Here is a 72,089-nt window from a genome sequence, read left to right on the forward strand (position 1 = left end):
AGGGAAGTCAGAAAAATCAAAAATAAGAAAAACATATTTCCACCCATAATAAAATATAATCCACCAGGAGCATATTCCGGGATTGAACCCTGGACCCTAGAAACAAAATTTGAATAATTCAAGCGTTGTTATAATTATAATTTCCATATCACTATACTATCTACAATGCAACGTTTGTAAATCAAACAACAGAATCATCATTTGTTTTACACTAAAGCCATTCCATTGAGGATGATATCTGAGGCCTGTGTACAGCATTACCACTAAGGATGCGAACCATCAACATAAAATGCTGCCCTATATGTACAACAATGCAAGAAACATTCAGAAGAAGAGCGACTAGCAAACAGACTCATAATGATAATAATGAACATTTGCAATTGTATAGCACCCTTTTACTTTAAAAGCTCTGGGCCCTTTACATGAAAGAAAAGGTTACATATCACATGAACCACTCATGACCACTCTTTGTCTCCCTCCTCCTCTCCCTCCACCACTCTCCTAACCCCCCTTCCCCTCCAACCTTCTTTCATTCCTCACACATGCAAAGTAAGTTGGCAGGCATTGGGTAGTGCTCTAGAAGTAGGCACCCAAAGGTGCTTACACTAGTTACAGATACTGAGGTAGGTTTTGGAAAGATGAATTCTTAGTGGTGAGCTAAAGGTAGAGACTAATTCATACAAATGGATATGATACATGCAGAAGTTTGTTCTACTTCTAGATATGAGGAGCAGCTAGGAGGAAAGAGCGTTCACCATAGGTTTTTCTATTTTCTTGAAGGTAGAAATGCCTTGATAGAAAGTACAAGACAAAGATAAAAGAAGATTATGATTATGAAAAGAAGACTGTAATTATGAGAAAGCTACTCTATGTGGGTTCTGCGGTAGACTAGTACAACTTTTAGATTTTTGCCCACTCAGGAGCTGGGCGATCCCGGCCATCATAGGATGAGCCAAGCCCCAAGAACAAGCAAAAATAAAAGTAGTATTCTTGATTACTGAAGAGAATGGGATTGAACGGTGGGGAGCTTTTTCCTACTAACCCTAATCGAACTAGCTATTGTGAAGTTTAACAGTTTGCACCCTTGACTTGAATGTGTCATGGGTACCAGCTGCCACAGCTGTTTCTGGCAACTCATTTCAGTTCCTGGTGGTATTTGGAACGAATGAGAATTTCCTGTACTGGGTTCTGCGCTGAATCATAATCTAGCACTATTTATAGCTTCTTCTCTGCCAAACTGGGGCGAGTACAATCTCCGACATGTCAATCATGGCCTGGTTGTTCAATTTAATTAGTTCAAAGCTTCTAAAAGAAGAAACTGAAACTGAGGCACTCCACGTTGGTGGTGTTACACGTTCATCAACGAATTTTGCCAGCAATTATGTGGCTGTTGCTAAACAACATATTCATAAAAGCCAAAGGTCTGTGTTATAAGTACAAATGTATACTCACGAGAACGAAAGCTACTTTCTGCTGAAACAAAAGACAAACGATCAACACACACGTGCGTGGACTATGCAATGAAATGCAATAGCAAATCAGAGTTATCCAACTTTGATGATCAAGGTAGATAATGCTAATGAAAGCCCTGCCTCTCCCCCCCACCCCGCCACCCCGTTGGGAAAAAGAAAAAGAAAAAAAGAGAAAAAATCAGGGCACCCCAACGTTAACAATAGAACAATCCGTTTAAAAGGTTTTTTTTAAAAGTGTATGTATGCATGTACACACACACACACACACACACACACAGAGGAGTCTCTCTCTGTCGTCTCTCTCAATCATGCACGTTCGCTTTTTTCTGCCTTGGTCTCTTGTCTGTCTGTGAAAATATCTCTCCCTCCCTCTGTGTGTGTGTATATGTGTGTGTGTGTGTGCCAGTGCCGTGTATGTGTGTGTGTGTGTGTGTGTGTGTGTCATGTGCCAGGTTTTCTTCCTCGTGTATGGTGTAGAGGTTAACTTCAAGATGGGTAGGAATATGCTTGTCAAGGAATGAACTGGAACAGCATGCACACCCCCGAAAACGGAGTATGACTGCCTATAATGCGAGGTGAATAAACAATACGGTCATACATGTCAGTAAAACATTACATGTCTGTGTGAATGCATATGTGTGCCGCGGCGCGGCGTCAATGATGATAATCTGACTGACTGACTGAAACCATTTATTGTCAGATTAACTGTTTGTTGTACTGACATTTTCGCAACCATTTGAATAAAATATTAACTAAGCAACACAAGGAAATTCTGATTTGAGGGAAGGTATGATTTAAAAAAAAAAAAAAAAAAATTAACAAATCAAGTTACCAAATTTCATTAATATCATTATCTCCAAAATTATCCCACCAGAGCTTCTTTTTTGAGTTTTCTAAGAACTGTCTCTGTCTGAAATTCCAGATATATGTTGAAAGAATAGTACAGGCTTCAGAAACAGAAATAGGGATATTGTGATTGATTGAAACTGAATTGTTCAATGCCGCTTCCTTGGCACAAAAATCGGCCATTTCGTTGTCACGAAGATTAGAATGTCCAGGAACCCACAAGAGTGAAATGTCGGAGCCTCGCATAATTAACTGGTGGGTTAAATACAAAATTTCGTACATAATATCTGCTCGTTCAGATGAAGATTGATTATTTAAAGCCATCAATGCTGATTTTGAATCAGATAGTATAAGGATTTTTGCAGGCACAAGAGGCATATCACTAAAAAAAAAAAAAAAAAAGGCGAAAGCCATCAGAATTGCAAACAATTCAGCAGTAAAAATTGAACAACCTTTAGTTAAGTGGAATCTCTTTTTAATGTTAAGCTCGAAGATTACAAAAGCGCGCTCCATGATGATGTTCGTCATTTAAAGATGGGCATTGCTTCAAGAATCAGATCGGATGGAAGATCACCACGCAGTTGCTGATGAGGCCAATCCGGGCCCAGAATTATGTTTGATACAGTGTAATATTGCACTTTTTTTTGTATTGTTTGATACACCTTTATTGCAATATACAATAAAGTTTGATTATTTGGCACTATTACTATGTTGTTTTTGATTTTGCACCTGGGTGTGAAGTGCCCATTGTTGTCAATTTTTCGATCTGTATGCCTGCTATACTTTTACATACAACATAACATTATGTGTATGTTCATATTCATTTTTTAATATTGTGGCAAAATGAAAAAATGACAACGGAATGGTCAGCATCAGTGGCATGTCCTATATTCAACTGCATGAATGTAATGATATATACATAAGAAGAAGAAACATAACTTTCCTGTCACGCAATATCCAGCACAAATGCAGCTAAACGCACTTAACATGATGAAGCCAATGTAAAAAAGACATAAAAACATAGCTAATATGACTGTAATTTTGCCTTCTTTTTTTTTTTTTTTGTGTTCAGGTTTGGTTGTTTTTTTAAATCCTGTGACAAAAAAATTAATGGACTGGTCAGAGGAATGTCCTGGGATGTGCCAACTTTTCTTTCCTCAGGGTTTTTTTTTCTGTTTTTTGTTCTTGTTTTTTCAAGTTTTACACGATCAATGGTGAAGTTTTTCAGGCCTGATATGACCCTGTGTGGTCGGCTGGACAACAAGCAACAAATAATGGTGACTGGTCCCAGAGAGGGACTGTGGTTAGCTATCCCTGCAGGCTTTGTTCTCCACAGTGAGGGGGTGTGGTAGGAATGGTTCTGTCCTGTCATTCTGACTCAAACATGTACTCATTCTTTGTCTCTCTCTCTCTCTGTTGGTCTGTTCTCTTTCTCTTCTTACAGCCTTTCTGAACAGACAGTAAACCTAGTAACACACACACATAATACACAACACACAAAGGCATATGTGCCCCCCCCCCCCACACACACCACATATCAACACACACACACACACACACACACACACACACACACACAGACACCAATAGAAGATCAAAGTTTATTATCACACACATAAAACAATATCAAAAAATCTACATCATGATCTCAAATATCATGAAAACCAGGTCTTTACTGGGAGTGCTCTTCAAAGGAAGGGCAGTCTGATTAAACAGCAAAAATCATTACTATGGAATGTCCACACAAAAATAATGCTTGGGTTCTCAAAATTGTCAGAATACTTGTAATGGAAACAAAGAAAAAAAACCATAAATGGGTGATGTGTGAAAATTGACAATGCTGAAAAATGAAAGTCAAAACCAGCATAAGAATTTGACTTTTGTAAACTGAGTAATAGTCACTGAACATTCAACTTTTTCTTAAGAAACCAAGACTGGCTGTGTATGCATGCATGTACCGTACGTGTGATAGAAAGAGAGATGACAAAATAATACCCATCTGCTTAGAGTTCTGACTGATAGTTCAATACAGTTCAACACACAACTGCAAAAGTATCAGTGTGTGAATGTTTTTGGGGATTGGGTAAGATTTCAACACACAGTTGCACAGGTGTGTTAATGTCTTTGGCCAAACAGTCACCAAAAATGAACCGAAGCTGCCAAGCATAATCATCAAGACTGAACAGAAGCTGAGAAAATTGACATTTGCGCTTGCATAGTTGATGAAATGAAAGACTGGATCAGAAAACATAAAAGCTTTTATTGTCCAGTTAAATACATGCGTGTGTGACAGAAGCCAGACAATAATGCAGGAAACAAATGATAAACACATAAAGGCAGCTGTCTATCAGCTCTACTGAGATAGGCAGCCTGTTGTGCAAATGACCCTGTGTTTATAAAGCTCTTAGAGTTTGGTCTCTTACCGAGGGTGGGCGTTATATGCGTATAAGTAATACCAATCACAGGATCATGGAAGGTGGGTCATTTGTTGGCATGAGGTGGGGGTGACAACAGACACTAAAAACTGAAGTGACAGCCATCCCATCACAGAAATCTGGGTTGATGTTGGGAAGGAGTCATTATGGAAATAAGTTGTTACTGCAGGTTCTACTGTGTATTGATGTTCATCTTCAAGAAATTAATTCATTCTGTGGCCTTGCTGATCTGCAAACAAACAGAGACAGATCATCATCTAGTGCTTTCAGAGCCCTTAAACTTTAGAACAAATATGAAGACAAACAAGAAGTGTGTCAATGAAAAACGTGTGCCTGCCAGACCCAGTGCATACCATTCTCAACTGAACGATGACAGAAACAGCTTTTTTTTTTTTATCGATACAGTCCATGTGTTGCAAGACTTTCACACTGACAGTATTCCAGGAACAAGCAACATGGATCAGTACCAAAACACTTGCTTAATCACCTTTTATTTTTACCTGTTAAACCCTCTCTCATGGTGTCGGTCGAATCCTCAAAATTCACTGGTAACAGCATGTCACCAACAAAGAAGTGAGCAGACACACAGGCATCATTAACATTATGGATGAGGTGAAACAGACACTGGATGTGGCTGGGTCATGTTCTGAAGATGAATAAAACCAGACATCCTCATGCTGCCCTCAGACAGGAAATGAAAGTGGCAGGCCACATGGAGAACTATCGAAGATGAAATGTAAACAGCAGGCAAGACCTGGAATGAAATCAACTGGATTGCTCAAGACTGAAATGACTGGATAAGATTTCTTGGTGCCTTATGCTCCAGCCCTAGTGAAGAGGTTTAAATAAGAAAGAAAGAATCCACTTCTTACAGTGCTTTGCCTATAATCTAGACAACAGCTGAAAATAAGGACATGGTGTATCTCAAGAAAGGAGTGCACTTTCATCCTTCAAGCCAGATTCCTGCTGTAACTTTGTGAAGACATGAAAGTCAAACGACAGCCATATCCTTTATTTACAAAAAAAGAAAAAAAAAATCATCTGAATGATGTGTGAGATAGGCGCTTGGTCAAAGGACTGGACATCTGTGGTTCAAATCCAACCAACACCTGAGCAGCTAAGGGTGGAGATTTTTCCAGTCTTCCAGGTCAACAGGCACATACCAAACAACTTAACTTCCTCATGTTCATACTCATGCAGAAAAGCAAGCAAGCAAGCACAATTAAGTCTAACTATGTGTTGGTGTTCACAGTTATGGAAACATGAATGCGCCTGGTATCAACCCACTGTTTAAACAGAGAATGACTACCTAAACAGCAGGGTAAAAGTAGTCATACCCATACATACCTGCTCACAGAAATGACTAAGCATATGAGCTGTTGCCTGCAAGTAAAGGTAATGATGAGACAGTGAAAAGAGAAAGACCTAGAATAAGTGACAAGGCTTGCCAGCAGATTTGATGTAAATATATATCAGAGAATATCTAAAATGTGTCAATGCTTTTTCAAAAAACAGAAAGGGGAATGGACAGGGAAGAAAGAAAAAGCCAACACCAGTGAAGGAAGAAAAAAAAAGGCAGAAATAAAGAGAGCAATAGAAAAGAGGAAATTTCTAGCACATAATTTCCTGAGGGTGGGGATGCTATTTATACTAAAAAAAAAAAAAAAAGCATCCCCACGGTGTAAATGACCAAGTATAGGCATCATATAAGTATCAATATCAATCAATATCAAAATATGAGTCCCAGCAGCACACTCCAAACATTCAAGAAAAAAAATCAGTTATATTACCTTATAAAGGAATCATCTTTCCATTGTGCATACAAAAAAACCCTCTCCATATATTGCTTACATACAACATGAAAACTGGTCAAAATAAATAATATCAACACAGTCCATGGTAAAACATCCAAAGGCTGACCTGTGTGGATAGTGGATTAAAACTAACTCATGGAGTTCAGCAAATCCTCAAGTAGAAGAATAAGAGAGAAAGAATGGGAAAGGAGGGAAAAAATCTCCCCAAACAGTATGGAAAAAAAACAGATTTAAATCCTTTCTACTTAACACTTTCTTCAGCTAAAAAGGTTTTTCTTCGATGAATCGTTGAATCATGTCATAAGCTCTGGCAGGCTGGTCATAAGGTAGGATGTGGCCTGCGTCTCGCACAATGACCTGGACAAAACACAGCACGTCAAACATGTTAGAAATGTATGTATGTATGTATGTACGTATGTATGTATCTATATGATAAAACTCTAAAAAAAAGTTTTCCTTGTTGTACCTGAGCTCGAACCTACCATGTGTGTGTGACTATGTCCTGCTACCTACATCGGTACTTCTGTATGTGTTAAAAGATTAACACTGCTCCTGCTGTGTGAATCATCGTGTGAGTTATCCATTTGTTTGTTTTTCTCTTGTGTGTGCTTTAAAAAAAAGGATTAAAAAAATGATAACAATGTACATGTCTATGATATTATCCAATTTGACTTTTTCCACATCATATGGACATTCGTTACATGCTGGGACCATTTTCTAAATTTGAAAAAAAGGGTATCCGGGTAGTGAACCCAAGAACAGACATAAGCTGATCACCTGCATGGTCTCCTGCTGTACTTCTCACCATCTGCTAACTCTGTGTCTAAGTATTTCCAGTCACCAGTAACAAAAGGGGACTGTTAAAGAAAGTGTCTTGATTCGGAAGAAAATGCAAGGAGTTAATCCTGGTTTTGTCTTGTCATAAGTGACTGGGTCCACAGTATCGGCCACTTGCCTGTGTGACAGATTTTTTTTAAGCGGGTAGCAGTTATATCAATAACTGCCTCTTTGCCATGTTAGTTATTATATCAATAACTGCCTCTCTGCCATGTTCTAGGAGTTCTGCAGGGATGCTGTCGATAGCCTGCAGCCTTGCCATGTTTCAGCGACTTTACTGCTTCTATAACCTCCTCACCGAGAACTGGAAAGTCATCCTCATCTGATGAATCTTGCACTGTTAGAACATGTCCATCTTCTTTGCTCTCTTTGTTAACAGCCGAGTTCAGAGAAGTACTAAGTCCACCTTTTTATGTCTTTTTTTTCCTGTGCCAGACAATGGAAATAAATGTAAACCATCACCATTACATCACTAAAGTAAAATACACTGTCGATCGCTCCCTGTGCACTGGTGGTACTGAGGCTGGGACAGATGAACCCGGGTGTGGCTGTGTATGAGGGACTTAAATCCAGCAGCATGGGAGTAATGGCACCAGAATGGTGCACAGGGATGCCAACCCCTGTCAAGTATTTGTAGGAACAATCAGGAAATTTGGTAGGTACATTTTGAATTTGGTTGAAACACTCAGACTGTGCCACATCAGCAAACGTACATTTTATCAACAACCCTAATCCACCAGCCACAGACGCAGTTTGACCAAGACGCAACTTGATTCAGCCAAATTCTCTCTTGTTCAGGCAAACAATTTGGCTGATTGGTCCACTCAATGCTGTTTCAATGTAAACACACATGCGACTAGCTGAGCATCATCATGTGAGACCAAGATTAGTAGTGACTGCCCTGGCCTCATGATTGACAGGTCTAGAATGCATGAGTAATGTTACAACAGGAAAGCATGTGACCATGCTATGTAGTCGAAAATGAAACCACTGGAACAATTTTTACGTTGACTAAACATCAGAACAAACTGCAATAGAGCGTAACAAAATCAGTGAAACTGTAACAGTTTGCATCTCTGGGTGCAGATTATGGGGAAAAAAAACAACAAAAACCAACCCCCAAAAAATATATTTAAAAAACACCAACATGAGAGATGTTTAGAAGCCCACAGCAGCAGAGGCATCTTAACAGTGGAATCTACCACAACAGGCAGTACTTACCTGGTAGAAGTTGTCCACCTGTCTGACCCATCCAGCCACTTCTGTATCAGAAGAGTTCACTTTCCAGATGTGGCGCTCTGCCAGCTTGTATGCAGGCAGTCCTTTCCACTGCACTGTCTGAAGCCAGGCCTCAGTCAGTGGCACCGCAATAATGATGTCCAGCTGTCCGTTGTAGATCATCACCTGTAATAACCACACCAACCTCATATCACCCGTAACCACAGCAACATCACATTTCACTGGGGTCTTCTTCAGCGTTCATGGGCTGCAACTCCCACATTCACTTGTATACAGTATGAGTGGGGTTTTATGTGTATGACTATCTTTATCCCACCATGTAGACAGCATACTCTGTTTTTTATGGGTGTGTATGCTGGTTATGTTCTTGATTCCATTTCCCACCAAATGCCGACATGGATAAAGACCTTTAACGTGTATTTGTTTGATATTTTGCACGCATACACACATGAATGGGGTTCAAGCACTAGCAGGTCTGCACATATGTTGACCTGGGAGATAGAAAAATCTTCACTCTTAACACATCAAGCTCCCCAAAACTTGGAATCAAACTCTGGAAACTCTGGTGAGAATCTAGCATTTAACCATTTGGCCACAATGGGACTTTTAACCTAGCATTTGCTTTCCTCACAGCTGGGAAACAAACAAATATAGAAAAACTGGTAGAAGAGAAGAAAAAAAACAAAAAACAGCTGTACCTTGTAGTTGTCCATAATGACGGCAATCCATGGCTTGACAGAAGCCATCACGTCATTTAGCAGGTGCTTTTCCACGCGGGAACCTTCATTGTAAGTCAGATTGCCGACATGGATGGCACGGCGGACAGTAGGATCGGCCAAGTACTGACCGTAGTAGTTGTTGTCCTCTGGCGCCTGGGAGAAAGATAAATGAATGAATCAATGAATGATTACATAGCGCTTATTCTCGCTCGGGGTCATTTGCACAGCAGGCTGCCTGCCTGGGTAAAGCCGAGCTATGGCTGCCACTGGGCACTCATAATTTGTTTCCTGTGTCATTCAGTCAGGTTTAAGTCATGCACACATACACACTCAGACATGTAACATTTTATGTGTATGACTGTTTTGTTTATTTACCCTGCCATGTAGGCAGCCATACTCCGTTTTGGGGTTGTGCATGCTGGGTATGTTTTTGTTTCCATATCCCACCAAACATCGACATGGTTTACATGATCTTTAAAGTCTATATTTATCTTTTGCATGCATATACACATGAAGAGGGATTCAGGCACAAACAAATCTACACATATGTTGACCTGGGAGATCGTAAAAATCTCCACCCTTTACCTACCAGGCACTGTTACCGAGATTTGAACCCCGGACTCTCAGACTGAAAGTCCAACACTTTAACCACTTGGCTTTTGCACCTGTCATAATAACAACATGCATATCAACATGGTACAGATACAGAAATCAAATCATTCGTGATATTCGACTGACCAGAATGAAACTCAAACACAACACAAAACAATAATTAGCATGCATTCCCCCTCCCCCTCTTCCATTTCCCCTACTTGCCACCCCAACCAACCCCCACTCACCCCACTTCACTGCCTTCCTCCTGCCCACCACCCCCACCCTCCCAAATACAAAAACATGGCAGTTTGTAAACTGCCATATACATAAAACCACTCTGAAATTTAATTCTGCTGAGCTACTAAAACATGCTGGAAAGCTATCATTAAAATCTCCACTTGTGAGAAAACCTGGAATAAAACATAACATATTCACAGTTAATATGATTATGACATTTACACTTCTGTGCTGCATGTTCACATGACATATATAAACCAGAACAAATGTTTTCACATTTTATTGAAGGTGTTTCTCAACAACCACACACAGATCAGTGAAATTTTTGTGTCTAACAGAACAGCTGAACTGTGAGGCTGATCATTCAAAATCGTTTACCTGTGTTCGTAAGAAATTGTAGTAATCAGACAGCCCGGATTTCTGTTTGAAGTAAGGCACCTGCTTTGTCAGATCTCCATTCAGCAATTTATCAAAAATCTGCAACATCATCCAACAAAAAAAATACAGTAAAATGCAACACAGTCCAAATATAAAACAAACAAGAATTATCAAAATAACAAACTTAAAGGCTGACAAAGCACTCAAGAAAAATCCATGGGATATCAATTAAAATGCAGGCTCGTGGTTGGACAGTTTTTTGCCTGACCCCTCCTGCTCTCACTTCACTGACAGGCTGCATGAGTCGGGGGAATCTATCTGTCGCTGCAAGACATGGGAAAGGAGTCTGGTCTGTTGATACTGTTTACACTGAGCAGCAGTGTCCAAGTACCACTGTTTACTCTCAACCACACACACTACGCCTTGTACCAGTTAAAACAACGGTCATAACCAGAGCTCCCATACCCACACACCCCCACCCCCATCTTTTCAAGGCGAATATATGTTTTTACTTTCTTTCTTTTTCCTTTTTTTTCTCTTTTTTTTTTTTTTTATTTAACTGTCCAATAATAAAACAGTGGATTACTTGAAATGAAAAGCTGAATCCCGCAAGTTATTTCTGGGTTTTTTTGTGTGTGGGTTTTTTGTTGTTGTTTGTTGTTGTTTTTTAGAGAGAGTCCTATAGTACACACATTTTTTTTACTGATAAATTGTGAGCGGATTTCTCCATTTCAAATGATGAATGCTGCATATTGTTATTCAATAACTTAAATACATGTTCTTCGTCTGTCTGTCCCCAGATAACACACACACACACACACACACACACGCACACACACACACTCGCTCACTCCCTCTCATTCTTTCTCACACAGACAAACTGAAATTCCAGATATGTGCGGCCAGATGCCCGGTGAACTGGCCAGCAGGGTTTTCGTTGTCAATGTGTTTATTTCAGACTGACGATGGTTGCTTAACTTAGAACCTACAGGAAGCATATAAGGACTGGATTGTCCACCTCCATCCTTTTGACTGACTGCAAATTTCAAATTTGGAAGTAAGCCAATGCAGAATTATTTTTTATTCGCTGAGAAATTTTGCAGTAGATTTTTTATTCAGATGTTTGGGCAACATAAAAAATGTACCCATGCAAACTTATAGCTGTGTTTGTGGCCTGTTGGTATGTTTATTTCTGTGACGAAAAATTGATGTGGAGCTGTCATTTTCCCATCAGAACCTGTAAAGGAAAAGCTGAAGACACACCTCTTTTTACATAGGATTCTTTGCAGGTCTTTAAGAGATCAATCATATTTTTTTCAACCTGAATGCAAAAAAAAAACCAGCTACAAGAGGAGATACATAAGAATTGAGGAAAAGTGTGTTTCTCTCAAATGATTGTTGATGTTTGCTTCTCACAGATCATTTAGAAAATGGATAAACTCTCCAGATTTGCATATACGTGTAATGCAGATTAGGTTTAACAGATTCTAAACATAAACAGAGTGCCTGGAAAAATCTGTTTCTATGCTCTTTTATGAAAGGCGAGTAGATCCGTTGATTTACATGGTCATTCATAGACACCATACTCAATAAGATGAAGTCTTTGCATAAACTGTTCTCTAGATAAAATTTGGTGGCCTTATTTCAGTGACACATTTTCACAAACTATCAATACGATCTACATGCTGACAATGATATTCATAAAAGTAAGTCATTGGTGATAAAACTTTTATCAACCTAACAAGTGACCCCCAAATAAGAAAGACAATTAAAAAAAAAATTACCAGAAAAGCTTCCATGTACTGCTTTTGCTTTATGAACTCAGTGGCTTTCAAGGCCTGGTTCCCAAAGTAGGCAGCCTGAGATTCGTCCAGCAGACCCAAATTGAACATAAAGTCTGCATACCTTGGGAACATCTGTTCAACAACACAAAAGGCTCATGATTACCCAAACTGAACATAAAGTCTGCATACCTTGGGAACATCTGTTCAACAACACAAAAGACTCATGATTACAAAAATTGAACATAAAGTCTGCATACCTTGGGAACATCTGTTCAACAACACAAAAGGCTCATGAGCACCCATGATTACCCAAATGGAACATATAGTCTGCACACCTTGGGAACATCCAACAACACAAAAGGCTCATCATTACCCAAATGGAACATATAGTCTGCATACCTTGGGAACATCAACAACACAAAACGCTCATGATTACCCAAATGGAATATATAGTCTGCACATGTTGGGAACATCTGTTCAACACAAAAGGCTCATGATTACCCAAATCGAACATAAAGTCTGCAAACCTTGGGAACATATGTAAACAAAACAAAAGGCTCCCGTTTACCCGAACTGAAAACAAAGCCCACATTCCTTGGACGTATGTCAAACAATATAAAGTCTGCATGACTCATGATTTCCAAAATTAAGATAGACCTACAAAACACAGTTCATGGCATATTATCTTAACAATTTAGCTCCTTAGGGCAAATAAGATAAGGTCATGCTGAGGACGTCAGCCATTCTGCTTAACTTATCATCCCCAGAATACTAGGAAAATAAATTCCTCCAAAAGGAAAAGGGCTGGCAGGTGTGCCTCACATGCCTAAAGTACTCACAGTGACAGGGTCGCACAGTCCGTCCCCGATGGCCATGCCTTTGAAGTTGATCCGGACTTTGGGCTGACCCTGGTTCTCCATGTGGATCTTGTAGGAGATAGCTGGCACATACTTCCCAGCATAGGACTGAAGACGCAAGAATGCAAGTCATTTGATATCATAAGTTTCACTTTCATCTGTGTGTGTGTGTGTATGTGCACGTGTGCGTGGGCGTGTGCATGTGTGCGTGTGCCTGACATATGCTTCTTTTAATTTTAAAGAGGTACCACAGTAGAAAGCTGAGATGCTTACAAAGATCTGTTTCCACATAATCATGTGCAATTTCTTGGGGGAAAAACCCCCCACTAAATTAAGTTAAAGCTTTAGATTCAGACAAGAAACACTCCACAAATCAAAAACTGAAAACTGTCCACATTTTGTATCGGTATAGAAAACAGACAACCATGGCATGCCACAGATATTTCAATCAGCATGATGCATGAACATAAAAGACTTTACTCTTCCCAATCCCACAAACACAAGAGTTCCCCCTTCTCTCTGCTCCCAACCCCACTCCTCTGTTCCCTACAAGTGCGCGCACGCACACACGCACTCTCTCTCACACACACACACACACACTCTCTCTCTCTCTCTCTCACACACACACACACACACACACATATACATGAGAGAAAGGAGAGACAGACTGTCTTGAAACACACAGTCTTCAGAGGAATAAAGTTTTGCCCCTGTCATACTGGGACCAAATATAATTTCAATTTGTTGTGTTAGCTGTCACAGAATATAGTTCAACATGAAATACTACACAATAATGGAAGGCTCAGAGACAAAGCTAAACACCTCTAATAAAAGAACACCCATCCAGTGAAGTTAATTTTCTTGTGAATGAAAAAAAAAAGATTCATATACATCATTCTGGCATACCTCTCCAGTCACGTAGAATGGATTTGTTTGAAATTCTGTGTAGATCTGGAAAAACTGCTCCAGAAGACTGAAAGAAGAAAGCACAAGGTCAGGAGAGGTTCATGTATAATCAGTGGACCTTTCGCATGATTTCATTACAATAAGATAAATGCTGGTACACAATAAACATCTCTCCCCTGCCTTCTTATCTGGGTGTGCAACGAGCATTCCTGCTTGCCTACCTGCCTGCATGTGTGCATGTGTGCATTGTTTTGATTTGCAAATATGCATGAACTGTTTTACATCACCATGTTGACAGCCATACTCCATTTTAAGAGGCATGCGTGCTGGGTATGTCCTGTTTCCATAGCCCAGCAAACAGTAAAATGGATTACGGGATCTTTAAGATGCGCATTAGACCTCCTGCATGCATGTACACATGAAGGAGGTTCAGGCACTTAGGTCTGCACATCTGTTGACCTGCTAGATCAGGAAAAATTCTACCTCTTAACTAAAACGTGCCGAGACTGGGATTCAAACCCTGGACCCTCAAGTTGAGTCTAAGTTTTAACAAGTCAACTGTTGTGCCCATCCTGTTAGTACAGTGATTCTTGAATGTCCTAAGAAGCACCTCTGCTCATGAATAACAACGAAATTCCTGTGAAAACTAATGAGCACGAAAACAGGCTCTGTTACTATCACAATGCTTGATTCTTGAACTGTGCCAAGAAGCACATCTGCTTGTGAATAATAATGGAATCCCTGTGAATACTAATCAGCAGGTTCACTTGCTATTACGAGTACTTATAGTACCTGACTCCTTGAACTGTGCCAAAAACATCCATAAGTGAAAAGCTTAACATAATGATGTTTAACAGAAAGCTTCATCCATTTCATCCTAAGTACCCCTCAAAATAAACTACACACACACACACACACACACACACACACACACACACAAACCTATTCTAAACAGGTACTTATATCACACCAACCATCCTATTGACTCATCTGCTTCTTGAACTCTGTCTGGTTGAGTGTGTGTGCAGGTGTGGGTGTGTTTGTGTGTTTGGTGTTTCTGATGCATGTATGTTTATGTATGTGCCACTTATAGTTGTAAATGCCATGAGCTCCCTGCCTGAGATGTGTGAGCATCAATCATCATCATTATCATTATTATCATCACCAACATAATCATTATCATTTTTATACCTGTATAAGTTCCTGGCCACATCCTCTTCATTTCTGGCGTACCCATCATCATCACTGAAACTAAACCCTGTGCCCACCTGGATAAATGCAGAAATCCACCAATGTTAATTGTATTTTGCGATGTATCATTCAGGTATTGTGATGTTTGATATGTATGTTGAGTGTTGTGTTTGTGTGTGTGTGTGTGTGTGTGTGTGTGTGTGTGTGTGTGTGTGTGTGTGTAAATGAATTCCTGATAGTGTTTGTTTAGATGTCTGTGCAGGATTATGTATATAAGTTGTCACTTGAGAGTCTAAATGCAAATTCTACATCAGTACATGTCAATTTTATTTTTCACAATGCAGTGCATTGAGGATGTTTTGCATGGAAAGACACGATACTGATTAAATTATAATTAAGTAATCATCAGTTTTGTATGTTCTCTTTGATATGTTTGCACTTAATATGACAAGTTGTTTATGTGGTTAAAAATACACATGTAGGTTTTACACACACACACACACACACACACACACACACGCTTTCTCTTTCTCACTCTCTCTCTCTCTCTCACACACACACAAACACACACACACACACACACAATGTGCGCATTCACGCCCACACCATGCACACTTGTTTTAAGTAACCAATAAATCTAAAGGGCAATGAATAACAATGTTCCAACTCACTGGATTGTCAACATACAACAAGGAGTACTTTTCATTCCAGGTGATGTTCCTTGGCAGTACTGTTCAAAAGAAATTAAGAGCAATTAACTGCTTTCATTCTGCATACACATGTCTGAATACACCCATCAACACACATGGAAGTTGTTCAAATATAAAGCATATATTCCTTAATTGTGTGATCAAGCACAAAAACAAACACAGTTCTCTTATCTCGGTAACAGTCATTAAATTTACTTATCACACACAGACACACACAGACACACACACACACACGCACACACACATGAACACACACACACACGCACACACGCAAGAACACACACACACCACATACACCCACACCCACACTGAAACCCACATACACACACATGCTGTCTTCACAGCCCACATTTAAAGTCCTTGTTGATGTAGAAAGGCCCTTGCTCCACAAACAGTCCAAAGAGAGAGGACCCCCCGGGCCCTCCTTGCAGCCACATCAGCACTGGAGCTGTGGCAGCATTTTTCTGCAACATGTATTGGACAGTTTCTGTTTCAGTTTCTCAAGGAGACATCACTGCTTTCAAACAAATCCATATACACTACACCACATCCGCTAGGCAGATGTCTGACAGCAGCATCACCCAAAATGCTGGTCAAGCCTTAAGTATGCACATGCAAATATTTGTGTACCTATCACAGTGGATTCCTGTGTGTCACTGCTGCTGTTGTTACTCTCATTCTTCACTCTTTTTTTTCTCTTTTTAGTAATTCTATAAACTGAAAATTTTTTTCCAAAATTATCATTTTAATACCTGATCAAAGCAAGATAGGCAGCATGGAAAGTTAAACCACATTATCTAATCAGTGACTGAAATGGACAGAATGGCAGAAAGATAGACAGAAAGATAGAGGAGACTGCCTTGACAGGCCATCTACACACAGAAAGAGAGAATGAGGAACAGTAACAGTACACGGAGATACAGAGATACAGATTACTAGCATCAGTACATTATCAAAACATTGAAAAACAAAAAGAAAGGAACCAAAACACAATCAGTATGTGGAGTGATGGTTTAGTGGTAAAACATCCTCCTAGGAAGCAAGAGAATCTGAGCACACAGGTCCGAATCCCACATTCACCAGTATTTTCTCCCTCACCACAAGACCTTGAGCAGCTGTCTTGACACTAGTCATTCGGATGACATGAGATGATGAACAGAGGTCCTGTGTGTGGTATGCACTTAGTGCATGTAAATGAACACATGGCAACAAAAGGGTTGTTCTTGACAAAATTTTGTTGAAAAGTCCACATTGATAGGAAAAGGAAATACACTTGCAGGCAGGACAAAAAAAAAAAAAAAAAAAAAAAAAAAAGATAGCACTGCAATGTAGTCACCACTCTCCCCGGGGAGAGCAGCCCGAGTTTCACACAGAGAAATCTGTTCTGACAAAGAGTAATACAACACAACACAACACAACACAGTAGTAGGGCGACCAACCTGTGCAGGGAAGAACCAGAAGAACATGTTACTGTGGTAGGTGCTATTGACTGTGATGAAACCAGAATAACTTTTTCCGGACCACCCAGGTAACCCAGTCACCTGACTGAGCTGGTGAGCTACAAGACAGAAATAATTTAAAGCATTAAAGACAGAAAACATTTCAAACTGTTTTCTACTATACATACAAAAAAGATATAACAAAATCATGAGAAAATCATTGATTGAAAGACTAGCATGCAAAAAAAGCAGTTTGATAATTCAAGCAAGAAAAAGAGACACAGACATAAAAAGGAAAACAGCATCAGATGTTCAAGCTACTGTTGTGGGAATTTCAGTCTTGGTTCACTCCTCCTACCCAGACTTGGGTGTGCCAGGGATTCAAACAGAAGGAATGTAACCACACACCTAAGTGTCATTACTTCAAGGCTGTACCTGCCCAAATTTCCCGACAAACACTGCAGTGTCTGTATTTTCTGGGCTAGATTAACACTGGATTACATAATAAAAGATGCAAAGAATACAGCAGTCATCTCACATCCCCTCAGACTGAACAGGATCTCCACACTATCATCATCACAATCCTCTTCATAGATCTATCCTCATGGAATAATGACATAGTTCTTGTGTCAGTGACACACTGACATATTCTTGCCCACTCACCAACTTCTGGTTTCCCTTGCTGCAGGTATGGTGTCAGAAACAATGGTTGGCCAGGATCCACCCCATTCTGAAGCATGGGCGGATAGGACTTGGGGAACATTTTCCGAAAAACGCCCCTGCCACTGGCCAATCCCAGCAGAAGGAAGGCAACCAAGACAATGGACTTCATGGCTGCTTTCTGAAACTGCCACATACAGTCTACCCATGTCAAATTGTTTTTCACACACACACACACACACACACACACGTGCACACGCACAAAAAGAAAAGAAAAGAAAAGAAAAAAAAGGAAGAAAATACCATTTACAAAGAGGTATCATAATCATTCATACAGAAGTATCATGATCATTGTTAAGTGCTTAGAGCTTGGTCTCTGACTGAGGATAGAGCAGATGCCTGGCCTAAACATAAATCCAACATGCTGGTCAGACTTTGAGAGACTACCATATCTAAAAGTTTCTACAAAATATTATCATAAAATGAAATAAAATATTTAAACAAAATAAACACGTAAATACAGAAAATGAATCATATGCCATACGTAGAAAGCAAATCATTGAAATAAGAATGGGCCACATTGAACGAACTTGTGCACAACTACACACGCGTGCATACTCACACAAGTATGCAAATGCGCACACACACACACACACACACACACACACACACACACACACACACACACACACACATCGACACATAACCAACCCACAAACATGCATACCCTGGCCCGACCACTACATACGCGCACACACAGCAAATCATGATGAACTTTATGGGAACGAAAAGTAAAAGTTGTCCAATACTAGCACAAGAACTCTGAACACAGCTGTAATTTAAAAGAAGTACAAATTACAGACGTCTACCATCTCTGATACTGTTCACGCATATGTAACCATATCAACCAACAAGAAAAATGGAAACTTTTTTCCCACCTCCCGATTGCAGCAGAAGAAAAGAAATGAAAATGGCGTTTCGTAGTCAGTTATTGTCACATGATTTTCATCATGTGATTTCCGTTAACCATGTGACCACGGACGTTACTATTGTGTCACGAGCCAATCAATGTACGCCCGTGATATAAATAAACGTCTGTGCAAGTGACAGTGCAATTCGTCTCTTCACCGAAAACACAGTAAAATTTTTTTTTTTTTTTTTTTTTTTTTTTTTTTTTAAGCAGAAAAGTCAATACTGCGTTTTCATGCAATGAAAACTGACCTCCAAGATTTTTTTGTTTTGTTTTGTTTTGTTTTTTGTTTTCTGTGAGAGCAACGTCAGTCTTATATTATGTGTAAGCATAAACTGTATACTAAGTGCCAGCATGACTTGAAGTTTTCTCTGTGAGAGATACGACAGATCTTCAGTTATATGCATGAGAATAAATTGTATACAAAGTGTCAGCATGGCTCTGTCACGCAGTTCACGGAGGTGATGAAGGAGATTATTCAGTTCCGTGTTGATGGTGTCCCATTTGATATACTGAAATGATCTGGATTTTCGTAAAGCTTTTGACCTGACAGTGTCCCACATGAAATACTTTTGTGAAGACTGAAAGCTTAGGATACTGTCAGCAATGTCCACAAATGGATAACTTGTGAGACTGATTCATCAGTAATTAGAAACAGTCAGTTCAATATGTCAGCCGGACTCGGAGTTTGAGACAAATACTTTTTTGACTGAAGCTGTAACTGAAGTTTATGGTGGTACTCCACACACAGTATTCTAGAACCGATATATATATATATATATATACACACACACACATCAGTGTAGATACATATATACATAGATATAGATGTATATATGTAGACTGTATAGATCTCTCTTTATATAGTGTGTGTGTGTGTGTGTGTGTGTGTGTGTGTGTGTGTGTGTGTGTGTGTGTGTGTTGGTTTCTGTGAGTTCCTCTTAAACCCTCTTATATATATCGCAGCTCCCGTGTGACTGTTGCTTACTCCCGCAATTTTCTTGGATCTTTCTTAACTTGATCACTGGGGTGTCCCGAGTTGTCATCCGTTCCTTGTACTGGAACTTCTTGCGACCACTGACGTTGTGTGACCGTATAGTTGTAAACTTATGAGCATCTCCGCTGGTCCTTCGATCTTTCAAGCTGATTTTCTTAAGCTCATCCCAGTCTACTGACGTACTCCGTAGGTTGTAATACTAATAATAATCAGTGGTATTTATATAGCGCTGAATCTTGTGCAGAGATAAATCTAAGCGCTCAGTTCACATCAGTCCGCATTCACACACATGCATAACTCTAAAACTGAAGAAACTGAAGACAAGGAAGAGGTACTGGGGAGGGAGGCTATCTTGTGAAGAGGTGGGTTTTAAGGTCAGACTTGAAAGAACTGAGTGCGGAGACCTAACGAAGCGAAAGAGGAAGTTTATTCCAAATACAAGGTCCAGATCGAGACAGAGAAAGAATGGCGTCCAACAGTGGAGTGTTTGAATCTGGGTACTGTATGCGTAAACAGTGGATCCGAAGCCGATCGTAGAGAGCGAGATGGAGTGTAGAGGTGAAGGCAGCCACAAAGATAGGAAGGAGCAGATTTGTGAATACATTTATAACATAAAGTGCTGATCTTATACTTTATTCTATGTGAGACAGGGAGCCAATGGAGATGTTGCAAAATAGGAGTGATGTGCTCAGACCTTTTATTTCTGAGGACGAGTCGGGCAGCACAGTATTGTATGCGCTGAAGGGATTGAACTGATGGATGAAGCAAGCAATGGAACCAGGGAGTTACAGTAGTCAAGGCGAGAGAGAATGAGAGAAACGACAAGTCTAGATGTTGCGTCGGTGGACAGATTTTTCCGAATGGAACTGATGCGTCGCAATTGACAGCAGCAGGATTGACATGTCTGACTGATAAATTTTTGCAGTGGACAGTATGTTGTCAAGGACAACACCGAGGTTCCTGACTGAGCTGGAAAGAGGGATGGATGTACTGCCAAGTTTGATTTTGTCAGCTGTGATGGAAGAGAGTTTTTGCTTAGTTCCTATTATCATTGCTTCGGTTTTGTCTGCGTTCAATTGTAACTTATTTAGAGTCATCCAGTTTTGAATGTCCAGGAAGCATTCAGATGTTTCTTGCAAGAGCGAGGACAATTTTCAGGGGTATCACTCTTCTGAAGTTGAGTGTCATCAGCATAGGAATCAGTGATGACTAACATTGTGGTGGTTGATGATTTCAGCAAGAGGAGCAGAACGTGTACAGTGTCAAGAGAACTGGGCTTAAAACAGATCCTGTGGGACTCCGTGTTTGATTTTAACAGGTTCAGATTGGAAATTATTGACCATGACAGACTGGCATCGATCAGTGAGATAAGATTTGAACCAGTTGAGAACAGTGCCGTTGATACCAAATGTAAAATGAAGACGGGAAAGAAGGATTGAATGGTCTATCGTGTCAAAGGTTGTAACAGCTTATTTGCTGAGGACCTTACTTAAAGCACTTGAAACTTGTCCAAGTTGGAGAGAGTCGTACAGTTTCAATTATATATTCATTCATTTATATATTTTATCTATTTGTTTGTTTGTTTATCAATTAAGTAATCATTCGTCATTGATTTTTTTTTTTTACTAATTAATTGATTAATAATTGATTTATCGATTAATTTATGTCTTTTTTTTTTTTAATTATCTTTTTCTTTCTTTTCTACTTCAGCTATTAATCTAGTTATTTATTCATTTTAGTCTGAGTTTCTCAGCGGGGCAACGTGAAAATTTGCCATCTCTTTGTGGGGGGTTCTGTTCACGGTCAGTTTCAAAGTTTTTGTTTGTTTTTGTGTTTGTTTGTTGTTGTTTTTTAGCTTCACATAGTTTAAGTTTGGCAAATAACAATTAGCCTAAGTGCATAATAGCATGAAGCTATTTCTCATCCACCTCTTTCTAGTTTTACTGTCACGTCCGGCTGTAGTGACCAACTGGACCTCAGTCCTTGGCCATGACATATCAATGTTTCTCATATTGAATCTGCACCAGATGTCCTACCGGATCTTGACCATGGTCCTCAATTGGTTATGCACGACACATTCAATGTACCGATTGATCTTGATGTTCCAGATCGAAAAAGGGGGCATACAGGCCCACTGTACGACATCCTGGATTGGTTCTATCAAGATACAGCAACTGCTTTTACCACAAATGTGAAATGTATGTATGTAGAAGATAATTATGTAGTTATATTCCTCTGTCTCTGTCACGCGTGCTAAAGCGGACGTGCACCCTCCCCAAGATACCTCACTACAGACGCCACAACACAAGCCCACACAGAAACGACATTATGTAATGCATTTAATGATTGTGTGTATATGTCTATATATGTATGTAATTTATAAAAAAAAAATTCAAGAGCATACAAAAAACAAACAAAAACAACCACCCAAAAAAACAACAACAACAAAAACGGCAGCAGAACCACAGCTTTCGTCTTGTCACATTTTTACCACAAGGGCACTGGTAAATGAGATGTCAAACCACCATCACTATAAGCACAGGATGGTCTTTTGTTTTCCACGATAAAAATAAATAAATAAATAAATAAACACATGAACATAGGAGTGTTGCTGACACTGGCGGACGGAAGACAGGCCCCCAGTATGGAAAACGTCAGCGGAGCTCTCAGCGGATCCGTCGCCGGCTCCGAGAGGCGGGTGGTCTGGAACCACCATGTCAACTAAAACATCTACAAAACTGTCGGCACCCAGCGAGGAGCGCACAGGAAGACGCATTGGCAGCCCAAAACCACTGATGAATAATTATTTCGAGAGATATTTTTTTCAAATATTATGGAAAACATACGTAAGTGAATGACATTGTCAATGGTTGCCGGCATCTTTTTCCGCACGCCTCGCCGCCGTAAAACTAGACTAATAATTATCTCCCTTTTTTCCAGTATTTCACATGTCAAAACAAATCATTTACCATACACAACAGTACTGTTTTCTACAAGCATAAATATACTCCCGATGTTAACTCGTGGCCTCTAGTTGAATGAGCTCCTTAAACCTTAACAAAAAATATCCAATAAAATTGTCTCGAGCATGTAAAAAGCAAGATATCTAAAATTACCCCCGTCCATTGAAAACTCCTACTTAGACAGACATGTCAAAAATGTAGCTCCTCCCCAATTCTTAACTTTCAATATTTATTCCTTACATTTCCACAATAACATTTGAGCAACATGTGACAACTTATCGCCCCTTCACAGGCTCATAACTTTCACAATAACAAACCATGACAAAAGAAAAGTCACAACAAACAGGAGACAGAAAATACAAACGTAACAATGAACCACGACGGAGAAAAACAATACATAAACAGGTCTGGAACACAAGCTCCTACCTAGAGCGACGTGACGTTGCCCCACAATTAGAACGGAGGCACAACACCTCAAGACGCGCCAGGCAACTGGGGAAACGCTGACAGGACAAAACAAAAGTCACCCACTGGCCACCGCACAGTGTTCCGTAAACGAACAACGGGTACTAACATCGAAACACAGATGAAGAACAGTTCCACTGGCGGACATAAAGTCGTTTACAGAGGAAACAAAAACGAACATAAGCCGCTAAGCGCTGGTTCTACCACCGTCCTTCTCCAAGGAATGACTCCCTTCGAGTGAAGCCAGGGACAAACCGGCGAGGAGCATTTGAAGCACAAGAACTCCGCTCACTCTGTTCACTCAGCTTCCTATATATATTTTTTTTTTCGTTCAGTTGCACGAAACACTTACAAACCATAGAAAACATGACACAACAACACGATCTCTCTCTACGCTCGAACGCAAGGGGAACACGCACGATAGTAGAAAACATCGTGCACGCGCATAAGAAACACACCCGCCTCTAAAAATAATCCAGCGACCCACCGGCCCTCCATAAACGTAAAAGAAAAGAAAAAACAGCGGAACCATTATGTCGTCCGTGACAGTCTCTCTCTTTTCTTCTTCTTCATTACTGAGGACGTTGATTCGGTGGTTGTGTGGATTTGAGCCATGCATGTAGGCATTCTCCCATGCAGACTTCGTGGACACACACACACACACACACACACACACACACACACACACACACACACACACACACACACACACACACACACAATCTTCGCACTTCGAGTGTCACAGACACGGTGGTACACGGCCGGGTAACTTAAGTGTGATACTGCCGCTGCTCCAAAGCGAACGTTCTTCAAAACCAGTTCAGTCCGTCTTCACTACTGATGCTTGACTGATGCTTGATGGAAAGCTACCTCCTCCGTCGTCAGTCCGATGGCCAGGACCAGCCCGCCCAGCATCGATGACTCCGACATCTCAACGGAAGGAATCGTCAACCTGCTAACTGAATCCTTCCAAAGCCTGCGGACTACTGCATGTAGACGGGGTCCCAACCATAAGAGACCTTAACCCTTTCACCGCCAAGCTCTCATTTATGCACAGGCGTGGCAGAGGACCCATGTCACTGAAAAGTGACCATTCATTGGTCTGTTATCCATGAACCTACTGCTCTTAATTTTTGGTGGTAGGATAGGCCATATTTTAATTACACATACTTAATCGTGACCCAACTTGTGCAGACTCCGGCATTTTCTATACATCGCAAAGGGAAACCCCAGCTATTCTTAGCGACTTTTTTTTTCTGTGTTAATACCACGAGGGAATTTTGTACTTTAAATTGACTGGCGGTGAAAGGGTTAAATCTTTTGCGGACACCATTGTCTCACCACTTACCATCATTATGTCAGTATTAAAATACTGTTCCACCCTTGCAGAGTCACCCATCACACGGCAAACCGATGTCAGCAGATTAAGTGTGTTCACTTAAGAAAGGCGACAAATATAGAGCAGAAAACCACCACCCAGTGTCTTTGACCTCACTGCCTGCACACAGCTCGAACATCGCGGATATATCACTGACCTGTTTGCCACTGCACCTCATCCACAAGCCCCTTGAGAAACACAAGTCACACTCACCTGGCTTAATTACCATATGCACGACCCTTTCAATTTATATAGACACTGATGGCAATTCATGATTTTAGTCGGCAGTAAAGCCTTCAACACAGTACCACATGATAGGCTCCTCCATACAGTAGTAAGCTAAACCACAACAGGATCATAGGACCCATTCACAAATGGATCAAGAACTTCAGTGACCCACTGGTAAAATTAATGAGGGTGGTTCCTCAAGTTGAGGGAGATCAGGAAACAGATGTATGTGCAATCACTGAAGCCGGTGTCCCCCAATGCAATTTCGCGTCCTGCTTTTTCTGTCACCGTGCAGTGCTATACACAATCTACCACAGTCTGTAACTGAAACGTCCGTCACAGTGCAGCTCCACTCTGCGGACGGATGATTGCCCCCTATTCACTCCTTTCAAGACCATGCACATCTTACAGAATTAAGACCTGGACAACAAGAACGGGCGAAAGACTGGGGAACTGTCCTCAGTGACAAGAAATATTGCATCTAATCCAGCAAGAGCAATCACCTTACTCAGCTCTACCGACTGAATAGAATAGTTTTATAAAACACGTCCAACAGAACCCCTACATGAGAGTACAGATCACAGAATTAATGACCCCTGGAATGGACTACACATTCAAAACATCCGTCTGCTGCGCCTGCGGAAAAAGACCGCGGCGTACACTCAAGCTGCTTCTTGAGATCACGGTAAGCTTTGGAACTCAGTGCATGCCCTCCTGGCAGAGAGTCAGCGGATGGCTGTTGTCTCTCGATCTTAATTGTCCGCTCCACATTGAAGTGTTATAAATATTATTATTATTAGTAGTAGTAGTTCTTTTTATGTATTTATCTATTATTCATTTATTTACTTACTTATTTCTTTTTATTTTATTCTATTTATTTATTTATTATTTTATTTATTTATTTATTTAGTTTTATTTTATTTCATTCTTAATGCCTGACTAAGCGCGTTGGGTTACGCTGCTGGTCAGGCATCTGCTTGGCAGATGTGGTGTAGGGTATATGGATTTGTCCGAACGCAGTGACGCCTCCTTGAGCTACTGAAACTCAAAACTGAAGTGTGGTGCAGTACGTGGTATGGGACCTCTGTCTCAAGATCGAAAGACGTTTTGAAAAGACCCGATTGGACCAAGGCTGTGTGACTCAGATGCTACAAAAGCAGAGACAACCATCCCTGGAGGAACAGCGCAAAATCATTCTTCTCGCCTTTGTAAACAAGACATCAGTCCAGCTCAACCACCAGAAAAGTTCCCAACACCTACCATGCAGTACGACGAACAGAAGATGGTCATATCAACAACATACAGTGATAGACTCAGAAAACATATAGTGGAAAGAAGAATAGTTATGAACAGTGAAGGTTTTGCAATCCCATTCAGCAAACTAAAACAGAATAATTTATAACTCATTTTATTGTAAAAAGAACAATAGAATGTAACCCGCTGGAAGAAGTTGTCAGTGCATCAAAAGTTCCTTGCCAGCTGTTGATTTCTACCACAAGCAAAAAAATATGTTACTTTTTGCTTATAAAAGATTTTTGGTTTTGGTTTTAATGAAGGCACGATCTCCCGAGTTCGTTGCGACGCTTTGATCCAGATCCTGCTTTTCCATTTTCCGATCTTTCGAAACACTGACGTCACTTCTAGTTTAAGGTCAGAGGTCACAAAATGGCTGTCAAAACATCGACAGTGGGTGCAATGACATTGTATTTTAGCGTTGTGAGTGTAAATTTTGTCTTCGATTGCATGGAAAATGGATGAATTTCTTTGTTTCTCACGCATCCATGTTATATAAAAAAAACAACAACAATAACGTGCATTGCTGATAATCCATTGTGTCCTCAACCAAATTCTATGTGATCAGCAAAGAACGTTTTCGATCGTGGGCGATCATGATGGATCAAGCTCCAGATGATCATTTTGATTAATCAAATTGTCAATTAAAGCTTTGCTGATTAAGCGGTTGCGTCATCAGTTGATTTCCATGTCATCAGTTTAATTTCTCTCCTTACTTTTCAATAGTGTATAATGTGGGTTGTATACCTGTGCATTGTCCTGATACAACTCGAGCTGATTTGAAACTAAGACAATGGGGCCTAATGTTATCAGGGTGTTTTTACAGTTTTCCACATGCTCGTTCATTTTTTTAAATTATTTAAAAAAAAATTTTATATAACATTTTTTATACTGTGCTTAATTTCAACAGTTCCTTGTAACAATGTCATCAGTTGTCCAAATTTTGGACGAAAAAAAAGAAACAGTTTTTCACAGAGACAGACTGAGGCCAGTGAGGGAGATAAATTATGTACACACTTTAATTATAAAGTTTATATTTGTAATTTTGTCCATTGATATATATGTGCAGCAATCTTTTTAACTGCTATTAATAGTGCTACAAAACTACTTCTAATGTAATAATAATAGCAGGAAGATAAAAATGACATTAAGTGTATTTAAAAAAATAATAAAATAAAATAAAGTACCGAACTCAAAAGCTCTATGGTGTGCATGTCCATGTTATGACAAAATTTTCGATTTTCTCGTGCAGGTCGCTGGTTACTATTGTGACAGTGATAAGTGAGTATCTTTATTTATGTGTACAATGTCTGTTCTTTCTGTTTCATATTTTCATTATTTTGTGCCAGGCAGATTCATTATTCTTGCTCTTGCATATTATCATGAAAATATTTTTGGGAAATGTTCTGTTATGCAATGTTAGATATGTTAGATAGGGTTTTTTTTGTTTTTGTTTTGTTTTGCTTTTTTACATCATTATGAAAATATTTTGGGTAAATGCTCTGTTTGTCACTTTGTGGTATAATCTTGTGTAATTTTGTTAGGGACATAATAACATTTCCCAGTTTCTGACTGTCTCACTCTCTCCACTTTGAAAATATCTCTTTTGTCACACTTTCCATTTTGTTAACCTCTTCAGTGCTGCCTGCTGGGCATCATCTGACTTGTGCTTCCTATTCACCAAGCGGCTTTGATTGCATTTGTTATAATTAACAAAAACTATAGCATGCAAACTACAGCAAGAAAGTCTACATAAGCCATACTTTTCTGAAAGGAAAATCAGATCAGATAGTTATAGTCTCTTATACATTCATTCAACACAATAATTGTATATATATACACACATTATTATTATGTGGATATATTGTATAGCACGCTTTGATTGCATTTGTTATAATTAACAAAAACTATAGCATGCAAACTACAGCAAGAAAGTCTACATAAGCCATACTTTTCTGAAAGGAAAATCAGATCAGATAGTTATACATTCATTCAACACAATAATTGTATATATATACACACATTATTATTATGTGGATATATTGTATAGCACCTATCCTGGGTCAGAGACCAAGCTCTAAGTGCTTCAGAAACTTTGGGTCATTTGCACAACAGGTTGTCTCCTGGAGAGTGCTGACTGATGGCTGCCATTGGGCATTCATCATTCATTGCCTGTGTCATTCAATCAGATTTAATATTTTCAGGCACACACACATATGCACACTCAGACAGGCATGTAACATTTTACATGTAAGATCGTTTTGTTTATTTACCCAGCCATGTAGGTAGCCATACTCTGTTTTTGGGGTGTGCATGCTGGGTATGTTCTTGTTTCCATATGTGTATGACTGTTTTGTTTATTTACCCAGCCATATAGGTAGCCATACTTCGTTTTTGGGGGTGTGCTTGCTGGGTATTTTCTTGTTTCCATAACCCACCAAATGCTGACATGGATTACAGGATGTTTAATGTGCATATTTTATCTTCTGCGTGTACACATGAAGGGGGTTCAGGAACTAGCATATGTTGACCTGGGAGATCGGAAAAATTTCCTCCCTTTACCCACCAGGTGCCGTTACCGAGATTCGAACCTGGGACCCTGAGATTGAAAGTCCAACACTTCACTCCCTTCATCACTCTGTTCTCTCTCCCAGCCCTGAATGAGTGGATGATTTGTATTTGAGGATGACCAAGACGGCCACAGAGCTATACTCAACCTCCTGCTCCGATTTCTCTCCTTTGCTGGCTATATCTTGCCCTTCAACTACCCACACCCTCCCTCCTCTCTGCAATACAGTTCAGTTCAGTTACTCAAGGAGGCGTCAATGAGTTCTGACAAATCCATATAAGCTACACCACATCTGCGAAGCAGATACCTGACCAGCAGCTTAACCCAATGCTCCTAGTCAGGCCTTGATGGAAAATAAAATGAAATGAGCCACACCTAGCTACTCAATTCATCCTTGTCAATGACTTGTAAAACTTTTGCAACATCTTGGATGGCAAAACCTCAATGTTTTTGTTGTGACACATGCTGTTTCAAGCTACTGGGGTTGGGTTGTGATTTGTCGGATGCCGTTTTGAAAGCATCATGAGGGGGGTATTGACAATAACATCCAGAAATCATCATACAGAGTGTGACTGACTGTTGCTTCTGATAGATGATTAAAGTAGACATATATCAGGTTTTCTGACAGGTGGCTATTTGGACACATCAACTTTAAAATAGAACTGTGAAAAATCCTGAAATGACACTGATGTATATATGTACGTCATGGGACAAATAGGGAAGCATTTTTGCGGATGCATATGTCATGGGGCACCGGAGAGGTTTAAGAGCATGATTAACTCTCTCCATACGAACGGCGAAAGAGACAACGTTAACGGCGTTTCACCCCAATTACCATCATCAAAATATTGCAAGAGGAAGGCTCTTATACTTAAGAGGTGAATGTTGACAAAGAATACCACAATTCTTATGACGGAAGCTAAAGGTTGAGTCATTCAGACACCCACTGGACATCCGAGGGGTCTGTGTAGAGGAGAAGAGAGGACTGGCCGTACTGAGTGAGTTAAAGATACATATGATGAGAACAAATATATATGCTGCAGTCTGCATTGTATACATGTAGAGTGCATTGCACATAGATTGCATACATAAAAACAAAAGAAAGAAAGGGAATATGGTTGTGAACATGCAGCTTAGTATATATCATGTTTGTAACGTCTGTTCTATAACTTTGGTAAGGGTAGCTAGCGCAGTGCATCTTGACAGCATCTGTGTTCAGTGTTATGGTAAATTAATGTTAGAAATTCATTTTGAGTTTGTGTTTTCTTTCAGATGTTCTGATGATGAGTATTGCTGTGGTTATAATCTCTGCTGTAAATCATACAAAGTATGGGATATGTGGTATTTCTGGTAAGTAAAAACACAATATATACATATATGAATGTGTTTTATGTACATGTTTGTGGAGGTGTGAGCCTATGTGTGCGTGTTTATGAAAAGTCATAGAAATTAATATCAACATGTTTTGGCTGTGGCTGTTACTATTGGGTTTTTTTGTTGTTGTTTGTGTGTGTGTGTGTGTGTGTGTGTGTGTGTGTGTGTGTGTGTGCATGTTTGTGTGTGTGTGTGAATTTGTATTTTATTAGGCACTTAGCTTCTGTGGACACCAGGCATGGCATCATTATACTAATTGATAAGGCCTTTCAGAATATACGATCGAAATATTTATGGACATAATAATGACTTTATATAAGTTATAACAGAATTGGCATCTTTACTGCAGCAAACATTTCGGGTAAAAAATGAACTAGCAGTTGTACAAAATTGTAAATTTCTATCTTCACAGGAGGTTGCACTTTGGACTTCAGTGACTGAAGTAGAAAGGGAAATAAAAAAAGAAAAAAAAAAGAAACAGAAGTAAGAATGTTTGCAGGTTGCTTACTCAGGATGTTGAGTAGATCCAAATGTAAGGTTTGTAACCTGAGTGTGTTTTTCAGTATGGTTTCTGCTTTGTTGTAGGTGCGGATTGCTGTTCTTTTTGTTCCTGTTGTCAATGTGCACATGCATTTGGAGATTAAGAAGCCGCAGCAGTCTGATCATTGGCAGATATACATACACACGTCTTCAGCGGGATTCCACTTTCATTCATAGTGTGGGTATATGTGTTGAACCGATGGCCAGTTCAGTCACAGAGTGTGTGAGTGTATATTATGTATGTGAGATGGGCTTGCACATGCAAGAGGATATATATATATGTGTGTGTGTGTGTGTGTGTTTGTGCTTGTGCATGGTTTCAGATTCCCAAGAGGTTGTAGGTGTGTTGAGATATTCTGGAAATTTAGTTTTGTAACATATGTCATTAAGTATCTGATATTATTGCTGGACCAGCAAATTTACAATAAATGACATTTTTTGGTTTGCAAAATTAATTAGTTTTATTAACTTGTAGTTTATAGACAGTATGACATATCTGTTTTAAATAATAAAAAATGGCAAAATCTGTTATTTTGATGTGTTCATATTATTTAAATGGTAAAACAAGATGTTTTGTCAGTGGCATTGGACACTGAAGCATGTTATCTCGGTAGCTTGGCCGAGCAGTCTAAGGCGCTGGTTTTAGGCACCAGTCTCTTCGGAGACATGGGTTCGAATCCCACCACTGCCATTTTTTTCTCAAGGCCTGACTAAGCACGTTAGGCTACGCCGCTGGTCAGGCATCTGCTTGTCAGATGTGGTGTAGCGTATATGGATTTGTCTGAACGCAGTGATGCCTCCTTGAGCTACTGAAACTGAAACTGAAACTGAAGCATGTACTGTGAGTCCATGAGAATTGAGTCACTTACACTTACTTTTAAGAACTGATGATAGATTATATAAGTGGCTGATAATTTTAATACCGAATACACCATTTTTGTGAATATTCACTCTAAACAATTTTTATGTGTGTGTGTGTGGGGTGGGGGTGGGGGTGGGGGATGAATGAGGATTGATAGTTCAGCATGTGTGTGTGGGAGCGCAGGGTATGAATGGGGGATGATGGTTCTGTATGTGTGTATGTTGGGGGGAGGGGGGAGGTTATGGGGAGTATGGGGTCCCGGGATGTTTTCATTAGAGGGAGCAGAGTAGAAATATTTACATTTTTAATGTTGATGGTAATGAGGGCCTCTTAACTTTGTTTTTCAGTGCCCTGCTGCATCTTCTGCCATGATGTCTCACGGACCTCCATCATTCTCAGATCCTTCTGGACACCCTCCACCCTACGTCCAACCAGACAACTCCCACAGCAAGTCTCCCTCTCCTCCCCCTGCCTATGCACAAGTTGTTGCACAAAGATAAACTCATTACAGTCAAGCCAGGATAGTGTATGGGGCATGGGAAAAGAGGAAGACAGAGTTATTCGAGAGATTTATCAGGGTTCTGGGGTTCAGATGACCTATTATAACGGATGACAAGGAGTCTGAGAGGACATGTATATTTCACATTGTGATATCATTGTACATAAATATATGCAGTTGCTGTACATGCAAACTGTATATACCCGAGTTTGAATTGCTGATGCTTATATAGAGTACAAACAGTGTATAGTTTTGAAATAATGACCGTGATACTTTATCAAATGGAATTGTCTCTTATTTTGTCTGTCCTGCCACTTTCTCTCATGTTATGACAATTGCTTTTCTGAACTAAAAAAACACACACTTACCCATGCATCTTTGCAGGGACATAAACATGCAGACAGGCAGGCACACATGCAAATATGACTATTATGGGTAGGCATGCATATAGTCTGTTTCCCTCATACACATGCAAATCTCTTTCCTTCGCTGGCATGCACCATCTCTTTCATACTTCCTGAGTGTTCACATGTGTGCACCTTCGTCTCTCTATGTCCTTGAATCAAATAAAAGAACATAAGATATGGTATTTGCACCAGTGTATAATCACAATAGCACTCTTGAGATGGATTCCAGGCTTTTTAGGACATAGTAAGTGTCTGTCCATGTGTGCATGCATATGTGTGTAATTGTATGTATTGACGCATTATGAATATTCAAAATGATAGGAAAATATGTCAGATCCATTCTTTCACATCTTATGGATGATCATCAATTTTTGTGACCTGAGAAATAAACCGGGGAAAGAGTTCAGTGAAGAAGGGAAATGGGTCCAGTCTATTTCAACTCAGGATTCCAGTCAAACCAGATGTTACATATTTCAGTGACTTTAAACACTCTAGCTTTTTGTTGCTGATATTTTTTCTTCTTCTCATGTTGCCTTTTTGACCAGTCTCTTGAGACAGTAGTGCAGACCAATTTGAATATGTACCCCACCCCCTTTTTAGTTAACACATCTATGTCTTATGCAAAAGTTTTACTGTTGACAGCATGACTGGCATTCACAGATATGGTTGAGCTTGTTGAGTTTGTCGAATCAGCTGACTTGGGTGAATTGTACTGTCGACAGCAGTGCAGAAATCAAGCTGACTTGATTGGCATAATAATCCAGTGGTTGTAACAACATTTATATTACTGTGCAAGTTTAGTGAAAAAAACAACAACAAAAACAAACAGTTATCAATACAGAAATACTAACATTGTTGATTTGAAAGAAAAATAACGAGAGAAAAGAAGGACCCCCCCCCCCCCCCTTAAAAAAAAAAAAAAAAAAATCAAGAGCAATATGTATAACAAGTCAGTTCTCAACAGCCCTTTTGATTCAGTTTGAAAAATGCTGAATATAATGCTTGTAAGTGACTTTTGATGCCTGTCAGTGTTACAGTTCATGAGTTTGAGTTTTGACAGTCCACTTCAGATGCTTTCGATGTATGACAGACCTATGTTGTGATAAAAGAAAATGAAAAAGGAAAATGATAACTCTGGTCCTTTTTTCTTATCAAAAGGATAATAGCAATTAAAAACTGAGATAGCTATATACTTTCATACAATCTCCTCTCCCACCCACCCTCCCCGTACGTGCACATAACACAAGCACATGCACTCATACACAATATAAACACACTCTACACACACACACACACACACACACACACACACACACATAGACACACACACACAGAATGTATACACACTCTACACACACACACACATTCACATATACATACTGGATATTTGCTTCCATATTTTTACACTAACAGATGTAAGAAGGAAAGAAATTTGGGTGGGGGACAGAAAAGATTGAGTGTGTAAAATTCATGTGCATGTGCAAAATTTTTGACATACATATCTGCTTAACCGAATCTCTGTCTCACATTGTAATCATGTATGCATGTAAAGATGTCTGTCAGATATTATACATAAGATCTTTGCTTGATCCTATTTGATTTCAATCTGTTGATTTCTATCTACTTTTTTTTCATGTTTGTTTGCTTTTCATTGCTGTGTGAAAAATGTTTGGTTTTCTTTTATTTGTAGTAAATGTATATTATCATCTGAACCAATAGCACACACAGGAGTGAGAAAGGGCATGGCATAAAGTGTTTTTTCCTTGTGGTGTTTCCTCAATTTTTTTGGTGACATTTGATGCACATTAGGGCCTCTGGGAAGATGACTTGTAAATATGCATTATTTCACATGTTTGCACTGCATTTAGACCACCTAGCTGAGGATGACTTGTAAATAGGCATTATTTAACATGTTTGCACTGCATTTAGGTCACGTAGCTGAGTAAGCAATAACAGACCTACCTACCTCTGTTGTGTGTCTGTAGCAGTACAGACTGGCTAGAGACATTGTCAGTACATATGTGTACAGTCCAATGTTATATCATTCTCAGTAAAATCAAATCATCTAATGGGTTTTCAGGCTGAGTGGTTAGATGATTGGACTACAGTCCCACAGGTTTGAGAGATCCATGGTTCAAATCTTGGCAGTATGTGATAGACTATGGGTTGAGATTTTTTTCTCTTCAGTCACCCAGATCAATATATCTCCAGACCTAATGCAGAAGATCAAATGCAGTCTATGACCAGAGAAGGCTCAGATATGTTAAAGTGATGTTTCAAAAAGAAAGTGTCTTTTTTAAACCTAACACTTGACTAGAAGGGTTGATTACATGCTGCATTCAATTGCTCATTTGTTTACTCTGCAAGGTGCAGAAAAGTAATCATTTAGATTGGCCCCAGAATTTAGTGAACTACAATAGGAAATTTCCACTTAGTTGTATCGAAATGCCAGTGTCAAGCAACGCTTGGAAGTGATTGAGCAGTTTCCAGCTCTCAAATCAGAATATAATCTAAATACACAACACTGCTTTAGTCAGTCATGAACTTGTCAAATTGTGGATACCTTCAAATTCAAACATTGGGAAATGAACTCCATGAAGACAATCTGACTTTGTTGGTTGGTAAGACTTTTGTTTTTAAGAAGTGGTGATCGGAGTATGTCAAACATTTAAATGATACTCATACAGCTACAAAACCCGAAGGCACAAAAAAAAGAAAAAGAAAAAGAAAAAAAAGTCACATAGTTTGCATGAGTAACTGTGAAATATAAAGTTTGGACTTTCATACAGTTGTCTTCAGTGTACTGCTGTGAGACATAGCAGCTGTCTTCTGTTGTTTTTTTTCTGTTTATTTTCATTGTTTCTTTCTTACTTTTTTTTTTTTTTTGGTTTGATCTGTTCTTCTAATCTCCTTCATTTTGTTCTTCACTTCTTTTCAGTATATGGTTCTAAACTTCTTGTGTGAAGTTTAAAAAAAATATATATTTTTTTAAAAGCAAGAGAAAGAAGGTGTCATAAAGCAAGTAACTCACACACATAAGCCCATGCATGCACATGCACACACACGCACATGACTTGGAACGCATATACATTTTTATTACAATAATAAATGAACAGAGTAACAAAATGAATCAATGAAAACAATAGAACACATATCAGCTTGATTCCTTGTTTAACCTGAACAAACTGGGGCTTGCTGGTTTAAAAAAAAAAAAAAAAAAAAAAAATATATATATATATATACCAGGTGGCAGGACTAAAGTTAAAACACCAGGAGACCAACAAGGTCGTCATAACTGGCAGCTGATCATTCTAACATTGATTTAGTCTTAAAGTTTGAGCCTTAGATGACTAGAACTAAGTTTAGTGGATTTTTTTTTTCTGATGTGATTGAGTTTTTGTGTGTACAAATAATGTCAAACAAATTTGGTTGCTGAACTTGGAAAGGCAATAGGCTAAGTGTCTTCTACCTGTTCTTATTTTTCTGTTTTTGTACGCTGTTTTTGAGATTTGAGTTTGATATGATACTGCCTAATGCTAACTTCATTATTTTGTTTGGTTTTCATCAATTATATTTGATTAAATGTGTTCCATTATCTGAGTACACAATGTCTCTGGCTTAGAATTTTATAATGATCATTATTTTGTGACAGTTTATGGTCTTTTGTGTGTGTGCAATCCGACATGCTGTGTAATGAAAGCTTTGAAATATCTATAATACATTTTTGACTCACTTGTGTAAACAAAGTGAGTCTATGTTTTAACCCGGTGTTCAGTTGTGTGTGTGTGTGTGTGTGTGTGTGTGTGTGTGTCCGTGGTAAACTTTAATATTGCCATTTTCTCTGCAAATACTTTGTCAGTTGACACCAAATTTGGCATAAAAATAGGAAAAATTCAGTTCTTTCTAGTCATCTTGTTTAAAACAATATTGCACCTCTGGGATGGGCACAAAAAAATTAAAAAAGAAGCCAAATTATATGCCAACTGCATTTACTGTTATATTTATATTTTTTTATTCTCTAAACTTGGCACGTTGACCTGATATTCTGACACAACAACAAGAGCAGTCATTATTATCATTTTTTGCTCAAACAGGCACTTCTTTTGCTAAGCATGGAAGTTATATTTATTTTACAAACGTTTTGGTGCAGATAGTAAAAAAGGGAAATTACTCTGTAATTAATGCTAGGGGACTTAATTTGCTTTAAACTGATATTTCTCATCTTAAACATTATATTTTGAAATTATACTCAGTACGTAAAAAGCTTGTGTGCTTTACTCTCAGTGTACAGGGCTTTCAGTATGTTCATTCGCCCAAGTGGTCTTTTTCAGAAAATACTAAAATCAATACGATGAGTGTACTTTATAGATCTATTGGCTGAGCCCTGAAGGTCATGGGCAAATATCAGATGGGTACACATATTTATACACATTCAAAGCGTGTGCTCATATTCTTTGTGAACGCGAACGACGCCATTTTGTTTCAAGTTGTTGACCTGCCCGTTCAATCCTATATACAATCAACAATACACGATAACATGTGATGGAAAGTTGGAGAACGAGACCGTTTAAATATTTATTCAGAGAAAGATTTGTGAATGCCTCATCACTTAACTGGATTATGCCCCAAACTGCCATAAAAATATCCACAGAATCAGTCGGATTTCACAGTTAAAAATAATAACCCATGTGAGTTAATACCCTTGAACTGATGAAATGTAAAAATTTTCAGTCTTTTCTCAAAATGAAGTCACTTTTCACTTCATAAGACGTTTAGAAGTACTTGTACTTGGCTCTACGTGTTATTAGTTTAACAAAATGCTCAATTTTCATAACAACTTTAAAACTATAAAACTAGAACGAACATAAAAGAGAAATTGAATCGACCGTGTCAACCGGGTGTAACTAACTGAAATTTGTACATCTATCTAGATCCAGAGAAAATGGCTAAATGTTGCAATGTGATTGCGGCAATAGCCACGTCTCCTTTACCGCAGACTTAAAAAGAATTTTTAATTGCCCTTAAAGATTTTTTTAATGCCCAAGATACATCAGAATAATATGATTTAAACAGCATTCTCACTGCGAATACCGCAATCGATTTATCGCCCTTTAAAAAAGCATGTTTAAATATTATATTTTTGAACGTCAGTTAAGGAGCCACGATAGTGTAATGGGTAAGACAGTTTCTTCTCAGCTGAACATGCGGAGTTCGAATCTGCCGTTAGGACTTTTTTTTTTTTACTTTTTCTTTTAACCCAAAGCTTTATAATAACAAATACAGAACACATTTTAACATTTAGATTTTTTTTTAAAAAGTGTATCACAAGTGAGTATTGAAGGCCTTGCCTCTCTTGTTATTTTATGTCACAATATAGCATAACAATTGAATGACCTGAAAATGCATTAATCACTAGAATAGATAGAAAATGTCGTAACTGACACTAGTGACATAAATATTCAGCCTCAGAATTTTTTTCATGACAAGCCCACTTGCTGTACCGAAGAAAAGCTTAAATTTTTGCGACATTTCTTGTTGATAATGAAAGGGTTGCATACCTGTATTTGTTTACTCGCTAATTGAATTGAATTGTATTATTTTGTCAACAGCTGGCATTGTGTCATTGAGAAGAGTTTAAAATAAAATGAAGATCATGTGTGTTTATATTTGAAGGACTTAAAAAACAACAATATTTCAAACATTTTGAAATTTAAACATTTTTTAAAAAGACAAGGCCTGGAGGTAACAAGCTGGAAACATACAACAACAAAAACACGAAAACAACAACAACCAAATCAAATGTAGTGGAAATCTAATTCCAAACATATTCCAGAACCAACAAAGAGAATATTTTAACAGTCATTGGTATTGATTTCAATCATTAAAAACATGTGTTCTGATATAATTACTGAATGAACAGATTTCTGATACACATTTGATATATAAAGATGTGCAAGGCCTGTTTTTGCATTTGAAAGAATACTGAATGTTTGGCTTTCATAAAAGTATATGGTACTTAGCACACTATCAAGTCTCGGGCTTTATATATCATCAAAACTGTTTTCCTCCATACAGGTACTTTGTATTTATATTTGTATTTCTTTTTATCAAAACAGATTTCTCTGTGTGAAATTTGGGCTGCTGTCACCAGGGAGAGCGCATCGCTACACTACAGCGCCACCAATTTTTTTGTATTTTTTCCTGTGTGCAGTTTTAATTGTTTTTCCTATTGAAGTGGATTTTTCTACAGAATTTTGCCAGGAGCGACCCTTTTGTTGCCGTGGGTTCTTATTATTCTGCAGTTTTTATTCCAATGAATTTTTAGGCAACTCCTTGCAAAGTCCACCACCACACATCTGGTGAAAAGTTCATGTTTGATTGATCCATTTTGCAACTTTGTTGTTCATGTCCACCTTGTAGCGGTTGATGGAACACTGAGTGATTTTAATGTCATCGACATGGTTATCTGCAATCAGCACATGTTTTTAATGGCACTTGTTCCTGAGGGTATGCTGCAAAAGAAAAAAATGAATGATGAAACCTAAAAGCTTGGACACTTTACTTGGATTCCAAATGCAGTCACCACTTCAGTTACTGACATTGCCATGCCTCATCCACCACTGTTTGGGGAGACATGTTGGGTATTCTGTTTTGAATTTGGAGCCCCCTTGTCTTCTGACCTCTTCTGTGTCTCTTAAAATAATCAGGTACAGGCTACAAAAAGCATTTATGGATTTGTTTTTGTTTTCCCCTTTTTTGTGTTATAAATCTTGGTTATGCTTTCGTCTTTTTTTCCCCAGTTTATTTCTGGGCTGTGTTTTCTTCCTTTTTTCACTCTTGACTGACAGCTTATGGAAACTGTTGTACTGTAACTTTCTCCTGCAGTGATGGCAACTTCATGATATTGTAACTGAAGCATGTCTGTTGGGTACTGGGGTGGTACATTTTCTGTCATTACTGTGACATCTGATGAAACTCCAGTCAGTGTAGCACAAGAAATGATTTTGTCCAACAGGGGAATCAGTGGATTCCAGTCATTGCCAATGAAAGTTGAATTTTCTGTATTTGTTTATCATATAAGTTATTTGTTTATGATAAATTTCTTCCCCCACCCTACACCCATTTGAACTACCCCTTTTTAAAGCATCTTTGCGATGTCATTTTTGCAGTAATGTGTTCAAGCACTTGTTTTCTTCCACTACAGTGTAGTTTGATAGCCGTATTCTCAGTGTAGATTATACCTCAAGCCAGGGCTAGCTATACAGAACTTTGACAAAGCACACATAAATGATCTCATCATGTTTGTTACAAATGGTGTTGAGTTCATCAGAGTTTGTGTCTTTTTTTCTTTTTTTTTTTATCTAACATAACCCAAGAAAACGACAAAGCAACATATCTTAGCCTGTGTAATTAGTCATGACAGATGTAGTGGATGTTGAGTCTTGCACATCACATCCTTGTGTTGGCAGATGCAATAAGATTAAACAGAGTGTGAAAGCCTACCAATATACAACAGAAACTGTTTTGCCTGCATTTGGTTCCATCTATGGAAAAGATTGAAAGACACAGAAGTCATGGAAATTAATTATTTTCCTCCAACTAGAACATATATATATATATATATATATATATATATATATATATATATATTTCTGTATCAATATCTATAATATATACATATATATATATATATATTTTTTTTTTTTTTTTTTTTTTTTTTTTTTTTGGTCGGTCTTTGCTTAGGTATATGTACAAACTTTACTTATTAACGAGCAAGGGAAAGAGAAATGAGTGTGATCTAGTGTTCTGTCACTGTGGCCTTAGAAATGGGCTGTCTCAATTTTAAGATATGCAGTTCAGAGTTTTTGTTTCCCCCTTTCAACATTTGAGCTGTTTTGATGTAAAAAGGTTCTGTATATAGGAACAAGATGGTGAAGCCATATATTTTTTTCTGCAGCTCTTGTGATACAAAGAAAAGCAGTCTGCCCTTTATGACTCGTTGAAGTTATACTTGAGGCCTTGTAACCTTGACCTTTTGTTAAAACTAGTTTGAAAGCTCTTGTTGTCCTAGTCAAGCTATTGCTTCTCTACAGCAAGGACTTTCTGTCAAGCCAAGCAGTTATTAGAAGAAAACAACCCATTTCTTGTTTTAAAAAAAAACCCAACTCATTGTGACATTGAAACTGAACTAAGGTCAAGATCTGAATAAGTGATGCTATTTTTAACTTTTCAAATTAGAACTATGTTCAAGGTGGAGATGCCAATATCTTGGAATGTAAAAATGTTGGATATGGAATAGACTTGGAAGATTTGCTTCCATCTTCCGAAGCCAACATTTATAATCAGACTTTGACAAATGTTTTGTCCATCTCAGCATGATTTCGCAGAACACCTTTGAAGTGTACCTGATTGTGACATGTTTTGTCTGTTGAAGGTTGATTTTGGTTTTCAACAGAGGACACCTTTTCTTCTTTTTTTTTCAACAGACTTTAAGATATATGCCAGTTACAGTTACATATTTGAAAGAGTTGCCCAGGGACAAAAAGTCATGTGTGTTATACTGGAAACAAACACTCTGCCCCTAAATACACAACTTATAAAAAAGAATGTCCATTTTGTTCTGCTTCCTTGCATGTTATTTCTGGTGATATATTCAGTAATTTCTTTTCTTTTTATTTTATGCATGTTCTGCATGCATTCATTTGAGTGTATATGTGTATATTTGTGATGGACATTTGTGCCATAGATTTAACCCTTTGGTCTCACCATTTATTCATCTGTCAAAAATAGTTTGTCTAATTGATTGAACAATATTTTGTGTATTAAAAACTGATAATTATGTTTATTGAGAGTGTTAACTTAATTCAGCTGTCCTAACACAAATCTGCTAAAGTATGGATCATTAAATCATTATCGTTGGACATCTTGTTATGCTGAGGATAACAGTTGTACCATGTTTTGTTCTCTTCAGTAAATTGTTGAAATGCGCAAAACAAGTTTTGCATTTATTACTTCGTAAATTGTTGAAATGCACAAAAAACAGCAAGGGCTTCATTTCATTTATGCATTATTCATTTCCTGATTTATTTATCTATTTGTTATTTTTATTAGATACTTTCTTTGGAGATACAGTTCCTGTTATTTTTAAGACAAGGCAAAGAAGGTTGGGAAAAGAAGAAGCATGTACATTGAATGAAGACTGCATAGATATTCGGTAGTCATTCAGCATGAAGTGTTCATTTTTTCAATCTTTTAGATTATATGCATTTCACTGTTGTGTTCTGAAGTATGAGGATAATTAAAATAACCAAGTAAAAAGTAATTCTTTGGCTGTTTTACTGTGGTGCCTTCTCACTCGCTCTCAACAAAAGCACACACACACACACACACACACACACACACACACAATGTTCTTGCATCACATCTCACAAACACATGGGTGCACACAAACAATGTCATCTAAAATCACAATTGTGGATGGATGTTAAACAAAAGAATGAACAAAACAAGATATAACCGCTCTTGCACATTAATTGATTGTAATATTGACTGCATATGAATTAAAAACATGATATGTGGTATAAGAGGTGGTTTGGTGTCATATACTGTACCATGTCAAACTGATGCAAACTAGGCCTATGGTTTGCTCTGTTTGGCCAAATTTTCGCGCGGCTAACAGTGAAAAGACGCCCCTCTTAGTCTGGCCCGCTCTTAGCCAATCAAACGCCTCTAACAGCTATAAGCGCTGAATCATTCCTTTGGCCAAGGCTCTCCACGCCATCTTGTCAGGTTTTCGCTCTGTCTTGTCTAACGCTTTTTTTGGCTATTAAGCGTTTTCATTTGGCCTTATTTTGTTGTATGCGGCTTGCATGTATATTGTTCTTACATTCTGTGTACTCGTTTTGACTCGGCCCCCTCGATTTCTTCGTATTTTTCTACCTCTGAGTCGATCCTGTCTTTCCTTTCTCTGTTGGGGATCGAATTGTTCGCTGGGTGCTTACGCGCGGTACCATGCCTCGTTTGCCATCCTACGAAGGCAGGGATCATGATGCTGGCAGAGATACTCGCCAAGAGACTCTCCCAGGCCCGGAGCTCATGATTTCTCCCGATAGGGACCGCGGCGATGCGTCTGCAGACGCTGATCGCGGAGGGGACGCTCGTCCCGATAAAACGGTCATGAAGGGGACCGGGGGGAAAGGGATACGAGCGTCACCTCCCGAAGTGTCCCAGCGCGAGGCAGGTGGAAGGGGGAGTAGCACGTCCTCTCTTGGTGGTGGGAACTCGCGGCTGGGTGCGGACTCCCAAGGGGAGGCCGCCCCCCGCCGTTACCCGGGTCCCCACACGGAGACGGCCCTCAGGGGCCCCAGTGCTGTTTCTCCTCCTCTCTTCTCGGTCGACCCCCCTCCCCCACCTCCTCCTGGGGGAGAAAAACATTTGGTTCCGGGGGGGGACCTCCACTTAGCCCACCCCGGGCCAAGCCACCCCAGTCTCCCCACGGGAGGGGATTCGGGGCGCGTGGCAACCTGCTCTGCAGGTCTTCCCGCTATCCGGCCGGTCTCCCCTGCTGGGGGAGTCCCGCGCGTGTCAGGCGGTTCCGGGCAGTCAGACCGCCGGCCTTTCGGCCTGTCTGACACCCAAGTCGGACCTGACCTCCCTCCGACTTGGCCAGGTTTTTCCCTTCAGCGAGGTCAAGGCACCAGTGACCCTTGGGGCTGGGGTCACGGGATGGCTGGTGCCCACGGGTGGTATCCCCCATTCTACCCGTACTGGGGTGCACCTATGGTGCATGCTGGGTTCCCGGGAGGACCAGGGACTAACCCCGCTCCCCACCGGACCCAACCCAGCACAGACCACAGAGTGACACACACAGCCCCGACAAGAGGGATTGACTTCTCGTTGGGCAGGTCGAGCTCCTTGACCAGTATTAACACTACAGCCTCGAATCGGTCCTCTGTCAGCACGCAGGTGACCTCCACGGTCACTACGGCTTCCTTTTCAGGACCGACGGCAGCTGAGGGACCCCGCTCAGCCCGTGGGAGCCTGCTGTTCCCACCTACCCAGCCCTCGGTCCTAAAAGGAGATGAGTGGGTGTTCGTCCCCTCTCAGCACTCGTGGGTCCCTCTGGCGTCCAGGGACGCTCTCTCTGAGAAGGTGTGGCACCCACCATCCCAAGCATGGTTGGACCTACGGTCCACACACTCCCCACCCTCTTCAGGTGTCAAGGACATAACAGAGGAGACCAGGGTCCCTGCTCGGGATCGCCCCAGCTCATCCCGCTGGGCTGACCACAGCCCACAGGACACCCCCGTGGGTACATCCACTTGGGATGGCACCCAGCAGGGGATGGACTGTGAACAAGAGGGACAGCCCCTGTCTTCGGATGAGGACGAACAAGCGGATGAGCACTCTTCGCCCCCATCCCAGTGCGACAGATGGAGCCCACGCCTCCCTAGGGACCAGCCTGAACCAAACTCGGACTTTGCCGAGCTCGAACTGACCCTCCCCAATAGGGTCACACATGCTGAATCAGTCCCTCAGGCAACTTTGTCACCCTTAACCCTCCTACGGTCAGGTGACTCTAACTCCAGAACCACAAGGCGACTCAGAGTGCCAGAAATGGCTCAGGAGTGGCTTAATAAGCCAGCCCGCACCGTCAGGGGTGCTGCTTCCATCCCTCCTCCAGGCAGGGAGTCCCTCTCTGCCCCAGGCGCTTTTGCCCCAGGCAAGTTCCTTAAAGATCCCTCCAAGGGAGGAGTGTGGTCCTGGTACACACAGGACCACCCTGCCTACAGGGAAGCAGAGCCCTCCGCGCAGGACAGGATGTTGGTCTCACAGCGCACCACCTTCCCCACCTCAGCTACTCTTCCCTTTAAGACATTTACAGAGTGGGACAAACTGGCCCGCCGCTGCCTCCTCGAGGTTTCCACGGCTTATACCTTCTTTGACGCGTTCCTCCACAGAGCCAATGAGCTGTGGGAACGACGTCCAGTTCAGCAGGACACGGAGTCTCCTTCCTCTGGCCTGCCTGGCCTCTTCTCAGACCCGAGGTTAAACACTTTTGGCAATCGAGTAGCGTCTGGTCTCACGGCAGCTGCAGACGCAGCTACCAGCCTTCACTTCAATACGGTGCTAGCGCGGCGGGATGCTGTTCTCCGCCTCTCTAACATTCCAGTAGAGGAGAGGGCTGCCCTGCGGTCCATCCCAGCACAGCAGCACTCCCTCTTCGGCCAGTATGCGCCGCATTTTGTCAGCCACAGGGCAGAGACAAACCGGGAGGTGGCCTCATATTTAGCCCAATCCTCCCAGGGGCGCCAGGGTTCTATGCCATTGAAGAGACCCGCCACCAGGGCTCCTCCATATACCTCGCCTCCTAAGTCAAAGCGGCGTGCTCAGAATCAGCGGCAGAGGAACAAACCACCTCATGGCCGTCCAAGCCGTCCGGCCATGCCCAAGGCCAGAAGGCAGCACCCCCAATGACTGGGCCCCGATTCAGCACCGCCAGTCGTTCAGCCCCTCCAAGTAGGAAACTTGTCCCGGCACGCTCATCAGTGGCGTGCTCTGGGACTCAACGACTGGATTGTGTCGGTGCTAGAGTCGGGGTACATGCTCCCTTGGGTGGGGGACCGCCCCCCTCTAAGATCCACTCCTCCTCCTTATGTGCCCAGCTCGATGGAGCAGGAGAGCGTCTTAGAGAAAGAGATATCGCACCTACTCCTCATAGGGGCGATATCTCAACTCTCGGACCCGGGCCCCGGTTTTTACGGCCGGTTGTTCGTGATTCCAAAAATCTCTGGAGGGTGGAGACCAGTCCTGGACTTGTCCCCCCTCAACAGATTCCTCCCCAAGATGAAATTCAAGATGGACACACAGGCACAGATTCGGGAGACAATGCAACGGGGAGATTGGGCGACGTCCATCGATCTGAAAGATGCTTATTTCCATATCCTCATCCACCCGGCATCCCGCCGGTACCTGAGGTTCGTGTGGAGGGACAGAGTGTTCCAGTTCTCTGTCCTCCCATTTGGTCTGTCCCTTGCCCCTTTCCTGTTTACCAAGGTGGTGCGGGAATTGGTGTCAATCGTCCGGTCGGAGTCCATTCGGCTCTGTGTGTACCTGGACGACCGGCTTATTCTGGCCCAGTCACAGGCTCTGTGCCAGAGTCATACAGCCAGACTTCTAGACCTGTGCTCCCAACTGGGCTTCATCACGAACCAGGAGAAATGCGATCTGTCCCCGAGCCAGTCCTTCGACTTCTTAGGGATGAGATTCGACACGCGGTCCATGATAGTCTCTCCGACGCCAGATCGGTGGGACCGTCTGGCAGGCCTCCTCAACCACTTGCGCCATTCCTCCCAAGCAACAGCGCGGACACTTTCTTCCCTCCTGGGCATGATGGAGTCCATGGCACCTCTCATCCCTCTGGGCAGGGTTCTCAAGCGCCCTCTTCAGAGGGCACTCAGGCTACGGTGGTCCCAGAGCACTCAGCCATGGGATACCTGGATATGTCTGGGCGAGTGGTTCCTCGAGGTGACATCAGAGTGGTTAACCACCCCTCTTCTGACACAGGGGGTGCCCATAGCCCATCCTACTCTTCAGGTGGCACTATTCACAGACGCCTCCTCCATGGGCTGGGGAGCCCACATGGACTCACTCCATGCAGCAGGGACTTGGTCCCCGGAGGAGCGCCTATGCCACATCAATGTTCTGGAACTGGAAGCAGTTCGCAGGGCTCTCCAGCACTTCATAGCGGAGGCCAAAGGCAAGACCATTTGCTTGTTCACGGACAATACAACAGTCGCATGTTACGTGAACAAAGGGTGGGGAGCGCACTCGGCAGACCTCTCTCTGCGGACCGAGGCTCTCCTCCGTTGGTGCCACAGCAAGGGCATTGCACTTTCAGCGAGACACATAGCAGGGAAAGACAACATTTTGGCAGATGCTCTCAGCAGGTCCAAGAGTGTCATACACACAGAGTGGACCCTGGACAAGGACACCCTGCAAGGAGTGTGGGAACAGTGGTTCCGGCCGATGGTGGACCTGTTTGCGACAAGGTTCAGCAAGAGACTTCCCACTTACGTCTCTCCAGTCGCCGACCCAGAAGCATGGGCAGTGGATGCTCTCTCTCTAGACTGGAGCAGTCTGATTGCCTACGCGTTTCCTCCCTTTCCAATCCTGTCCAAGGTGATACGGAAAGCCAGGTTGGAACGCCCGCAGATGATCCTCATTGCGCCAAAATGGCCAGCCCAGCCCTGGTTTCCGGTCCTTCAGTCCCTGACACATGTTCCACCACTGGAACTGGAAACCAAACCTCATCTGCTGAGGCAGCCTCGTTCGGGCATTCCTCACTCCAATCCTCAAATGCTCCACCTGCACGCGTGACTGCTGTGCGGGCGGATCTGTCAGCATAACCATTGAAGTCTTCCACCCCTCGGTCAGCCTCTGTGTCGGCCGCGCTGACCAAGGGGGGTGCCTCCTCCGACCTCCTCTCCATAGTCTCCAAAGCCAGGAGGGAGGGAACACAGACTTTGTATGACTTTTGATGGAAGAAATGGCTGAGTTGGTGTACAGCTCAGAACATTCCCCCTACTAACCCTACGAGCATGCAGCTGGCCAACTTTCTGGCTCACTGCTCCTCGGTTCTCAACCTGTCTGCTAGTTCTGTGAGAGGGTACAGGTCTGCCATTTGTACCACTATCAAACAGCTAGGTGGTCCCGCTTTTGAAGCTGATTTCCTGCTCAGAGAAGTGGCTAGGGGCGCCTCTCTGAAGGAAGCTAGGAATCCCAGAAGAGTGCCCCTCTGGGACTTGTTCCTGGTGCTGGATTTCATTCGAAAACAGCCCTTTGAGCCATTGGGGACTATTCCTTTTGACCTGCTCACTCTCAAGACCACTTTCCTTCTGTTGCTGGCCACGGGCCGTCGTAGAAGTGAGATTCATGGTCTTAGTGGTATGCCACAAGATCTAGCATTCCACAGAGATGGTTCCATCACTCTTCGTTTCCTTCCACAGTTTCTGGCTAAGAACCAAGACCCCGAGGTCCCTTCCCCCTCTCTGAGGGTCAGACCTTTGTCTGATATTCTGGCACAAGATGATGAAGATAGGCATCTCTGCCCCGTTCGGTGCCTCAAATACTATTGCAATAGGTCTCGCCAAAGGCGTTCTTCTCAGAGGCACCTTCTCATCTCCCTCAATGAGAATTACAAGAAAGATATCGCTGCAGGCACCATTTCCCGCTGGGTTTCCCAAGTCATTCGTAGAGCCTACTCTCATGCACACAAGGATCTCAGTTGTCTTAATCCCAGAACACACGAAGTGCGGGCCATAGCTACTTCGGCTGCTTTCCAGCACTCGGTACCACTGCAGCATGTCTTGGAGGCAGCCTTCTGGCGGTCGGAGAATCCCTTCATCAACTTCTACCTCCGGGATTCCGTATGACCAGGGCTGACGGTTCCAAGGGGATTTCCTTTGTCGCGGCTAACACTGCCGTCTCAGTTTCAAGGGCTCCCCATACGAAGCAGTAGGCGTTGCCCTCCTCCATTTGCTTTAAATTCTGCATCAGTTTGACATGGTACAGTATATGACACCAAAAGGAGGAGTTTGTATTATACTCCATGTTTGGTGTTTACATATACTTACCATGTCAAACTCGAATGCCCGCCCGTCCGTCCCCGCGTCTCCGCCGTGGTTCTCATGGGGCATTTTCATTCATGGCCACGGAATGATTCAGCGCTTATAGCTGTTAGAGGCGTTTGATTGGCTAAGAGCGGGCCAGACTAAGAGGGGCGTCTTTTCACTGTTAGCCGCGCGAAATTTGGCCAAACAGAGCAAACCATAGGCCTAGTTTGCATCAGTTTGACATGGTAAGTATATGTAAACACCAAACATGGAGTATAATACAAACTCCTCCTTTTTGTTGTTGGATGCATTGATTTTGGAATAAGGACTGATAGGGTTTGTTGGTTTTGTATCGGTCAGCAGTCATTGATGCATACAATTTTTAAATGACCCATTGATTTGGCAGCCACCTGATCACTTGATATTATTTTTTCATAAAACTGGTCATGCTGAAAGGGCTTTTGTAGATTTATCCTATTCAACTGCAGAACAATCATGATTACAGTTTCAAAAATTATAGAATATAAATATAATCCTTATTGTTCTTACTCTGTAGTTTGATGTCAAGCAAATGAACACTGTTAAACAAAATCAAAACTGAGCTGGGAAACAAATGAGGTACATTTACACAATGGCATCATCGCTTGCATATTGTGAACTGTGGCAGAATGAAGTGCAAAATGTCATTGTTCCAAATATATTTAAAGTGCAAATTGTTTTTTGCCCCCGCTGGACTCCACAACTGAGGATAGCTTCGATATATGCAGAGCATTTGGCTGTAAGAATTCATCATCCTTATCATGGAGCATGACGCCAAAGTGAGCTGCACAATGTCGAAAAATACCAAAATTAATGAGTGTTCAGAACAGTTGCTCTCTCTTCCATTCTGCACTCTTCTGAATCTGCGAGTTTTCTTCAGCTGCCGCATTTACTTATTGATGTTATGCACGTGTGCAGACCTTTTGGGTAAAATAAAGAATCAAACTTTTACATGCATAACTGTTTTTATTACATTTAGGGTATGTTCGTGCTTCCATAACATTATCTAACAAGAGAGGCAAGGCCTTCAGGACTCAGTTGTGATACACTTAAAAAAAAAAAAAAATCTAATCGTCAAAATGTGTTCTGTATTTGTTATTATAAAGCTTCGCGTTTACCCCGCGTGTTCGGGTGAGAAGAAACTGCCTTATCCATTACACTATCGTGGCTCCTTAACTGACGTTCTAAAATTTAACATTTGAACATACTTTTTTAAAGGGCGATAAATCAGTTGCGGTATTCGCAGTGAGAACGCTGTTTGAATCATATTATTCTGGTGTATCTTGGGCATTCAAAAAATCTTTAAGGGCAATAAAAAATTCTTTTTAATGGCAATCACACTGCAACATTTAGCCGTTTTCACTAGATCTAGATAGATGTACAAGTTTAGTTACACTTGCCGGGAATGTAGTACAACACGGTTGATTCAATTTCTCTTTTATGTTCATTCTAGTTTTATAGTTTTAAAGTTGATATGAAAATTGAGTATTTTGTTAAACTAATAACATGTAGAGCCAAGTACAAGTACTTCTAAACGTCGTAAGAAGTGAAAAGGACTTAATTTTGAGAAAAGTCAAGACCGGAAATTTTTTCGTTTCATCGTGATCAGTTCAAGGGTATTAACTCGCATGGTTTACAATTTTTAACTGTGAATTCCGACTGATTCTGTGGATATTTTTATGACAGTTTGGGGCATAATCCAGTAAGTGATGAGGCGTTCACAAATCTTTCTTTGAATAAATATTTAACGGTCTTCTCCAACTTTCCATCACATGTTATCGTGTATTGTCCATTGAATATAGGATTGAACCGGCAGGTCAACAACTTGAAACAAAATGGCGTCGTTCGCGTTCACAAAGAATATGAGCACGCGCTTTGAATGTGTATAAGTATGTGTACGCAGTTGATTTTTGCCCATGACCTTCAGGGCTCAGCCAACAGATCTGCAAAGTCCACTCGTCGTATTGATTTTAGTATTTTCCGAAAAAGACCACTTGGGCGAATGAACATATTGAAAGCCCTGTACACTGAGAGTAAAACACACAAGCTTTTTTATGTATTGAGTATAATTTCAAAATGTAATGTTTAAGATGAGAAAGATCAGTTTAAAGCAAATTAAGTTGTCCTAGCATTAATTACAGAGTGATTTACTTTTTTTTGCTATCTGCACCAAAACGTTTGCAAATAAATAAAACTTCCATGCTTTGCAAAAGAAGTTCCTGTTTGAACAAAAAATGATAATAATGACTGCTCTTGTTGTTGGGCCAGAATATCAGATCAAAGTGCCAAGTTTAGAGAATACAAAAAATATAAATATAACAGTAAATGCAGTTTGCATATAATTAGGCTTCATTTTTTATTTTTTGTGCCCATCCCAGAGGTGCAATATTGTTTTAAACAAGATGCCTGGAAAGAACTGAATTTTTCCTATTTTTATGCCAAATTTGGTGCCAGCTGACAAAGTATTTGCAGAGAAAATGTCAATGTTAAAGTTTACCACGGACACATACACACACACACACACACACACACAGACAACCGAACACCAGGTTAAAACATAGAGTCACTTTGTTTACACAAGTGAGTCAAAAAGTGTGCTCATTCTTATTCCTGTGTATACACAAGAACAGAATTAAACAGGTCTGCAAATTATGCTACTATATATGTGATACTTCAGGAAATAATGAGACATTTTGCATCTGTGTAGATTTGGATTTCCACAAAGCAGATGGAAGTGCTTTCCAAAAGCAATTGTACTAGAGTAACACAAGTGACAATTACTCTGTGGATCTGATGTTTTTCAGCTGTACTGCCTTGCTTTTGTTTCTTTAATAAACGTTTGCTATCCACAGCAGTCAACAGAGATCAGTGTTTCAGCATTGCAGAATAAAGTTATATAATGACTGTAGTATCTCCCATGTTTAACATGATGCAGCAAACGTTAGCACATTCATCATCTCTACACACACACACACACACACACACACACATATATATATATATATATATTATTTTTTTTTTTCTTTTCTTTTCTTTTTTTTCTGACCCATTAATTTTGAAATTGACCTATTATTTTGTGTTGAACTAGTCAAATGTCCCATGGTGTCCTGAACCAAACTTAAACAAGGTAGGACATGAAGAAAAGGAGAAAGTTATAAAGGCAGACATACTTTCTGTGTTCCCATTACATCTCCTCAGCAGATATATTGAACATATTTTTAAAATCTACATTTTTAAGAAAAATGTTTCCAGTGATGTACTTCAAATTTTGTGGCTTCCATTTTTGGCCAAAATTAAAAGATGAAACAAAACGTTGAGATCATATACTATATTACAAATTACACTGTTTATAATTTTACCATTGCAATGTAATGCATTGAAATGATTTTTATCAAGAGTTACTTGAAAACCAGATGGCTAGGTCTCAATTTGTCCCTGGAGAGAGCAATCTGAATTTCACACTAAGAACTTTGCTTTGAAAAAATACAGTACAATACAATACACAATACAATACAATGTAATGCAATGCAATGCAGTGCAACGCTACGCAATGCAATACAATGCATGCAATACAACACAACACAATGCAAGACAATACAATACAATACAACACGACACAATACAATACACCTTGACTTGTTCTATTTGTGACTGCACAGGTTTTGTTGAGAACAGATCAGAAGAAAACTAACTCTTAAATCCTTTCTAACAGGTTGGAGTGGTTTTCCGATAGTAGAATCATATCTTGACATCAAATTCTATTATCCATGTCTTTGAAAGAACACACACAGATACTGTCATTAGGCAAAATAAGGTCTTTATCACCAGCATCCTGCTAAGTCTTTCGTTGTGTCAAATAATTTCCCCATACATAATGGAAAAACTAAAAAAACTATAAAGAAAATGTTTAATTACTTTCCAATACAAAAATTGAGTGAAACCCAGTGATGATTAACTGATGATGAATAAAACCTCGTCCTCAATGATCTGTTGTACCCTGTTCTGTGAAGGGCTTCCCTGCATGATGTTCACTGAACACACCGTGACATTGCTCTTACCTGCTCTCTGTTCGAATGTGTGTATTTTACTTTATTATGTCCAGGATTTCTCTCTCTCTCTCTCTCTCTCTCTCTCTCTCTCTCTATATATATATATATATATATAGGGGGGAGGGGGGGGGAGGGAAGGAAGAACATTAACATGAACTGATGAAGCAGGAACCTTTCACCAAAACAAAAAACTCCACCCTTACCCATGTTCATTGGGGGATGGAGGGGGGTGGGCTGAACTTCAAGAAATTAGTTCACTCAGGCCTCAGTGACTTAATTGTCTAAATATAAAGGCAGCTGGGGAGTCGGTACGTAAAAGAGGCAGAGGAGAGAAGGGCATTCCAGATATGGCTAGCTGAGGGGAAGAACGAATGCATACATGAGCGTTGGTACTGGAGTGCGAAATTACAAAAGTTTCCCAGGCTGGCTGTATGGTGTCATTAGCAATCAGGTGAATCTGGGCTTTTATTTTTTGCTCAGATTATTCATATATGCCATGAAGAGGATGGGGTCAAGCACTGAAAGAAGGATTTTGGAACCGGATCTACCCGTGAAAACGGAGTATGGCTGCCAACATAGCAGGGTAAAAACGGTCATACACGTAAAAGCCCACTCGTGTGAGCATATTGGGTATTGCAGCCCACAAACGAAGAAGAAGGAACCAGATCTACCGCAAGACTCAAAACGGGGGGGGTACCCGTTATGCCGCCGTCCCGCTATGCCGCCGACCCATTATGCCGCCGTCCCGCTATTCGATGATTTTTTAACAACCTTTTCTCGGCTGTTTATGAACCAATCTTAGTAAAATTTGGATCAAAGCTCGGGGGCTATGATGTCTACCGAATGTATGAGTTGAGACCCATTTGCGCCATTTGTGACGTCACAGTGGCGCAAATTGCCAAAATTTTGATCACTAATATCTCTGCTGTTTATCAACGGATTTCCTCCAAATTTCAGTTATGTGTTCATTATACTAGGGACTATAAACGGTATAAGTAATAAGCTCACGATGACGTAAATCATGTTCTATTTTTAGAATGCGCAGTTCTCTACGCAAACAAGCTTTTCTCAGCTGTTTATGAACCGATCTTTACGAAATTTGAAACAAAGGTCGTAGCCTATGAGGATTCGCGAATGCATACGTTTGGACCCAGTTGCGCCATTTGTGACGTTACTGTGACCCAAATGTCAAATAAAAAGGGAGATTATTAGTATGGCTTGCCCATCTTATTTTGTCTTTTTTGTGACAAAAGACAATCCGTAAACGGGTCGGCACAACGGGTCGGCGGCACAACGATAGGCCCTACGTGTTAGCAAATGAAGCAATCATTTGACAGTGACTGCTACCCAAATTTGGTTTTATGGACAATCTGGGTGTTAATATTAATATGCGAAATTTTGAAAGTTTGAAGAGCACGTCAAACGCCTTGTATACTTTTGATTAGTGGTTGTTTACTGTCGTCGTCGTCTGATCGGCTGCACCAGTGTGAAAACGGTGATTGCTAACCAGCTTGTGCCTCAGAATCTTTATATGGAAACAACTAATAAAACAGTTGGCAATAAGGAATGTGGCTGTTTTATGATTTACAAATTGTTTATTCTACAATCCATTTTTATATGTTTTTTATGGCATAACTTCTGAGTAGATTGAACAGCAGACAGGCCCGACCTCAAATCAAATATTAGATTTTGGAATTCTCAGGGTTTTCACTTTACTTGGAATATTCTGACAATGCGGCTGGATCCAGATGTATTAGAAATGGAAAAAAGGCGGAGGGAGGGGGGGGGGGAGGCGGGGGGGGGGGGGGGGGTATTTAGGGGCTGTATTGCTCTTTGGTATCAACACACAAGCGTGGGTGGACGAAGGGTCACCACAAGTTGTGTTCTTTCGTATACAGCACAGAGAAAGGGATAAAAACACTGAGTCTCGTTAACACCTTTGTTGCCAGGGAAGCCGTTACAGGGAGAGATCTGAGAAACAGTTTCCATTGACTAAACAGTCTTAACTTGCCCGAACAGGTGAGCATTTAGCATGGTATAATGCAATACAAATGAGTCTTTTTATGTACTATCGCATTGCTCTGCTTCGTGTAGATTTCAAAGAAGAAGTCAACAGAGTGATTTCAATTTTAATCTGAATTAATTTAACCAATGAAAAAAGACGTCAACGAAAAGCTCGGCCGGCCGGAAGTCATTGTTGTTTTGTTACCATCAGCCCGATTATCCAAAGCACACGCAAAAAACAACAACAAAACCATCTAGATTGATGAGGCATAGATTATGTTCTCTGCAATCACACCGAGGATGTAAGTACTTTAAACTTTAACAATATTTCTTTATTTCAGACTTTAGACCTTTGGTCCAAATGATGTAAATTTGTTGGTTTGTTAGCGGCAAGAACAGATCTACTGACCTCATCGATCTGACGTTTGACTGTCGCATCCAGATATTTAGTCTATTCAAAAGTAACAAAAATATTACATTTCAAAATGATATAATTCTGTGAACTTTAGTCCTGTTGTAGAGTCCGAAATTATTGCACCTATTTCAACGAAAATTTTCTAGTGTTTTGCAATGAAGACATATGAGAAATGACATGTTGCGTGTTGTCGACCCTTCTAATCATAAACAGGCACTATAATACGCGAAATGACCCATAACACGAACCCGAACGGACACTCGTCATCTCAAACCGCCGTGATTTTTGTTTACATATTTTCATGGTTTGCGGGACCTAAATCTTAAAGAGTAAGATGGCTGCACGTTACTTTATAAGTTTATTGACTGAATCAGCATCAAAACTAGGTAAAATAACGTCCCAAATAGAGTTTAGTTTAAAAAAAAAAAAATCTCACTAGAAATCGGTTACAAGATCTGCTAATGGTAATATCGTTTCATCTGCGCACAAAAATTGCCGGTAAAATAGGTCCATTAACTTAGGACGCTAATATAGGACTTTATCGAATATTTCTTTGCTTCAGAATTTTTACCTTTGGTCCAATGATGTAAATGTGTTGGTTTGTTATCAAGAATCAATCTGCTTACCTCATCTGCTTCAAAGTTTGACTGTTGCATCCTGATAATTAGTTTATTAAAAGTAACAATTTGATATGTTGTATTTCAAAATTTAATATGTTTCAAAATGAAATAGTTCGTGAGTTATGTGTGGTTATTTATAAGAGTCTGTCATTTTATTTTGAAAGATCCCTCATAACTGTATCACATTTCAAATTTGGTGTGATTGCACTGAAGGACAGCGGTCGTAGATCTGGATACAATGATGCATGATCGGTGACCTCAGAGACGTGGGTCTAATGATAACCAGAACATATTTATACATTAACTGTGAAAATAAAAGTTATCAAATTACCACTAAACAAAGTTCACACCCACACAAACACACACACACAAACACACACACACACACACACACCACGTTGATCTCATGCACACACAATTTCGTTTGAATGACCTTCAAACAGAAATACGCAGAAACACACAGTTGACGCGTATGTCGAAAACAAATTGTTGTCCGTCATTAGTCTAGCGTTTCACAGACCAGCTTCCATCCAATACACGTTAAATAATTATTTGTTTCTTCAACACCTTCCGGAATGTTTGAATCAAACTGGAGTTGGAACTTACCTTTGGTTGACCCTTTTCTTCTTACAATCAGTATGTTTTCTATTGTTGTAGATATGCTTGAATTTTTGTTTATACTAAATTTCAGTTGGCTGTTTGATATGTTTTTCCTGTCCACTTCTTTTCTCACAGTCTCAGTATTTTTCTGTCTGTCTGTCTGTCTCTCTCTGCCTGACTCTCTGTGCAGTCACGATGTTCATGTATTATGCATTCGTTGTATTTGTTGCAGGTCTTAGAATGAAACTTTTCAACAACTTTTCCCCCCTTCAGTTACTCTTGCCAGCAACCTGTGAAACCACAATAACATAGATTTGGAGAAAAAAAAGAGATCAGAATCCCTGTGTGGTTTTTCATTAATGCTCATTTCCGAGGAAAAATCGATTTCATTGTCTATTTACATACTTCGCATTTTATGGTATGACATATCAGAAACGTTGCAATATAACTGACAAGGATCTGCGACTGGTTAGCCCAGCTTCCATCACCAGCAGAGGTGTGTGTACCAAGCAATGGATTACTGAGTGTGGTCACGATGCAGGGCTGTTGTTCAGAGAACAAATTAAACCTGACTTGCCTGTTTACTTCTGTGGTGTGGCTACACACGATCAGAAAACAGATGTTAAATCCTTCCAGAGTCTCAGGGGTCTTTCTGGTGAAAAATCAGAGACTCATTGTTTCTTGCGGACCAAGAGCAAACCGCCTCCATTCATATCCATACAGGAAAGCGCTTCTAGATTTATAACATGCAAAATAACATCAAATATTGTCAGGATGCGAAAAAAGAAGTATACTCCCGGCCAACGCATTTCTACCACTAAGCTTACGTCATTCAGTGACGTGCATACACACCACACCAGCTTATCCACGTCTGACACTGGTCTCACTGTATATCCACACCACACATCGTTGAGGACACTACCTGGTGGTTATATTATTCATCAGACCTTTTCTGATCAATGCAGTAACTACCAGCCTTGTAATGACCAGATGAATCACAGGACCAAGTCTGTTTGCACTAAACAACAGCAAACATCAGAACAGTGCGCCCACCAGCTGTCCACTATTGACTCAGATAATCACCAACTTGTTTTTGAGGGCGACTTCAGCTCAAAGATTTCCGTCATTTGTGACCGAGACAGGTATCACCAGTATCCCCTAACTCAAAGCAGATTTTATGCTCAGCAACACAACCAGCGTCAATGTTTTCTTTTCCAAAACAACCAACAGGATACTCTTGCAAACCCAAACTGTGGTAATCGCCTCCAGCCTGACCAGGACAAATGTGACTACCCTGTTCTTCATCAAACCACCGACAGTCAACCTCTTCCTATGCGAAACGACGATAATCATGTGGTGCACAACGTCCCGTTTGTAAGACAAAATGATAATAATTGCACCTTTTCTGAACATGAGAACTATAACAATTCACTCCTTGGCCAAAACAGTAATCATGATTTTCATTTTGACCGAAACATTAAATTGCAATCTTTGCCCAACAGTCAACATCCAACTCCTAAACCAGAATGCTGCCAGAAGCAACAAAATATCTGTCCTCATTGCGGTACCAACCAGGCCAATGATGATGAGGACCGTTCTGGCATAAATGAATATCAACATACTAATTTCCACCGGAACTATTCTCACAAGTCGTTTTCTGATCAAAACAACTATCAGCAGTTAGATTCTGACAAAAACAAATATTACAACCATTCATACCCAGATGATTCTCATCAAATCAATTCTGACAAAGAAAGTAATCATCAGCAATATCATTTTGATAAGAATAGCTATCAGCAGCCCCATGTTCACCAGAAAAAACTTAAGCAAACTCATTTATGTCAACTCAGTTGTCAGGACGCCCATAGTCACCTAAATGTGCAGCCCTGCTGCAATCTGAACAATTATCAGCAAGTATGTGCCGACCAAAACCACTGTCAATATCCCCACTCAGACCAGAATATCTGTAAACAATCCCACTCTGACCAGAAGACCTGTCAACAGTCCCACTCTATTCAAAACACCTGTCACTGGTCACATTTCGACAAGATCAACAATCCAAACACTGATCTGAACAACCGTCAGCATTCCTCAGACGAAAACAGTTGCCAACAGTCTCCCTTTAACCAGAAATATCACCAAAAATCTGATTCTGACCAGAACAACCGTCAATATAACTTTTGTGGCCAGACCTGTGCTGACCAGTACGTCGACTCTGATGAAAAGGACTATCAAGACGTGAACACAGACCAGAATAACTGCCAGGGATCCAATTCTGATGACAGCAATGCCAAACCTGATTCTGAAATTGACAAAACGTTCTGTGATAATCTTTCCATGACTTCATCTGACCTGAGCAGCCAGGATCAGTCTTACGCTGAAAGTCTTCTCAAGACTCACCATGACCAGAGCATCCGGCAGCAGCGTGACTCTGATGTTGACAACATGACAGAGTGTGAACATGACACTGGAGAAGAGACCAGTTATTTTCATCTCACAGGTAGGGGGATCAGAGGTTCTTATGACTCTAGTAGACAGGCCTCCTGGGGAAGCACAATCCAGCTGATTCTGCTTGCTTCATCCTCGGACGCTGGATCTTCGAGCACAACCGAGAATGAGTCAAAGTCGGCGCCTTCTAAAAACTCGTTTCAACCATCTTTTCAGTCTGAGCGTAGCCGTAGCTGTTCCGCGTTCTTCACGAGCAGAAGGGTATCAAGCAGCCACCAGGGAGCTTGGGAACGAGGGACAGCAGTGGAGCTGAGAGAGAAAGAAAAATCACAAGAAGAAATTGATCTTGATCAAGTGACCGTTGTACCGTCGATGCATCGCTTTATTGAGGTATGCACAGAATGTGTGTGTGTGTGTGTGTGTGTGTGTGTGTGTGTGTGTGTGTGTGATTTAAAAAGAATCGTGTGTTTGTTGATAGTTTTGATATATATATTTATTTTCTTTGGGTGTATTTTTTATTTCAATTGTAATCAGATAATTATTTTGAAATGTATATCTGTCTGCCCTGTCTCAGTATATAGAGAGACAGATGGAGAAAGAAAGAGAGAGAGTGCATTTATTGATTCAACCCATCTATCCACCCATCCATCCTATCCATCCCTAATCGCTTGGTCAGTTCCAGCAGCTGGTCAAGACGATGGTGAATAAGAGCGTATCGGACCCCATGGTGGAGGAGTTCTACAATCGCTATTTAGAAGGGCAGCATCAAAACTCCCTGATCGTTCTCGTGACCATCCTCTGCATCTACTGCCCCATCTGTGCTGTCTTCTACTTCCTGGGTGGCTGCCATTTGCCCACCCGGGGTATCGTCATGTGCCTAGTGGCTTTTGCCATGATGATGTTCGATGTGAGAGCCTGTTTTGTAAAGGAGAGAGAGTGAGAGAGAGAACGCGTGTATGTTTCTGAGTCTCTCTCTGTGTGTGTGTGTGTGTGTGTGTGTGTTGGGGAGAGTGCATGTGTGGGACTATGAGGGGGAGGATAATGTGTGTGTGTGTGTGTCTGCGCGCCTATGGTTGTGTTGGGGAGAATGCGTGTGTGTTTGTTAATGTGTGTGTCTATATTTGGAAATGGTAACGGTGTTTTTAGTCTGGTGGTGGTAATTGGTGGATGGATGGGTGTGGGCGGTAGGTGTGTGACTGTGCATTGGGGAAAGTGGAGGTGAGAGAGTATATTTGAGTGCGTGCGTGTGTGTGTGTGTGTGTGTGCGCGCGCGCGCGCGCGTGTATGTGTATACACATGTACGTAATTGCACATGATTGTGAGACCCGGAGGACTTTGGTTTTCTTTTATTCTTTTGAATATCAAGTAATAGAATGTTTCAAGGGGCGACATTGAAATAGATGGACACACATGTTTTTTATTGATGCATACATTTGACTGTTGTGTGCCTCGGGTGAGTGAGATAATGACTTCTGAAACTGAACAAGGGACAGCACAAAAACAGATGAATATATATATATATATATATATATATATATATATATATATCTATATCTAAGAGTGACCCTTGTAACAAGTAAACAACTTATCCCTTGAGGAAGGAACGTGATCGTTCCGAAAATTTGGAATATTTGACAGATTGATGTGTTTGTTTTTCTTTTTCTCTTTAACAAAAAAAAAAAAAAAAAAAAAAAAAAAAAAAAAAAAATATAAATGATGGAGTCTCCCGTCGGAACGACGGAAGAGTAGGCAGACAGGTTTATCTGTCAGTGTGTGTCCTCATATGGGAGAAGAGGCCGATTCTGGATGCGCAGCACTTCCCACAGGTGTTGCAAGGGAAAACGTCCCCAGAAATTGAGCCCTGCTTCCTTCGCTCACGCTTCTCATTAATGGCCAGCGTTCTCTTGTTTTCAGACGTCTTTATTCCACTAGCATCCTCCAGCGAGAGCGGTCAAGGGCATCAGTTTCCCAGGAAGCGCTGTCTATGTCACAGGCTTTGAGGTTTGTCTTCAAGGTGTCCTTGAAGCGCTTGCACGGTCTTCCAAGTTCGCGGTGGCCTTCCTTCAGCTGGCCATACAATAGCATCTTTGGGATCCTGCTGTCTGTCATGTGGACAGTGTGTCCTGTCCAGCGTAGCTGGCATTGGATCAGCAGGCTTTCGATGCTGGGCAGGCCGCTCCTCTCTAGGACTTGGACGTTGGAGACCCTATTTTGCCACTTTATGCCGAGGATCTTTCGTAGGCATCTCTGGTGAAACTGCTCAAGTTGTTGAATGTGACGGCGATACGTCGTCCATGTTTCACAGCAGTACAACAAGGTGGTCAGCACAACAGCTCTGTAGGGGGAGGGAGGGGGGAGGCACTGGCGTTCTGTGAGTTAGCTGGTTGATACATGGACTCGGTCTTGCTGAGACTGATGGTGAGTCCAAATCGTCTGCAGGAGCTTGAGAACCTCTCCATAATGAACTGCATGTCCCCATGGGTGTGTGCAGCAAGTGCGCAGTCATCAGCTAAGAGGAACTCTCTCAACAATGCCTCAAACACCTTGGACCTAGCATGGAGTCGCGGCAAGTTGAAAAGTTTGCCACCTGAGCAAACCTGAATGTAGATGCCCTGGTCACAGTCTTGGAAGGCGTCAGTCAGCATGGCAGAAAAGAGAATGGAGAACAGTGTTGCTGCCAGGACGCAGCCCTGCTTCACTCCATTTACCACAGGGAATGGATCTGACATGTCAGTATTTTCCTGTACTCTCGCCTGCATGCCATAGTGGAATGACGCAATCAGCTGGATTAGGCTCTCTGGGCAGCCGGACTTTAGGAGGATCTTCCACAGACCACGGCGGTTCACTGTGTTGAAGGCCTTAGTCAGGTCTACAAAGACCCTGGGGAGCTCCTTGTTCTGCTCACGTCACTTCTCTTGCATCTGGCGTATGGCAAACACCATGTCACATGTTGCCTGAGAGGAAGCCGCACTGTGCTTCAGGGATGACTGTGTTGGAGACAATGGTCAACCAGTCTGTTCAGTATGATGCGGGCAAAGATCTTGCCGGCGATGCAGAGGAGAGAGAATCCACAGTGGTTATTGCAGGATGTTTTGTTTCCCTTCCGTTTGTAAATGTGGACAATTGAAGCATCCTTGAAATCCTGGGGGACCTCCCATCTCTCCCAGATAGACTGGAACAGGGTGGTCAGCTTGTCTGTCAGCCCCTCGCCTCCATACTTGTAGGTGTCAGCCTGGATTCCATCCGCTCCTGGTGCTTTTCCTGACGTTGTCAGCTTCAGGGCCTTCTGGGTCTCAGCCTCGGTGGAGGGGCAGCTAGCGAGTCATTAACTGGTAGCTATGGGAGGGCTGCAATTACCTCATCAGATATGGATGAGTCCCTGTTGAGGAGGGTGCTGAAGTGCTCTGCCCAGCGGGCAAGTATGTCTTTCTTGTCTGTCAGGAGGGTGGTCTGGTCCAAGGTTCGGACAGGGGTTGATCCTGTGACTCTCGGTCCATACACAGCTTGGAAACCATAATGGAAGGTCTTTGTGTCGTGAGCATCAGCAGCAGACTGAAGCTCTTCGGACTTTCTCTCCCACCAGGTGTTCTTCATCTCACGCAGCTTCTTCTGTACGAGTTGCTTGGTTTGCAAGTACTGGTTATTCTTCCTCTGTCTTTATCGGAAATGTGATCCTGATGCCGTATATTCAGCGTGTTCAGGAGCTTGGAGATTCCAGAGTCGTTCTCGTCAAACCTGTCTTTGTGGCTCCTCTCGACAAAGCCGAGTGTGTCAGCTGCTGTTGTGTACACAGCATCTCTAAAGGTGCTGCATACCTCTTTTACATCAGTCGATGCAGGAATTTCTTAGAGAGCTGCTTGGATTTGCTGCTGCAACACGTCCTTGGTGATAGGGAGGCAGTGGATGTTCAGCTTCCTAGGGGGTTTCTGCTTGGCTGGTTGGAGCTTGCGTGCAGTTGCAAGTCTGATGTTCATCTTGCTGTGTACCAGGCGATGGTCCGACCAACAGACTGCTCCTCTCATGCAGCGTGTAATGGAAACATCACCTCTGTCCCTCTGCTGGACAGTCACATAGTCCAGTATGTGCCACTGCTTGGAGCGGGGGTGCACCCATGTGTTCTTGTACTTGTCCGCTTGTTTGAAGAGAGTGTTGGTGATGGTCAGTCCATGCTGTGTGCAGAGTGAGAGCAAAACCAGTCTGATGGAGTTGCACTTGCCAGTGCCGTGCTGTCCTAGGACTTTTGGCCACGAGGAGAAGTCCACGTCGACGCGGGCATTGAAATCCCCAAGGATTATCAGTCTGTCCTTTCTGTCTACCGCTGAATTGGTGCGGCTGAACTCCTTGTAGAAGGCTTCTTTGATGTCATCAGGGTTGGTCATCGTTGGGGCATAGCAGCTGATGACTGTGGCAAGCGATCCTCGGACAGCTTCAGACGCAGGGTCATCAGCATATCGTTTATCCCACTTGGAGGGCTGTCAAGCTGTCGTGCAAGTTTGGTTTGTATGGCAAAGCCCACACTTGAGGTTCTTGGGGTGCCTTCTGGTTTCCCAATGCTGTAGAAGGTGTAGCCCCCTCCAACTTCCTCCAGCTGGGTTTCACCGGCAAACCTGGTTTCGCTCAGGGCTGCTATATCCACCATGGTAGCGATCAAGCATTCTAGCAATGAGCGCTGTGTGCCTTTCTGGTCATCTCTGTCCAAAAGGGTGAGAACATTCCAGGCACCCAGAGTCAGGGCATGACTCCTGGTTCTTTTCTTCTGTTGTTTTCGACCGCTAGTGTTGGATGTCCAAGTAGGTGCGGTTTCCTACTAAGTACTAGGTGAGGCAGGCTTTGTTTAGGGATCCTTTTATCTCACCTTCCCTGTGTGGGGAGAGCAGTGCTGTCCCTAAAAAGGGCTGCTCTGACGCTGTGGGAGGATACGGGCGCCGCATCTGCCCCAGTCTACGGCCGACCATCAGCCCACAGCCGCCTGCGTGCAGAGTCGTGACTAGGAACTGCCAGCAGCATCCTCTGCCTGTCCCCGTTACCACTTCTCCATTGCCGCAGAGATTGGGAAAGCTGGGCGTTGAAGGGCTAGCTCGTCGTTCCGACTTTAGCCTGGTTGCCTGACCAGCACAGGCGACTTTTTTTTTGTGAAGAGGAGTTGTGCAGTCCCTTCCCCACTCTCTCGCCTACCGACGCTTAGAGTCCCACAGGTGCAGATACTGTCACGTGTAGAACGGCCTCGGCAGGTGCAGGTTTTTTCTTCAGAGTTCCGTCTCCTAGGAGGACTTCCAGCCAACGATAAGAGCTTCCCCTGCCCTTTGGTCATCCTCTTCCGTCTTCACAGCCGTTGGGAAAGGTTTCCTTCTCCGCCTGGTAAGTCGTTGGGAGACTTCACTTGCGGCAGTTAGTACTGGGTTGCATGATACCAGTAGCAAGGGCTATGCCGCTGACCTGACCTCGTTATATATTAGCCAGGTTTGCTTGTGCAACCAACCCAATTTTCGGCTTCCCCAGTGAACTAGAAATAAATCCCTGTGGCTCCAGAGCTTAGCTAAGTTTGCTCTGCGCAACCCAGAGTCCAAAACGCAGTGAGGTGATCTTAACAAAGTTTACTTTAGCCCGATGTAAAAAAAAGAAAAAGAAAAAAAAAGAGTTCAGTTATCTGGTACGCTTGTCCAACCCACCCTTTGCTCAGGTGGAGGAGGAAGGTAGCAGAATGGTTAAGGCACTCAGCTGCCAATATAGAAAGTCTTTGAGGGTGTGGGTTCGAATCCCGCTCTCGCTCTTTCTCCCAAGCTTGACAGTATAATCAAACTGAGCGTTTAGTCAATCGGATGAGACAATAAACCGAGGTCCCGTGTGCAGCACGCACTTGGCGCACTGAAAAAGAACCCATGGCAACAAGAGTGTTGTCCTCTGGCAAAATTCTGTAGAAGAAATCCACTCTGATAGGTACACAAATATATAAGCATGCACTCAAGGCCTGATTAAACGTGTTGTGTTATGCTCTGGTCAGGCATCTGCCTGGCAGATGTGGTGCGGCGAATATGGATTTGTCCGAACGCAGTGACGCCTCCTTGAGAGGCTGAAACTGAAAATGATACTTCTCAGGTGTGGTGCTGCATATCGGACGTGAAGCACACGAAGCAGATGACCCTGGTGTGGACCATGATGCTGCTGATCTTCATGCTGGACGTGGTGCAGGTCACAGAGGGCGACCGGCCTCTGGACGCCTTCAACGGCTTGTGGTGCGCCATGTTCTACATCTATCTCACGTACGCTTTCATGCCGGTCAGTGTCCTCATGGCTAACACAACGGGGCTGGTGCTGTCGGTGGTGCACATGTGCTGCGTGCTGAGCTCCAGTTTTCATCAGCCTTATGCTTGGAGGCAGGTCGGTCTGGGTAGTGAATGTGTGAGTGGAAAACCAGCTCTCTCTCTCTCTCTCTCTCTCTCTCTCTCTCTCTCACGCAACGAAAAATGATCTGCGTGTAAACATATGTGATAAATTTAATTATATTTGTGATAAGATAGATGACATGAAAACTGTGGTAACAAATTTAGAAACTGTCAACAAACAAATTGTGGAAGAAAACAATTCTATTAAAACTCAGTTGGGTTCTCTACAGTCTCAGATAAAAAGAAATAAATCATTTCAGAGAGACTGTGTCACAATTTCCACGCAAACGATACCTGATACTTTTGTGAAAAATATTATTACCCATTCTGATGTCTGCACGCAAACAGAAACAGTGCCATTCAGTCAAACGCGGGATGATGTTAGTCCTGTTAAAGATGTTCGTATGGACACAGTCACTGAGACACAATCCAATATGCATAATACTTCCTCAAAGCCGGCTTCCGAAGCCAAGTCACAGACCCCTGACAGTCTGTCTCCAGTGAGTGACAAAGGGGAATGTCCCACAGACCCCTCTTCTCTTCCCCCTCAACAGAACGGCGAATCTGTAGAATGTGCTGTTCAGACCAAGAATTTCTATTCTGTCCTCTCTGACACAAATACTGATGTGTCAAAGAACAAAAATTATCTATCAACAGACACACATTCTGGGAAAGATAGCCGAGCGGTCAAGCCAGATCGTGTCCACAGTGCATCATCCCCTTTTGATACGCTGTGTTGTATGTCTGTTCCTTACAGAACTACTGTGTTGCTGGTTGGGGACTCTGTGCTGCGCTACGTCAATCCCAAACGTTTAGTGCTTAGACATGAACGACCATTTAAAATATGTGTCCCAGGTATGTCCATCGAAGACCTTCTCTCGTGGCTTCCCTCGTTGTCCGTAACCCCAAGTTTAAAGGAATTGATCGTCCATGCTGGTGTCAATTCATGCCCGTCAGGTCCCATTTCTGTCAGTACCTGGTCACCCCTCATTGTTTTGTGTAATCAGAAATTTCCAAATGCTCGTGTCAGCTTCAGTTTCATTCTTCCTGACAGAGGCAGGCAGACATTCAATAATACTATCTTCCCAGCAAACTGCAATTAAAAGGTGGCTTGTGACAAACATAACGCTACATATATTGACAACTTCCCCGGTTTTGCAGAAGATAGGAGTCTGTACAGTGACGTCATTCACTCAAATGTCCGAGGAACTTCGAAACTTGCGGACAGTCTGAAAAATCTGTGGCGGAATGTGCCTGTCAGGAATTTTCCATTTGATTCTTTCCTTCACAATCAAGTTAAAGCCCCTCTGAGAAATCCTGAACCAAGACAGCCCGCGGCTTTGACTTATCCCAGTCCTTCATCATTTCACCCTTATGTAAGTGCCTAGAATAATCATGATCGTGCCAACCATCAATTTACTCCAGAAGACTGCCCTCCATTTTCATCCATTGAACATTTTCCCCCTTTAATGCAAAGATCATCCCCCAAAGAATTTCCAATGAACCCCCTCCCACATAACCCTGAACCGAGTCTTCCTGCACCCTTTGCCCACTCAGAGCTCTGCATTCAGTCATCATTATGTTGACACACCCATGAACAGAAATGCGTTCCCCTCATAGAATAGGACGTATGGAATGAATAATTCCAACTCCCCAACTGATATCCATCCTTAATGCAGAACAGTTACTGACAATGGCATCACGTCTTTTGTCTCAGCAACATTTCACTCCGTCATAACAGCCCCCCCCCCCCTTTTTTTTTTCATTATTATAATTTTTTTAAATTTAATGATTGATTTTAAAAAATATGTAATTCCTTCTATTATCGATATGAAATCTACCCAGCCGCCTAGGATTAACGTAAAATCAAAAGGTAGTGTTTCCATTTTCTATCGTGGACATAAATATGTAGTGTGTGTGTGTGTGTGTTTGTATGTTTGATCGTGCGCGTGCCGTGCGTGCGTGCGTGCGTGTATGTATGGTTGTTATAAAATACCCACTAATTTGCCGGACCATCATGAAAACTGTATTGTTGACTTGTGGTCCAATAATTGTGACATTTGCCCGTGTGTCACATTTAGAAAAAAGTAAAAGTACTTAGTGAATGATACCTTGTACTCATAAAGAGTTTTGTTAAAGGTCTTTTTTCTTGTCGGTAATTTTCTACTTTTTGCTTGTGATTTGGATATTTCGTCTCTTATCTCTGCAAATTACCGTGTTGTTGTCATTTGTGCAGTTGACCCTCACAGCCTTTATTTGATATTGTGATTATTGTATGTTTGATAAAATTTTGCATTTTCTCGTGAAGTGTAGAGAACAATGCCAAGCATACTTGATGTGTGGCCTTCCAAAGATGGCCTTAGAATTGGATTTCTTAATATCAATCATGTTGTTAGTAAACTGACAGATGTATCGTTTATTTTACATAATTCCGGTGCGTATTTTCATGTTTTTGGGTAGCTGAATCTCGATTATCTCACAATATGTGTGATTCTGAACTAAAAATGACAGGGTATAATGGTGTCCGTAGAGATCCTACACATACTATGGAAACAGGGTTATTGATATATATCCACCAGAGCATTAATTTTAAACAAGTGCATCCCCCTGATCTTCATTGTATTGAATCCTTATGGATACAAGTCAACTTAAAAAGATGGAAACCAGTTCATCTGGGTTTTATTTATAGAAATCCAGCTGAATGTGTTCATTGGAGGGACAATTTTACTCTTTTGATGGAGGACGTTACTTCTTTTTCTGATGAATTAATATTATTGGGCGACTTTTATATTGATTTATTAAAACCTAATAAATTATGGACACATACTGTGGAATCATTTCATCTTACCCAATTGATAGATAAGCCAACTAGAATTACTCCATCTTCACAATCGCTTATTGATCACATTTATGCATCTACAATACATAATATAGTTGAAATATGTTCACCAGCTTATGGTTGCAGTGACCACTTTCCTATTTGTTTAACATGGTTAAAGAAAGGTGTTAAAATTCCTAGAAATTGTCACACATTAATTAAATATAGAGACTTTTCAAAATTCGATCGTGATAAGTTTTTGTTTGATTTAATTAATTCGTATATTTCTGTTGTTTATCAGTTCACAGATCCTGATGAGGCATTTGAAGTTTGGTATCATAATTTTTTTAAATGTGTATGATAAAAATGCTCCATTAAAATCTAAACGTGTTAGTATTAATTCGAAAGTACCATGGCTTACACAAGATCTTCAAAATGCCATGGATTTAAGAGATGCATTACTAAAAACAGGAACCAAAGAAGAGAATGCTAAACAAAGGAATTTGGTTAAATACCTGAAGCATGTGGCTAAAAAGAAATATTTTCAAGAACTAGTTTCTTCAAAAGCTGATAGTAAATCAATCTGGAAAGCAATAAACCAGATCACTAATCGTAATGCCAATACTAAAAGTACATCAGTCAGTGATATGTCTCCTGATAAACTTAATAGACATTTTTGTGAAATAGGTAACTAGTTCAACTGTAAAGTCTGATAGGTCTCTAAATAATACTCTTGAAGGTTTAAGCGAATTCTGTATGTCGAAAAATATTTCGTCTGACTCAAAAATTCCCTTAATGGCTGTTAATGAAGTTTGCAGTGCATTATCACACTCAAAGCAAACTGGAACCAGAGGCTTGGATGGAGCTGACAGTAAGATTTTGAAACTTTCTGCACCAGTTATTTCTGAAACCCTTACTTACATTTACAATGTACAAGTCAGATCAAACAGAGCCTTCAAATTATAGACCAATTTCAATCTTGTCTACTTTGTCAAAACCCCTAGAAACCCACATTAAAAACACATTTTTAGTCATTTTAATTCCTTTAATCTGTTTCATCCAAGTCAGTCTGGTTTCAGACCTAATCATTCAGGCCACGCTGCACTAACATCCTTAGTTGACAAGTGGCTGACTAATATAAATAATATATAATAAATAATTACTGGAGTTCTGTTTGTAGACTTCGCAAAAGCCTTTGATGTGATTGATCATGCACTTCTCCTTAAAAAACTTAGAATTTATGGCTTATCAAACAATACAAAAATAGATCTCTTGCACTCTCCTCTAACAATAGTAGATCAAGGGGTGTGGCAGTTTTATTTAACAATAATTTTGACTTTAAAATAGAAACAATAATTAGGGATATGGAGGGAAATTATATCATTCTGGTGTTAAACACTGCTGGACATTAGATAGTATTAGCTAATATCTATGGCCCAAACAGGGATGAACCAGAGTTTTTCAAAGAAATCCAAGCAAAAATTGAGGAATTGAGTATTCCAAATATCCTTATTGCAGGTGATTGGAACCTAGTAATAAATCCTAATCTTGACTACTATAACTATAAGCATATAAATAATGTAAAAGCAAGAGATGTAGTTTTTGAAATGACCTCCACATTAGAGCTAACTGACGTTTGGAGACAACTGAATCCTGAAGTTTTAAGATATAGTTGGAGAAGAACCAACCCTTTTCGTCGTCTTGACTTCTTTTAGTTTCTGAATCCTTGATCACTAATGTAAAGAATGCAGGCATTCTATTTGGTTATCGAAGTGATCATTCTCTAATATGCATAGAAATAGTATTCAAAGTTTAAGAAAGAAGCAGAAGCCTTTGGAAATTTAATTCATTGTTACTCAAAGACCATGAATATGCAAAATTGATTAATGACACTATTGAAGAAATAAAACAACAGTATGCAGTGCTTCCTTATGTGAGAGAAAATCTCAAACAAATAAGCAATGACCAGATACAGTTTGTGATTTCGGACCAGTTGTTCTTGGATACACTTCTAATGGAAATTAGAGCAAAATCCATTTCATACAGTATAAAGAAATAAAGAGAATTAAGACAAACTGAACAACACTTAGAGGAGGAAACACAAGCATTAGAAAGAAAATCACCCCATACTGAACTTGATACACTTCTCATAACAGAACGTAAGACACAACTAACAGAAATTAGAAAATCAAAAATGGAAGGCATAATGTTAAGATCCAAAGCAAGATGGGCATCTCAGGGGGAGAAAATAAACAAATACTTCTGTACATTAGAGAAAAGACATTTTGTTAGCAAACAAATGTTAGAATTAGTATCAAATGATGGCAGACTGTTAACTGAAAGTGATGAAATGCTAGAGGAAACAAAGACATTCTTCAGTGATTTATATAAAGAAATAAAATAACAAAATATAGAGCATAGTAATTACATAACAAATTTACCCAAATTAAGCAAAATTGAATCCGACAAACTGGAAGGATTAATAACAAAAGAAGAAGCATCAGAAGTGTTAAAAAATATGCAGAATGACAAAAGCCTAGGTACAGATGGGATGACAGTAAACTTTTAAAACTTTTTCTGGAGACAGATAGGGGACTTTGTGGTTCGGTCTATAAATGAAGGGTTTGTTAAAGGTGAAATGTCAATCACACAAAGAGAAAGATTGATAATCTGCATACCCAAGGGAGATAAACCAAGGGAATACCTTAAAAACTGGAGACCTATCTCACTACTTAATGTCATATATAAAATAAGTTCAGCTTGCATAGCAAATAGAATGAAAACAGTGTTACCAAAACTAATTCATGAAGATCAGACTGGGTTTATTTCAGGGAGGTATATTGGAGATAACATTCGATTATCATATGACATGATACACTACTTAGATGTAAAACAACTACCTGGGTTATTGGTTTCAATTGATTTTGAAAAAGCCTTTGACTCCGTAAACTGGGATTACATGGGAAATGTTCTTGAAACATTTGGTTTTGGAAATGATATCAGAAAATGGATATACACTTTTTATAAAAATATTAAAGCTCGTGTAATTGTTAATGGAAAGATGTCACAGACTTTCACTATAAACAGAGGGTGTCGTCAGGGTGACCCTATATCACCGTATTTATTCATATTGTGTGTAGAAATATTAGCTTGTAAAATTAGAGAAGACAAAGAAATTAAAGGAATACAGATATCAGACACGGAATTTAAAATAAGTCAGTTTGCTGATGACACATCATTTACATTGGAAGGAGACAGAAAGTCTTATGAAAAATTGTTTGATGTATTAGGAGAGTTTAAGGAATTTTCAGGACTCAAGTTAAATGTTGAAGAAACTGTTAATGTTTGGTTAGGTAAAAAGAAAAACTCAAATATAATATACTTAGAGAACCAACGTATGGAATGGAACCCCCCTAAATTTAAAATCTTTGGTATCTGGCTTTCAAATGATTTATCTAGTCTAACGAAATCAACATGGCAGATAAATTTGTCGAAGTAAAAACATTATTTAATATTTGGTCGAAAAGAATATCAACACCTCTGGGCAGGGTAGCTGTGCTCAAATCACTTATTCTGTCCAAACTGGTTTACCTATGGATATTGTTACCAAACCTACCTGACAGTGATCTAAAACAGCTACAAGACATGTGTTTTCAATTTGTATGGGACAAAAAAACAGACAAAATAAAACGAGTGTATGCAGTGCATGATGTAGACAGCAGGGGAATTGGAGTACCTAACATACAGGCTTTTGTACAAGCACTGAAACTATCCTGGCTACGAAAAATGCTCACTGCATGTTTTAAATGGAAGAAAATACTACAGAATATACATCCTGAAATAGATAGAATTAAAAAAAAAACTATGGCTCTAAAAGATTTCTAAACAAAGGTAATGTTTTGGAGAGATGTATATGATGCTTATGATAGATTTTGTCTTCAAATAGAATTGAATAAGAATGCAGAAATTGTAGCAGAACCAGTAACAAGTTCAAAATCAACATTAACAATTTTCACTATAAAGCATGGACAGATAAAGATATATTTTTTGTTAATGATGTTCTAAATGAAAGAGGCCAATTCTTAAATTATGTAGAATTCTCAAGGAAGTATGGGATAAAAGTAAATTTCTTGACTTCATAAGCTGTACACAAGCAATTAAAGAATATGCAAGAAAAAGGAACATAAAATTTGAAAATAGCAAAAAGAACAAAGATAGCAAGGCATTACAAATATTATGTGGAATAAGTAAAGGAATAAAACCATACTATGAATTACTATTGCAAAGGATAGAAATATTTGACATAAAAGCCTTTATGAAATGGGAAAATAAGCTAAATACACAAATTGATTGGGAGATTGTATTTAAAAAGATAAAGACAAGAGAGGCAAGGGCTTCAAGACTCACTTGTGTTAAATTACGTCCCCTAGCATTAA

General features: G+C 40.8%; 4 protein-coding genes across 4 annotated transcripts in view; 2 read left to right on the forward strand and 2 right to left on the reverse strand.

The window, feature by feature from the left end:
• The window catches only part of LOC143301838 (tRNA-dihydrouridine(47) synthase [NAD(P)(+)]-like), a 25,796-nt gene extending 24,242 nt beyond the window's left edge, over window positions 1–1,554 (reverse strand). The window contains exon 1 of the mRNA XM_076616259.1: window positions 1,453–1,554. The gene's annotated coding sequence lies outside the window, so the exon portion shown is untranslated. The remainder of the gene's footprint in view (window positions 1–1,452) is intronic.
• A 2,351-nt stretch (window positions 1,555–3,905) lies between these two features.
• LOC143301850 (putative serine carboxypeptidase CPVL) lies at window positions 3,906–19,165 on the reverse strand. Its single transcript, XM_076616267.1, has 13 exons — window positions 19,057–19,165; window positions 18,122–18,305; window positions 17,459–17,577; window positions 16,369–16,483; window positions 15,981–16,039; window positions 15,310–15,386; window positions 14,119–14,185; window positions 13,195–13,320; window positions 12,356–12,487; window positions 10,572–10,670; window positions 9,342–9,515; window positions 8,626–8,808; window positions 3,906–6,924 (listed from the first exon to the last, which is right to left on the reverse strand). The coding sequence occupies exons 2-13, from the start codon at window positions 18,288–18,290 to the stop codon at window positions 6,829–6,831; spliced, it is 1,416 nt and encodes a 471-aa protein (XP_076472382.1). The 5' UTR covers window positions 18,291–18,305; window positions 19,057–19,165; the 3' UTR covers window positions 3,906–6,828.
• A 7,617-nt stretch (window positions 19,166–26,782) lies between these two features.
• Window positions 26,783–40,257, forward strand: LOC143301859 (uncharacterized). The gene is made up of 5 exons (XM_076616278.1): window positions 26,783–26,835; window positions 27,665–27,693; window positions 30,254–30,331; window positions 30,941–31,073; window positions 32,105–40,257. Exons 1-5 carry the CDS (start codon window positions 26,785–26,787, stop codon window positions 32,255–32,257), a joined length of 444 nt encoding a protein of 147 aa, XP_076472393.1. The 5' UTR covers window positions 26,783–26,784; the 3' UTR covers window positions 32,258–40,257.
• Window positions 40,258–49,077: 8,820 nt separating this feature from the next.
• The window catches only part of LOC143277550 (adenylate cyclase type 6-like), a 64,487-nt gene continuing 41,475 nt past the window's right edge, over window positions 49,078–72,089 (forward strand). The window contains 4 exon segments of the mRNA XM_076582435.1: window positions 49,078–49,095; window positions 58,195–58,440; window positions 59,129–59,359; window positions 64,549–64,830. Coding sequence (XP_076438550.1) covers window positions 49,078–49,095; window positions 58,195–58,440; window positions 59,129–59,359; window positions 64,549–64,830 — 777 coding nt within the window.

The sequence above is a fragment of the Babylonia areolata genome, chromosome 2 (genome assembly GCF_041734735.1).
Source record: "Babylonia areolata isolate BAREFJ2019XMU chromosome 2, ASM4173473v1, whole genome shotgun sequence".
Taxonomy (NCBI): Eukaryota; Metazoa; Mollusca; class Gastropoda; order Neogastropoda; family Buccinidae; genus Babylonia; species Babylonia areolata.

Bases quoted from the DNA above. Each gene is read 5' to 3' on its own strand.
- LOC143301850 (XM_076616267.1), bottom strand. From the start codon at position 18,290: ATGAAGTCCATTGTCTTGGTTGCCTTCCTTCTGCTGGGATTGGCCAGT. The intron at 8,809-9,341 runs GTACAGCTGTTT...TGGTTATTACAG, and splicing joins TCATTATGGACAACTACAAG to GTGATGATCTACAACGGACA. The intron at 6,925-8,625 runs GTAAGTACTGCC...TGTTTTGTCCAG, and splicing joins AGGTGGACAACTTCTACCAG to GTCATTGTGCGAGACGCAGG.
- LOC143301859 (XM_076616278.1), top strand. From the start codon at position 26,785: ATGGCTGTCAAAACATCGACAGTGGGTGCAATGACATTGTATTTTAGC. The intron at 26,836-27,664 runs GTGAGTGTAAAT...TTTCTCGTGCAG, and splicing joins TGACATTGTATTTTAGCGTT to GTCGCTGGTTACTATTGTGA. The intron at 30,332-30,940 runs GTAAGTAAAAAC...GCTTTGTTGTAG, and splicing joins TGGGATATGTGGTATTTCTG to GTGCGGATTGCTGTTCTTTT.